The sequence below is a fragment of the Arachis ipaensis genome, chromosome B3 (genome assembly GCF_059453495.1).
Source record: "Arachis ipaensis isolate K30076 ecotype BB chromosome B3, ASM5945349v1, whole genome shotgun sequence".
Classification (NCBI taxonomy): Eukaryota; Viridiplantae; Streptophyta; class Magnoliopsida; order Fabales; family Fabaceae; genus Arachis; species Arachis ipaensis.
Genome location: NC_142438.1, coordinates 127,133,195 through 127,194,918, shown reverse-complemented (window position 1 = coordinate 127,194,918; position 61,724 = coordinate 127,133,195). Strand labels below are relative to the sequence as shown.

At 37.1% G+C, this 61,724-nt stretch overlaps 1 protein-coding gene, 1 long non-coding RNA gene and 2 pseudogenes across 3 annotated transcripts; 2 read left to right on the top strand and 2 right to left on the bottom strand.

The window, feature by feature from the left end:
• The first annotated feature begins 15,355 nt into the window (after positions 1-15,355).
• LOC107630962 (putative mediator of RNA polymerase II transcription subunit 26c) lies at positions 15,356-18,129 on the top strand. 2 transcript variants are annotated; one of them, XM_016334259.3, is made up of 9 exons: positions 15,356-16,210; positions 16,311-16,379; positions 16,445-16,527; positions 16,612-16,688; positions 16,758-16,810; positions 16,888-16,921; positions 17,026-17,156; positions 17,234-17,318; positions 17,400-18,129. In XM_016334259.3, the coding sequence occupies exons 1-9, from the start codon at positions 15,893-15,895 to the stop codon at positions 17,516-17,518; spliced, it is 969 nt and encodes a 322-aa protein (XP_016189745.1). In that variant the 5' UTR covers positions 15,356-15,892; the 3' UTR covers positions 17,519-18,129. The 2 variants fall into 2 exon arrangements, with proteins under 2 accessions (XP_016189745.1, XP_088365595.1); XM_088509469.1 differs by having other exon boundaries at positions 15,684-16,210; positions 16,612-16,676.
• Positions 18,130-31,163: 13,034 nt separating this feature from the next.
• Positions 31,164-31,859, bottom strand: LOC148572397 (2-hydroxyisoflavanone synthase pseudogene; annotated as a pseudogene).
• A 6,184-nt stretch (positions 31,860-38,043) lies between these two features.
• On the bottom strand, positions 38,044-40,422 carry LOC148572396 (uncharacterized). Its single transcript, XR_015907613.1, has 2 exons — positions 40,282-40,422; positions 38,044-38,231 (listed from the first exon to the last, which is right to left on the bottom strand). It is a non-coding gene; the product is annotated as an uncharacterized LOC148572396 (long non-coding RNA).
• Positions 40,423-56,158: 15,736 nt separating this feature from the next.
• Positions 56,159-57,248, top strand: LOC148572395 (protein FAR1-RELATED SEQUENCE 5-like; annotated as a pseudogene).
• Positions 57,249-61,724: the final 4,476 nt, after the last annotated feature.

Sequence of the window (61,724 nt, the reverse complement as noted above, 5' to 3'; positions counted from 1 at the left end):
TATCAAATATGAAATTTTAAACTTAAATAAAATTTTTAAAAATCTAATAATTAAATTTATAAGTCATAATTAAATAAAATTTGATATTGTTGTTTTAGTACCTCTGTAAAAAGTATTATCCAATTTACATGTATATACGTCACAATAGATCAGAACAACACACCACATTTCTGTCATTTTTCTCATTTTATGTCTGTCAGAATTAAATAAAATTTGATATGGTTGGCTTTAGAAAAAGCATTATCCAATCTATATGTATATACGCCTTAATGGATCAGAACAACACAACACATCTCTATCATTCTTCCCATTCTATGTGTTTGAGAATTAAATAAAATTTGATATTGTTGGTTTTAGTGCCTTTGTGAAAAGTATTATAGGCCCCAATAGATCATAATAACACAATACATCTCTAGTTATTCATCCCATTTTATGTGTACTCTCCAACCCAATCTTAGACAATTTTTTTCAATTAAATCAAAAATAACAAAATTATAAAATATGTTTTAAATCACATTTAAAAGAAATAGATTAGTAAGTTTTTTTCAGCAATAAATTAGTAAAGACTATACTATCAAATATAAAATTTTAAACTCAAATAAAATTTTAAAAATCTAATAATTAAACGTATAAGTCAGAATTAAATAAAATTTGATATTATTGACTTTTAGTGTCTTTGTAAAAAACGTTATCCAATATATATATATATATATATATATATATATATATATATATATATATATATATATATATATACGATTGGTAACTGGAGATTATTGGGCTGGACTCGCTGAGTTGGCCCAATTGTCTATGGAAGGAAGCCTTCGAGCGGATTCACGTCTTTAGGGCCTCCGTCCGACTTATGAATACGAGTGAATGGGGGTAGTACCTGCAAAGACACTCCGATGCCTAAGTCAGCAAGGGCGTGAGCAGGTCTAAAGAGTATTGGGACTTAGAGATACCTGAGGAGTATCAGTGTATTTATAGCGGTGAGCCAATAACCACCGTTGAAGTAGTTCCGCCTTTTAAGGTGGATAACCGTCCCTTTATCTTAGGGAAGTTGGGATATGGCTCCTGGAAGTGGGTTGAGAGATCTTAGGGGCAGTTACTCATATGAGTGAGGGTTTATCTGCCAGCTAATCTTCGTCCCCGACTTCTTCAGAGCAAGTCGTAGTGAGGACCGACTTCTTTAGGGGAAGGTCGGTGTGGGGTGAGGCTCAATCCTTTGGACTGAGTCTTTTCGTTTGGACCTGGGCCTTAGTGTTGGGCCAGTGTATGAACAGTGCCCCTACTCGAGTCCAATTTCTTTTAAGGATTGGGGAAGAGTATTTAACTCAGGGTTATAGCCGACTTGTGAGGGAACCGACGTGATTATTCGGAACCGACGTGACTTTTCGTGACTTTTGATTTTCACAGTCGCGTCTAATCAAACATCGCGTCCGTTAGAGGTTCGTGTAGGGATTAATTACCTTGGTAATGGTGCACCCATTAATGACCGCTTTCCGTTTTTACCATTATGCCCCTAACGTGTCTATAAATACTTTCCCTCTCTCTCGTTGTTTCGTTTCTGTGATTTTTCAAATTTTCTTCTCATCTGTTCATGGAGAATTCTTCATTTGAAGGCTTTCATCTTCCTCTACCTTGTTTCCAGACAAAGGTTAGTCTTTTCTCCTCTTCTCTTTTATGAAATGCTTCTGCTTGCATGCTTTTACTTTTTTAGAGAGAGGAGTTGACTCTGTAGGCTTCTGTTTGATTCCATGCCCCCCTAGAGACCCTGTTCTTGATCTTTTTCTTTTTTTCCTTGTAGGTTTCACTAATCCTTTTTTAGGAAAAGAAATGTCTTCCATAGAAACTCTTGTTCAGTGGGTCGATGTCACGGTCTTAGGAGAGGAACCTTTGGTCGATACTGAATTTATCACCAACCTTCGCACTCACCACAGAATCTGTACTTCCGGAAGACCGGGTTTGTTTCGGGAGGGCTTCTGAAGTAACTCCTCATTTCTTTTATATGTATGAGAGTATGATCACCTGCCTGGGCATTTTTCTCCCTTTTTCTGATTTTGAGGTTGCCGTTCTACGCCACTGCCGAGTTGCTCCTACCCAGCTTCACCCCAACTCTTGGGGTTTTCTGAAAATCTACCAGTTTATTAGCCATGCTTTAGACTTTTTGACGTCCCTGAGGATTTTCTTTTTTCTCTTTCACATGACCAAGCCGTTCAATGGGCAAAATAATAAGCAACAATGGGTGTCTTTCCGAGCTATACAAGGTCGGAGAGTCTTCACCCTTTTTGATGAATCCTTCCATGACTTCAAAAATTATTTTTTCAAAGTTCAAGCTGTAGAGGGTCACCACCCCTTCTTCTTAGATGAGAGTTCTTCCCCTCGCTTTCCTCTGTACTGGCTAGAGGCCTCCCCCTGTGAGAAATATGGTTTGGATGATCTGGATGAGGTGGAGGCAGCCATTGTGGGGTTCCTCCGAGAAGTGTGGGGGAGGGCCCCATATCTGGATACCAAAAAATTTCTCTAGGGGTCGTCGACCTTTGTCCAGACACAACTAGGTAGCTTTTATTTATCCACTTTGTTTCCGACTTGTTTTTACCGACTTGTTTTGCTGACTTTTTGGCTACTGATTGTTTTTTACAGAGATGGCGAAGAAGAAATCCAGGAAGTCTTACCAGAGAGTCCAGGAGGTCAAGGCAAGGTCCCGTGCCAGGACTAGTGGTGCCAGGGTAACTAGCTCTCCTCTTCCTCCTCCTCCCCCTTCTTCCCAAAATTTGGGGACTCCTTCTCGACCCATCGTTATTTCCTCCTCGGCTTCTTCTCAGCCGTCCCCTTCCCCCCGATCTTCCCCTGAGCCAGAGAAGAAGAAGCGCAAGACTTTAGAGTCTAGCTCTTCTTTTGAAGGTGAGGCTAAGGTGGATGCACCTCAATTTGTCCAGAAATACATCTATCCCCATACCCGCATAGGTATGGATGATGTTTCTATTCGGAACCACCTCACTATTCTGGCTCAGGAGAGTATCAGGGCGGCGGGGGTATGCACAAAGTTCCTTGATATGTTTGAGAAGACTCCTCTTAGCTCTCTGGGTTCAACCTCGAGGGTTGAAGAGTTGGAGGGGAGGCTTCTCATGTATCAGGAGCGGGAGAAGGAGCTGAGGGGGGAGGTTGCCAAGTTGAGGGAGGAAAGGGATGGCCTTCGGGAGAAGGAGAGTAAGCTACAAGCCCAGTGCAACATGGAGGATGGCTTGAGGTTGAAGGCACAGGAGAGCTATTCGAGCTTATTCGAGGACCTTGTGGAGGTGAGGAAGGACTTGTTGAATGCTCGGAAGGCTTATGACGAGTTGGAGGACTCCATTGCTGACGGGGCTGAGGAAGCATGGAGGATTTTTAAGGAGCAGGTCGGAGTTCTTGCTCCCGACCTGGATCTATCTCCTTTGGATCCTGACAAGGTTGTTATTGATGGGGCTATAGTCTCTCCTCCTTCTCCCAAGTATGTCACCGATTCGGATTTAAAGACTCGGGGACAGAGGATAATAGAGTCCCCTCCTCGTTCCAAGGATGCTTCGAGTTCCTTGAAGGCTCACAGAACCTCCTCTCCGTCTCCTATAGATACTTCTCTCCCTAGACCTGATGTCGCTCCGACTACTCTTCCTGACTCTGGTGGTGATCCGACTACTCCCTTCGGTACTGGTAGTGATACTCTTTAAAAAATTTGTTGGCTATATGGGGGCCCGGCCTGTGGGTCCCCCTTTTTTAAATTCTTTTTTATGTTGTGGTGGTAACTCGTTGACATTTTCCCTAGCCTCTTAAGGCCGTAAACAAAATATTGTAGAAATATCCTTTTTGGATAAGGGTTTAGGTTGACAAAAAATACCCCTTTTTTGGATAAGGGTTTAAGTTACCTTTCTTTGTCTTTTTGCATGCTTTTCTGGTTTTAGGTTTTTTTTTTTTTGAAAAACCCTTTTGATCCTTATTTTAAAAACCCTTTTTCTTGGCTTTACTGTTCTTTCTTTTAAGTTTCTTTTTCCTTCAAGAACTTAGGACAGTCTTTGGCTTTGGCGCTTTTGATAGGTTTTTCGATCTCTTTTTTATATTCCTTATACTCAATTTTTTATTTTATTGAGTTCTTATGACTTAGGTTATTTTTGCGATGCGTTTTCTTTGCTTCTCGGTTTTCATTTTGACTTATGAGTCGGAATGTTTCCGAGTTTCGCACGATCAACTTTTAAAACCTCTTTACACCAACTTGTACCTCGTCGTTTTATCCTGACGACCATCTAGGTCGGTCATGGGATTTTCACGTTTTGTCGAGCTTAAGTCGGCGCGTTTCGTAGAAAGAAAAACAAACGAGAAGGAATTTATAAGAGATATTGTAAAAGATCTTTATTTATTTGGGAAGGTACTTTCGCTGCTACTAAGGGTTTTTGATAATCCATTCTCCCTTAGTCTCTACTGTGATGCCTCGTTAAAAACCATTCTTCAGAAAAAACCCTTTGATTTTTGGGAAAAAATCGTGAAGTTGGGAAAAGAGTACATCAGGGAGTAGAGTTCGCATTTAACTATAGTACCTTTTCATGTTACAAGCATGCCACAACCTAGGTAACTCGGCTCCGCTCAGGTCGGTCACTTTGTAGTAGCCATTTCCTAAGATTTCACTAATCTTGTATGGTCCCTTCCAATTGGCAGCAAGCTTTCCTTCCCCAGACTTGTTGACTCCAATGTCGTTTCTGATTAAGACCAAGTCGTCTGGGGCGAAACTCCTTCGAATGACTTTTCTGTTATATCTCGTAGTCATCCTTTGTTTCAACGTTGCTTTTCTTATCTGGGCTTGCTCTCGGATTTCGGGGAGCAATTCAAGCTCCTCTTTGTGCCCCTGTACATTTCCGACCTCATTATGGAGGATCACCCTTGGGCTTTGTTCGCTGATTTCTACTGGTATCATGGCTTCTATGCCATAGACAAGTCGGAAGGGTGTTTCTCCTGTGGCGGATTGTGGCGTCGTCTGGTAGGCCCATAGCACTTGCGGGAGCTCATCAGCCCAAGCTCCTTTTGCATCTTGTAGTCTTTTCTTTAGTCCCGCCAGTATGATTTTGTTAGCTGCCTCCGCTTGTCCATTTGCTTGTGGATGTTCCACCGAGGTGAACTGGTGTTTTATTTTCATACTGGCTACTAGGCTTCTGAAGGTAGAGTCGGTGAACTGGGTTCCATTATCTGTGGTAATGGAATGAGGTATCCCATACCTTGTGATGATATTTTTGTAGAGGAACCTCCGACTTCTCTGGGCAGTGATAGTGGCCAATGGTTCTGCTTCTATCCACTTTGTGAAGTAGTCTATTCCCACAATTAAGTATTTGACTTGTCTTGGGGCTTGGGGAAAAGGTCCTAATAGATCCATCCCCCATTTTGCAAAGGGCCATGGAGAAGTTATACTGATTAGCTCCTCGAGAGGAGCCACGTGGAAATTTGCGTGCATCTGGCATGGTTGGCACTTTTTCACAAATTCTATGGCATCCTCCTGCAAAGTCGGCCAATAGAACCCAGCTCGGATTACTTTCCTTGCTAGCGACCTGGCTCCAAGGTGGTTTCCGCAGATCCCATTATGAACCTCTTCTAGTACTTCAGTTGTCCTTGAGGTCGGTATGCACTTTAGCAATGGTGTTAATATTCCTCTTTTATAGAGGGTATTTTTCACCAAAGTGTAGTATTGTGCTTCCCTCCGGATTTTCTTGGCTTCTTTTTCCTCTTTGGGGAGGATGTCGAATTTTAGGTATTCGACCAAGGGGTTCATCCACCCGAGGTTTAACCCGGTCACTTCAAGGACTTCCTACTTGTCCTCTGTTTTCATCACAGAGGGTTCTTGGAGAGTTTTCTGGATCAAGCTTCTATTATTCCCCCCTGGTTTGGTACTGGCTAACTTGGAGAGGGCATCTGCTCTGCTATTCAGGTCCCGAGTTATGTGTCTGATCTCGGTTTCTGCAAAGCGCCCGAGGTGCTCCAGAGTTTTTTCCAAGTATCTTTTCATATTCGGGTCTTTAGCCTGATACTCTCCATTTATTTGGGAGGTCACTACTTGGAAATCGCTAAATATCAGCACCTGGAATGCACCGACGTCTTCTGCTAGCTTTAATCCTGCAATCAGGGCTTCATATTCTGCCTGATTGTTGGAAGCTGGAAATTCAAATTTGAGGAAAACTTCTATCTGTGTTCCCCCTCCATTGGCTAGTATTATGCCTGCACCGCTTCCTGTTTTGTTTGAGGATCCATCTACGTATAGTTCCCATGTAGTTGGCTTTTCCTCTTGATCTCCTGCATATTCCGCTATAAAGTCGGTGAGGCATTGGGCTTTTACCGCTGTCCGAGTTTCGTACTTTAAGTCGAACTCGGAGAGCTCTATCGCCCACTGAACCATTCTCCCTGCAACATCTGTCTTTTGGAAGATTTGCTTCATGGGTTGGTTCGTTCAAACTCTTATTGTGTGGGCTTGGAAGTAGGGCCATAACCTCCGCGAGACTATTACTAAGGAGTACGCAAACTTCTCTAGTTTGCGGTACCTTAGTTCGGGACCCTATAGAACTTTGCTGGTGAAGTATACTGGATGCTGTCCAACCTCATCCTCTCGTATTAGGGCCGATGCGATAGCTTTGTCCGCTACAGACAAATATAGGACAAGCTCTTGCCCCACTAGAGGTCGGGTAAGGATTGGAGGTTGGCTCAAGAACTTTTTGAACTCTTGGAATGCTTCCTCGCATTCTGGAGTCCACTCGAACTGGCATCATTTTCTCAGCAGAGAGAACAGTGGAAGGGACCTTAATGCTGATCCTGCCAAGAACCTGGAAAGGGCTGCAAGTCGGCCATTTAATTGTTGGACTTCTCTCAAGCAAGTCGGGCTTTTCATTTCTAGGATAGCTTTGCACTTGTCAGGATTTGCCTCGATCCCTCTTTGAGTTAGCATAAATCCTAGGAATTTTCTGGCCTCCACCGCGAAGGTACATTTTGCGGGATTTAGTCTCATCCCATGCGCCCTTATGGTGTTGAAAACTTGCGTGAGGTCCCTAAAAAGGTCGGCCTCTTCCCAGGTTTTTACCAGCATGTCATCTACGTAGACCTCGATTAAGTGCCCGAGGTGGGGAGTGAACACCTTGTTCATCAGCCTTTGGTACGTGGTCCCTGCGTTTTTTAATCCAAAAGGTATGACCACGTAGCAATAATTTGCTCTAGGTGTGATGAACGATGTCTTTTCCTGGTCTGGCTTGTACATCAGGATCTGGTTATATCCCGAGTAGGCATCCATAAACGACAAGTATTGATACCCTGAGCTGGAGTCCACTAGAGTATCAATGCTTGGGAGCGGATATGGGTCCTTGGGACATGCCTTATTCAGGTCGGTGTAGTCGACGCACATCCTCCACTTGCCGTTTTGTTTCTTGACTAGCACTACATTTGCTAGCCATGTTGGATACTTAACTTCTCTGATGAAGCCGGCCTCTAGGAGTGCTTGTACCTGCTCTTCCACCGCTTGAGCTCGTTCCGGGCCGAGCTTACGCCTTTGCTGCTGTACAGGTCGAGACCCTGGGTGGACAGAGAGCCTGTGGGACATGAGCTCGGGGTCTATCCCTGGCATGTCAGAAGCTTTCCAGGCGAAGAGGTCGGAATTTTCTTTTAGGAGCTTTGTCAACTTTTGTTTTAAGCTTTCTTCCAGGTTGGCTCCTATGTTAGTATTTTTTCCTTCCTCTTCACCGACCTGTATTTCTTCAGTTTTTCCTCCTGGTTGTGGGCGCAGCTCTTCTTTGGTTCTTGTGCCACCGAGCTCTATGGTGTGGACTTCTTGGCCTTTTCCTCTCAGGTTCAGACTTTCATTGTAGCATTTTCTTGCCAGCTTCTGATCTCCTCGCACCGTTGCTATCCCCGCAAATGTCGGGAATTTCATGCAAAGGTGAGGGGTAGACACCACCGCTCCGAGTCGATTTAGGGTAGCTCTGCCAATCAAGGCATTATATGCTGACCCCACGTCGAGGACTATGAAGTCTATGCTCAGAGTTTTGGACTTTTTCCCCTTTCCGAAGGTCGTGTGGAGGGGTAAAAATCCCAGTGATTTTATTGGCGTGTCGCCTAATCCATATAAGGTGTCGGGGTAGACTCTTAACTCCTTTTCATCCAGCCCTAACTTGTCAAACGCGGGCTTGAAAAGGATATCTGCCGAACTCCCTTGGTCTACTAGAGTTCTGTGGAGGTGGGCATTAGCTAGGATCATGGTTATCACCACTGGATCATCATGTCCAGGGATTATTCCTTGCCCGTCCTCCATTGTGAATGAGATTGTGGGGAGGTCGGGTGCTTCACTCCCGACCTGGTAAACTCACTTGAGGTGTCTCTTGCGAGAGGACTTGGTGAGTCCTCCACCCGCGAATCCTCCCGAGATCATATGTATATGCCTCTCGGGAGTTTGTGGTGGTGGGTCTCTCCTGTCCCCGTCCTCTCGCTTTCTCTTCCCGTGATTGTCCGACCTTTCCATGAGATATCTATCAAGCCGACCCTCTCTGGCCAGCTTTTCTATCACATTTTTAAGGTCGTAGCAATCATTTATTGAATGACCATAGATCTTATGGTACTCACAGTAATCGCTGCGACTTCCTCCCTTTTTATTTTTAATGGGCCTGGGAGGTGGCAGCCTTTCAGTGTTGCAGATCTCTCTGTATACATCCACCATGGAAATCTTTCAAGGAGTATAAGAGTGATATTTCCTTGGCCTGTCGAGGCCGAGTTCTTCTTTTTTCTTGGGCTCTCTTTCCTTCTCTTTTGCAGAGTGGGAATGCCCAGGTCGCCAACTCGGCTCTCGTAGTCTGGCATTTTCCTCCATGTTGATGTACTTTTCTGCTCTTTCCTGTACATCGCTCAGGGAGGTGGGGTGCCTTTTTGATATGGACTGTGAAAAGGGACCTTCTCTAAGTCCATTCACTAACCCCATGATGACAGCTTCCGTGGGCAGGTCTTGAATCTCTAAACACGCTTTATTGAACCTTTCCATATAGTCCCGCAAAGGTTCTCCGACCTCCTGCTTTATTCCCAGGAGTCTCGGCGCATGTTTTACTTTATCCTTTTGGATGGAGAACCTCATCAAGAATTTTCTCGAGAGGTCCTCAAAGCTGGTGACTGATCTCGGTGGGAGGCTGTCGAACCACTTCATCGCCGCTTTTGACAAGGTAGTCGAAAAGGCTTTGCAGCGAGTTGCATCAGAAGCATCAGCTAGATACATCCGACTTTTAAAATTGCTTAAGTGATGCTTCGGATCTGTGGTTCCGTCATAGAGGTTCATATCAGGGCTTTTGAAGTTTCTTGAAACTTTTGCCCTCATGATGTCCTCACTAAACGGATCTTCTCCTCCCAGGGGCGACTCTTCTCGGTCGCCACGGGAGTTCCGACTTTTCAGAGAAGATTCTAGTCTTAAGAGTTTTTTCTCTAACTCTTTTCGTCGCTCTATCTCTTCCCTGAGATTTTGCTCCGCCTCTCGTTATCGTTCTAACTCCTGTCTCAACTGTTCCAAACGACCTTGGTGGCCATGGACCAACCCCATTAGCTCGGTTGCGTGGGGTGGCCCTTCCTTTCCTGACTCTCGTCCATCCGAGGAGTTTACCTTTGGATTTTTAAACCCAGAGGTGCCTTCTCGATGTTGATCGCTGGCCTCCTGGTGAGGAGTTGGATTCGCGTCGTTGTTTCCGGTGTCCAGGTTTTCCTGCTCGGAATCAGACGCCGTATGACCATCTTCCGGTGATTTGTCCGCCATTACTGGTTGATCTCTCGGTTCCCCGGCAATGGCGCCAATGTTACGATGGGTAACCGGAGATTATTGGGTTGGACTCGCTGGGTTGGCCCAATCGTCTATGGAAGGAAGCCTTCGAGCGGATTCGCGTCTTTAGAGCCTCCGTCCGACTTGTGAATACGAGTGAATGGGGGTGGTACCTGCAAAGACACTCCGATGCCTAAGTCAGCAAGGGCGTGAGCAGGTCTAAAGAGTATTAGGACTTAGAGATACCTGAGGAGTGTCAGTGTATTTATAGCGGTGAGCCAATAACCACCGTTGAAGTAGTTCCGCCTTTTAAGGTGGATAACCATCCATTTATCTTAGGGAAGTTGGGATATGGCTCCTGGAAGTGGGTTGAGAGATCTTAGGGGCAGTTACTCATGTGAATGAGGGTTTATCTGCCAGCTAATCTTCGTCCCCGACTTCTTCAGAGCAAGTCGTAGTGAGGACCGACTTCTTTAGGGGAAGGTCGGTGTGGGGTGAGGCTCAATCCTTTGGACTGGGTCTTTTCGTTTGGACCTGGGCCTTAGTGTTGGGGCAGGGTATGAACAATATATATATATGTCACAATGGATCAGAACAACACAACACATCTTGGTCATTCTTCTCATTTTATGTCGGTCAGAATTAAATAAAATTTGATATGATTGGCTTTAATACTTTTATAAAAAGCATTATCCAATCTGTGTGTATATACGCCCTAATGGATCAGAACAACACAACACATCTCTAGTTATTCTTCCTATTCTATGTGAACTCTCCAGTTACATCCCAGAGAATTTTTTAATTAAATCAAAGATAACAAAATTATAAAATATGTTTTATATCCTATTTAAAAGAAACAAATTAGTAAATTTTTTTCATCAGCAATAAATTAATAAAGACTATGCTATCAAATATGAAGATTTACACTCAAATACAATTTTGAAAAATTTAATAATTAAATTTATAAGTCAGAATTAAATAAAATTTGATATTGTTGGCTTTAGCGTCCTTATAAAAAGTATTATCCAATTTGCATGTATATACGTCACAATGAATCAGAACAACACAACACATTTCTCGTTGTTTGTTCTTTCCTTTTTATGTGTACTCTCCAATTGCATCCCAGACAATTTTTTTTAATTAAATCAAAGATAACAAAATTATAAAAATATGTTTTAAATTATATTTAAAAAAATAGATTAGTAATTTTTTTTTATCAGCAATAACAATAGATTAATAAAGACTATACTATCAAATATGAAATTTTAGATTAAAATAAAATTTTTAAAAATGAAATAATTAAACGTATAAGTGAGAATTAAATAAAATTTGATATTGTTGGTTTTAGTGCTTGTGTGAAAAGTATTATCTAATTTGCATGTATATATGCCACAATGAATCAGAACAACACAACACATTTTGGTGTTCTTCTCATTTCATGTGTGCCAAAATTAAATAAAATTTGATATTTTTGACTTTAGTACCTTTGTGAAAAATATTATCCAATAAAATTTGATATTTTTGACTTTAGTACCTTTGTGGAAAACATTATCCAATCTATATATATATATATATATATATATATACACGTCACAATGAATTAAAATAACACAACACATTTCTCGTTATTATTCTTTCCATTCTATGTGTACTCTTCCGTCAAATCCTAGACAATTTTTTTTAATTAAATCAAAGATAACAAATTATAAAATATGTTTTAAATCATATTTAAAAGAACCAGATTAGTAAATAATTTTTTATCAACAATAGAATAGTAAAGACTATACTTAAATTTTAGACTTAAATAAAATTTTTAAAAATCTAATAATTAAATTTATAAGTCATAATTAAATGAAATTTGATATTGTTGTTTTAGTGCCTTTGTAAAAAATATTATCCAATATACGTTTATATACGCCACAATGGATTAGAACAACACAACACATTTCTGTTATTCTTCCCATTCTATGTGTGTGAAAATTAAATAAAATTTGATATTGTTAGCTTTAGTACATTTGTGAAAAGCATTATCCAATTTGTATGTATATACGTCTCAATAGATCAGAACAACACATGTTATTCTTCCCATTTATGTCCAGCCCAATCTTAGACAAATTTTTTTAATTAAGTCAAAGATAACAAAATTATAAAATATGTTTTAAATCATATTTAAAAGAAATAGATTAGTAAGTTTTTTTTATCAGCAATAGATTAGTAAGACTATACTATCAAATATGAAATTTTAGACTCAAATAAAATTTTAAAAATTTAATAATTAAATGTATGAGTGAGAATTAAATAAAATTTGATATTGTTGACTTTTAGTACTTTTGTGAAAAAACATTATCCAATCTATATATATACGTCACAATGGATCAGAACAACATAACACATCTCTGTTATTTTTTCCATTCTATACGTGTCAGAATTAAATAAAATTTGATATGGTTGGCTTTAGTGCCTTTGTAAAAGACATTATCCAATCTGCATATATATACGTCCTAATAGATTAGAACAACACGACATTTCTTGTTATTCTTCCTATTCTATATGAACTCTCCAGCTACGAGTCCTAGAGAATTTTTTTTAATTAAATCAAAGATAACCAAATTATAAAATATGTTTTATATCATATTTAAAAGAAACAAATTAGTAAATTTTTTTCATCATCAATAGATTAATAAAGATTATGTTATCAAATAGGAAGATTTACGATCAAATAAAATTTTTAAAAATCTAATAATTAAATTTATAAGTCAAAATTAAATAAAATTTGATATTGTTGACTTTAGTGTCCTTATGAAAAGTATTATTTAATGTGCATGTATATAAGCTACAATGAATCAGAACAACATAACACATCCCTTGTTATTCTTTTCCTTTTATGTATACTCTCCAGTCACATCCCAGACAATTTTTTTTAATTAAATCAAAGATAACAAAATTATAAAATATATTTTAAATCATATTTAAAAAAATAGATTAGTAATTTTTTTTATCAGTAATAAATTAGTAAAGACCATACTATCAAATATAAAATTTTAGACTCAAATAAAATTTTTAAAAATCTAATAATTAAATTTATAAGTGTTTGTTTAGGCACAATTAAATCGATAAATTTTTTTTTTAATAATAATTTGTTTTTTATTTTTTAATGTGTTTGACAAATTTCTAATAATAAAAAAAAATATTAAAAAAATAAAAAATATCTTTTTTGAGAAGCTACAATTTATATATTTTAATTTTTTTCGTTAAAAAAAATATTTTTTACATAAAAAATAAATAAAAAAATATTTTTATCTTATTTTATTCAAATATATAATAAATAAATAAAAATATTTTTTTATATGAGATATTTCAATATAAAATTATTTTTAATTTTATAATTTTTTTTTTGGTGCTCTCATCGCTTGTGAGATAGTTCACTGGCTTAAGCTACGAAAGAAGCAAGCGGCAATTGTTAAATTGGACTTCCAGAAAGTCTATGACAGAGTGAGATGGAGCTTTATGGATATAGTGCTACAGAAGATGGGTTTTGGTAGTAGATGGAGGACCTGGGTGAAGGAGTGTGTGACTACAGTATCTATGTCAGTACTGATCAATGGGTCACCAACCAAGCCGTTTAAGATGGAGAGGGGTCTCAGACAAGGAGATCCCCTCTCTCCCTTCCTGTTTGTTCTTGTTGTTGATGTTCTGCACAGGATGGTGGGGAAGGCGGTTAGAAATAGCAGAATATCTCTACTGCTGGTAGGAAGGGATAATGTAGAATTGTCGCATCTCCAATTTGCAGACGACACCATTTTATTTTGTCCCCAGAAAACAGAAACGCTAGTGAATTACAAGAGGCTCCTGCGTTGTTTTGAGTTAATGTCTGGCCTGAGTATCAACTTTGAAAAATCGAGCCTAATTTCAGTAAACTGTGAGAAGGAATGGGTGACGAATATGTGTGGCCTGTTGGGTTTTGCTGAAGCAGCATTACCTGTCAGGTACTTAGGGATTCCTCTTGGTGCCAATCCTAGATTGGTGAAGACTTGGAAACCAATCATTGACAAGGTTGAAGACAAGCTGAGTTTATGGAAAGTCAGGTCTCTCAACAAAGCGGGTAAGCTGGTCCTTATAAAATCTGTTCTCAATAGCTTGCCGGTTTACTACTTAAACTTGTATAAGATGCCAAAGGGGGTTGCAGAAAGGATTATTGGGCTTCAAAGAAGGTTCTTGTGGAGTAAAGAAGATGGGAATAATGGGATACCAATGGTGAAATGGGAGGTAGTTCAGGCTTCGAAAAAGTTAGGAGGTTTGGGGGTGGGGGATGCTCTAATTAGGAATGCGGCGCTACTGTTCAAATGGTGGTGGCGTTTTTCAAAGGAGGACTGCCCGCTTTGGAAGAAGATTGTTTGCTCTTGTAATCAGTTGGACCCAACTGTAATGTTATCAAACCAACCTGTGCGATCAAGAGGGGGGCCGTGGAAAGATATTTGTCACCTTAATATTAAGGAGCAACATGCAAGAGATATGATGATCAGAGGTCTGTCAATGGAGGTGGAAAATGGCAGAAACATTCGTTTTTGGGAGGATGTGTGGTTACAAGGTGGCTCCTTGAAAGATTGTTTTCCAAGACTCTTCTCGGTTTCAAATCAACAAGGATCCGTAATAGGGGACTGTGGGTTTTGTGATGAGTTAGAGTGGATATGGGACTTCCAATGGAGGAGGGAACTCTTCCAATGGGAGCTAGAGTTGCTAAATCAATTACATGTCAGGTTGAGGGACGTGAGGTTATCACTTGATAGAGAGGATTCAGTGACTTGGAAATTTGATAAAAATAGAGTATTTTCTACTAATTCTTTTGTGCAGGTGCTACATAATGAGATGCTCCCAACAGACATCACAAGTTACAACTTCACAAGCTCCATATGGCGAGGCTTGGTTCCACCAAGAGTTGAACTCTTTGCTTGGTTTGTGCTAGTAGGAAGGGTTAATACGAAGGAAAGGCTGAGTAGACTTGGTATTATTAATCTTCATGACAACATTTGTGTTTTGTGTAAAAAGAACATAGAATTTGTTCATCATTTATTTTTTGCATGTGAGTTCACGTGGCAGGTGTGGTGTGCATGGCTGACTTTTTCTGATAGAGCTTGGACCATCCCAGGAACCACTAAAGAGTTCTATGAGAGTTGGATTGAAGTAACAGGTGGGAAGTCTGAGCAAAGAAAATGGCTGATAGGATTCTATGCGGTTATTTAGAACATTTGGTTGGAGCGGAATAGCAGAGTCTTCCAGCAGATAGAGACAAGTGTTGAAGGAGTTAAGATCATGTCTTTCTTGAGCTACAAGGATTGGTGTGGAGTCGATCCGATTGGTTGTTGATGGCAATGTCGGAGATGACAACGGATACTAGCTTTCCAGTTATATTTGTGTTTACTTTGGTTATCCTTTTTCCTTTGCTCCACTTTACTGTGTTGAGCCTCTTTTGTTCAAAAAAAAAAATTTTTTTTTTAAAAAGATATTATTTAAAATATTTTTTTTTTTCAAAAATAGTGTCCAAACATAACAACAAGCCCTAAGTCAGAATTAAGCCGCATTTAGCTAGATAAGGTTATAATGAAAAGTAAACAAAAATAGCAGATGCTCTCCAATTCATTCTGTTGTGTTTTTGGTGGTTCATCTCCTTTTGCCCATACCTTCTTTCAAATACAGATAAAAGAAAATATATTTAAAAAAAAAAAGATATTTGAGATTAAAAAATATATAATAGTGATTAAGATTTAGATTACATTAATTGTTACTTTATTGGAGAAAACAAAAGAATAGAAAGGCAGTTCCCCACACCAACAAATAACAAATCCTGATGCCATTGGTCAACATATTATAAAAACACGCATGAGTATCAATCAATCAATATGAATTTCAATTTAAACCAAGAAAAGAAATAATAAGAAAAAGAAATTAGAGTTTGCTTTTGGTAGAAAGAATATAGAGTATATTCTTGTTATCTTGTATTAATGTTTTTGTTCCGAATATCTCCACAAAACTTGAATTATTAGATTAGATTGTTGTTTCCGTGTGGGATCCCAATCCCTCCATCGATTTGGTTGGTGCCACGCTTCCGATATGGATTTGGATGATTTCCGATCCATACTGGACACCGCCCGCGTCGACGTTTGGGCTTTCTTTGACGCTGCAATCGACGTCGCTTCCGCCGATAACGCCGATGAATTGAAGCGCCGCCGGGACGGAATCGTCGAGCGCCTTTACGCCGCTACTGCCACGCCTCCCCGGTGTCTGAATTGCGAAGCAAATGCCGTCGAAGCACACAATCAGCAAAACAAATCGTCAGAGGACGAGGATATGGATCCTTTTGGAGGCTTATTCGATGACGAGCAGAAGAAGATTCTAGAAATTAAGCACCAACTTGAAGATCCTCACCAGGTCTCCCTCTTTTTTTTCCTCTTTTAATTTCAGCTAATTAATTGGTTCTTAGAATTAAGGAATGTGTTTTGTGTTGGTTGAATTTGATGTTGTTTGATAGTCGGAAGATTCGTTGGCGGAGTTGCTACAGAATCTGGCGGACATGGATATTACATTCCAGGCTTTAGAGGTAAGCTCGTGTTGTTTGTTAAATTGTCGTTTGAGTTTGTTAATTAATTGGATTCATGCATGCAGGAAACTGACATTGGGAGGAACGTGAATCGGTTAAGGAAGCATTCCTCCAGTGAAGTTCGCAGATTGGTGAAGCTTCTTGTCAGGTTTTGTTTTTTAAGTGCATATGCTGAAGAATGAAGGTTGATTCATGTAACAGATGAGTTGAGTGTTTTGTTTGCTTTGGATAGGAAGTGGAAGGAAATTGTAGATGAATGGGTGAAGCTGAAGGCACCTGGAGAACCTGCTACTGCTAGTACTGTCATTGGTAATCTCTCTCTTCTGTGTCAAAATTGCAGTGAATAGTGAGATTCATGTCATCTTGTTGGCATGGCAGGTGATGATGAAGATTCGCCTCAGCAGAGGAATCAACGAAATGGGCATCATCAGGTTCAGTTCAAGAACTATGCATGATGATTCATATGCTTTGCTGCTTTATTGATTATAATGTTCCATTCCTTTGGCAGATTCCTGGTTTTGCATGCTCGCCAAATTCAGAGAGTGAGTATAGTATCCGATTCAAAGTGTGATTTGGAATGTTTGGTATAATGTTTAATACATGTTCTGTTCCCTTCACTGCTCTCTTCACTGCTCTGCTCATACAGATGGCAATTTTGAGTCTTCCGAAACAGAACCAAAACCAAAACCAATTCCTCGCAAAGAAGCTCTGCCAAAACCAGCTCAAAAATCACCATCACCGTTACCATCGGTTCCCACTCCTCCTCCTCCTCAAAACGTACGGATATGATTTATAAGCTTAAGTTTACTTGCTTAACAAGTTAAAAAACCGACCCATTGTTGGATTATTTTCAGAGACAAAAAGAGAGCAATTTTGACGCGGAGAGACTTGCTTCAGCAAGAAAACGACTTCAAGAGAACTACAAAGAGGCTGCAAATGGTGACTTGATTACTTGCTGTTTTATTTGTTACATTACATAGATAGATTCATGTGATACTGAGTGGTAATGTTGTGTTGTAGCGAAAAAGCAAAGAACGATACAGGTGATGGACCTGCATGAGTTGCCAAAACCAAAAGCCAAGAATGTTTTCTTTGGAAAGAACAAAGGCGGCATGGGTTCTCAGGGAAGGAAATGGTGACGCTCAAATAGGGTGATGCCGGATATTGATTCATATTCCAAACTGCCGCTTCACCACCCTTTACCTTTTTCCTCTCCCATCATAAAAACACTTATGCCTTCTTTAATTTACCTTTATCAATAGTAACAAGGGGAACAAATTTCTCCGTTATAGGACTACGGTTTCTATGGAATGCGATTTAGGCTGTTTGCTGCTTGACTCGTGATAATTTCAGGGTCAGATTTATAAATATGGTATTCGCAGCCGACAAAATGGTTTTTCAAGTTTGGGTAAAAATATTGAAAACCCTTTTGTTTTCCGGCATTAATCACGATTCAAGGGCTAAATTATATAGCTGCAAACATTGACTTTATGTAGTGTGCAAAAATTTTTTTTTAAAAGATTTTATTGGTTTGGATTTGGGATGGTGAAGGGAGTGGTAGAATAACGGCCGTTTGGTTAATGTTTATATTCATCATAGACATAGACATAGTGGTATATATTCTTTGTTTGTTAAGAGTTAAGACACAAATTTCCGAAGGATATAGTAGCACACAAATTCATACAAAATATATGTATTTAGTGTTCTCTTAAAATGTTGAGACATAAAGACATATTCAATTAGATACAAATTTTTTACACTTTTATCTTTTATTAATCTTTAAAATATCAATTTTTTTTTTTTTAATTCTAACTCTTTTGTTTGTTGACCAATCTTCTTTCCTTCCTCCTCCGCTTTTCTTCTATCACTACCCTCTCCTTCCATCACTACTCCCTCTGCCACCACCATCGCCTTCGTGCCCTCTTCTCTGTGTCTAGATCCGTCGGATCTTTTCCTCTTTTTTCTAGATTTGCTGTTTTCTTCTCTTCCTCCTCTACGTTTGCCTTTCTCTCTTTCTCTTTGTGTAAAGGTACTAGGCTTAGAGGGAAGAAGATGAACGAGGAAAGAAAGGGAGAGCAGAGAGAAAACAAAGATGTTGTGTATACTTAAATGGAATGAATGAATCATTACAATGAATGAATATATGCAATATGTAACTGCAACAATAGTTGGACTCCCTACCAGGTGGTACACCAAGAACCACACACCTACTAACTAACTAGTGCACCATCACAGTAATACACTTATCACGCCTAATACACTACCACAACTAATACATACACTATCATGATCTCTACCTTCACAAATTCTTAGGTGCTTCAGACTTTGTATAAGGCAAATTGTAACTCTTGTCATCGTCCCTGCTTGACACTCTCTTTGTTAAAGTCTCTGCTATGCTGTCCTTTGACATCCTCATCTGATCTCTGTCCTTTAAGCCCGGTATAATATCGGAGATCAGCAACCATTAACTTATCTCTAAAGTGTAGAAAGGCAGTACTAGGCAGAGCCTTAGTGAAAATGTCCGCAACTTGAACCGTTCCGGGGACATGGCTCACACCAATGAGTCGTTTCGTCACAAAGTCATGCAGAATACGTTTCACAAGTCTCCAGTGTTCATCAAGTGGATGTTGCACAAATTGTGAGACTTTACTCACACAATAAGCCAACTCAGGCCTGGTCACAGTAAGGTATTGCAAACTACCCACAACCGATAGAGCTTCGGGTTATTGAAGGCAGATCCCCCAAAGGCAGAGAACTTAACCGATGACGATAGGGGAGTGACGCACGGCTTGCAGTCTTGCATCTCAGCCTTCTTTAACAAGTCATTAACATATCTCTCTTGAGACAAGAGAAGACCACCACTGTCTGTCCTGGTCACTTGAATAACAAGAAAGTAGTTTAGGCTACCCATGTCTTTTAATGCAAACCTAGTGTTGAGTTGTTGAATGACATCATCAATGACCTTATTCGAGTTACCTGTGACGATTATGTCATCGACATACACAAGAACCACAGTGGCTGATACATGTTTGAACCGGGTGAAGACAGACACATCAGACTTAGTGGTAAGGAAGCCAAGATGTTGGAGCGCTGTAGACAGCTTGTAGTACCAAGCTCGTGGTGCTTGTTTGAGGCCATAGAGGGCCTTAGTAAGCTTGCATACTAAACTGCCATCGCCAATCTCATAACCCCGAGGCTGCTTCATGTACACATCCTCAGCCAACTCACCATGAAGGAAGGCATTGTTAACATCAAGCTGTTTGATGGTCCATGACTTTGACAACGCAAGAGTGAGTACAATCCTAATTGAAGTAGGCTTTACGACAGGGCTGTAGGTCTTAGTAAAATCAAACCCTGGTCGCTGAGAAAAGCCCTGAGCTACTAACCGCGCCTTATACTTTTGGAGGGTGCCATCAGACTTGTATTTAACTCAGAAAATCCACTTCCTACCAACAGCCTCTCGACCTTGAGGCAGAGGAACCAATTTCCAAGTCTGATTCCGCATAAGAGCATGGTATTTTGCATCCATAGCCAATTTTCAATATGGATTTTGTAGTGCATCTCTGACTGATCTCGGCTCAATCGCTGCCAAAAAAGCTCGGGGTCATAAAATGCCAGCTTTGCTTCGGGTAACCATCGGATGGGTGTTTAGAGTAGGTGGTTGAGTAGGGGGCAAATCAGGTAAAACAATTTCTAAATCAGAGATTGGAATAGGAATAGGTGTGTTGGAGGGTGCAGAAGGAGAAAAAGAGGTTGTGGGTTGTGAGGAAGATGGCTGCTGCTGTGAGAAAGAAAGAGAAGGAGGGAGGGACAAGGAAGGAATAGAAGAGAGAACCTGGGAGTGCAACGGTTGAGGCAAAGGTGAGGAAGCTGGCTGTGAAGACAACACAATGGTGGGGAGAGGAGATCTTTGGAGAGTAGGGATAGCTGGAACACTGGCTGGAAGTGTTGGTGACAGAGCAGATGGCCGCCAAGGGAGGCAGCGAAGTTGTTATCTTTAAACGGAAACTGGTGCTCATTAAACACAACATTGTGGGAGATTATCTGCTTTCCTTGCTCGGTAAGGCACTTATAACCTTTATGAGAGCCGCTGTACCCCAAAAACACACAAGGGAAAGATCGGAACTCCAGCTTATGCTTGTTGTAGGGCCGCAAGTGTGGGAAGCATAAGCAGCCAAAAGCCCGAAGACTGGAGTAATCAGCCTTTTTGCCAAACAATTTCTCATACGGTGACTGATTAGCAAGCACAGGCGTGGGTAACAAGTTGATCAGATGCACTGCAGTGCTGAAAGCTTCCCCCAATACTTGATTGGCATACCAGCTCCTGCTAACATGGTCATCCCCTTTTCAACAACATGCCGATGCTTCTGCTCAGCAGCACTATTTTGCTGGTGTTCATGAGGACATGAAAAGTGATAAAGAATTTCCTGCATCTGTAAATCTTTGGACAAGCTCACATATTCAGCAGCATTATCAGATTGCACCATTTTTATTTTAACATTTAATTGCATCTCAATCATTTGTTGAAAGCATTTAAAGACTGATTTGAGTTGGGAGCGTGATCTAATGAAGTAAATCCAGGTAAACTTGCTAAAAGCATCAATGAAATTTATGAAGTAAAAATTGCCATAGGAATCAACTATTGGGGCACGTCCCCATATGTCTGTGTAAACTAAAGCTAGGGGTGTAGTGTAAACTGTATTTGAGACTGAAAAAGGTAATTGGTGAGACTTTCTTATACAGCAGGCTGGACAAACGGATTTATTGGGGTCAACTACAATATCACAAGATTTTAGAATACTAGATACTACATTATAAGAAGGATGACCTAGCCTATTATGCCACAAAAGAAAACTATCAGCAGCAGACATAGAGGAGACGTAGGCAACTGCATTATTTGAGGGCTTGAAATTAACAAATTTGTACATTTCCTGCTCAACTTCTCCATTGATCACAACTTCTTTAGTGTCCTGATTTTTCACAAAGCAACAATCAGAATGAAACTCAAAAAATATTTTATTATCACAGCAGAATTTGTAGACACTAAGCAAATTTTTTGTTATGTCAGGGACATGAAGCAATTTTTGAAGCAAGAACTCTGTGGTGCTCAAATCAGTTTTAAAATAAGACTTCCCAACAAGATTGATATGCAAACCTGAACCATCTCCCACAATGACTTGGTCAGTTCCTGTATAAGGCTCCTTTTCCATTAGATTTTACCGATCAGCTGTCATGTGATGTGTTGCACCTGAGTCAGGGTACCAAGTCTGATCTTGAACCGTTGCTGGAGTAGCCAGAACATGACGTAGATGAGCTTGCGAGCCTTGTACACCCTGTGAGTTGGAATAGTCATGTTGAGAAGGGGAGCCCGAGCTGTCTCCTCTATCATACTTGTACCAGCATGTCTTGGCAGTATGCCCAACTTTGTCACAAACTTGACAAATTGATCTTTCATTGTGAGATTGCCTCATACCATTGTTGCTTAATGGTCTTGAACCAGATGCACCATTATACCCTTGCTGTCTCTCATTGTGCACAAACCTTGAATTATTGTTGGATCCAAAACCATCACTATATCCCAGTCTTGCACTATCAAAATTGTTATCACCAAATCTGCTGTAACCATTTCTATTATTAAACCTGTTGTCACTATAGGAATTGTTTCCTGCTCTTCCTGACCGGCTGCCACTACGAAAACCGACTCTGTTGCCTCCTCTAAAACCACCTCTCATATTGTAACTTTGCGAATACTGAGCCATATTTTCTTGAACGAACGATTCTGGTTTTCAAAATCTGTCTAGCATGCTTTCATGAGCAAACAAAAGTGCTTCTAATTCACCTACTAAGATACTAACAGGTCGTGCAACCACTGAGGTAAATACTGGTGCATATTCTTCAGTTAAACCATTTAAAATTGCATTCACATGATCACTTTCACGCATCGGTTCTCTGACCGAAGCCAACGCATCAGTTGTTCCTTTCAACACTAACAGATAGTCATTTACAGAGGCTCCAATTCGAACAATACTTAATTTGTGCTTTAACTGCATAGTTTTTGCCCTAATTTGAGAGGAGAAATGATCATCTAATCTTTTCCATACCTCGAATGCATAAACGCAGCCTACCATCCGAGTTGTGAAAGGCTTTGTCATTGAGGCAAGTAACCAAGACTTGAGGAGTGCATCTTGTCGCTTCCAAATCGCAAAATCGGGATTCAGTTTTTCTGTGGTTGTGAATCGTACTTTGAGTCAACCACGACCACCTCTCTCCCACTTTTTCTATTCGCCCACCGTTGCTTCGGTCGCACTCTCTCTTGCGCTCTTCACCGCGATGACTTACTCTTATATGTGTTTGATCCATTTTCTCGGATTAGGAGTCTGAGTTAGATTCTGAATTTGATGGATTTGTTCATGAAGAATTCGTTTCTCTTTGTTTTTCTGTTTTAATTGTTTTAAATAATTGTTGAATTGATGATTATATATAATAGAGTTTTTGTTACCGTTAGTGGTTGGATTTGTTATTGAAATTATTGGAATTTTCTATTATTTGAATTATTTATTTTTGGTTATAAATGATAATAGAGGAGAAAAATAAGTGGTGATAAATGAATGGTGATGGTGAAAATAAATGATAAAAGTATTATAAATTGAAAAAGTCTCAAGACCAGCATTTTTATTAAAATCTAACTAACATTTAACTATAAAAAAAGATGGTATAATTTTATACCATTAAATATAATTTTATATTATTAAAAATATTAATAATAACTAATTGATAATTACAAATCATAAAATATATTAACTTCTTAGCACTACTATTATAAATTTTTCAATATTTTATATATTTGTTCTACTAAACATAAAATATATACTTATATTTTGTATTTATGTCTTTTTATTTATGCTTATTATTTAAAGTTTTTAGTATACATTAACCAAACAAAACCTAACTGATAAGAGATAAGTTGTTTGAGAGGTTTGCTAATGTTGCAATGTGTCAGGTATGCAGAGAACAAAGTCAAGAATCGACCAATTTTGTAGTGCATGACCGCATATAATGTAAGTATGTAAGTAACTACGTAAGTGCGGGAGGGAGTGTGGCTGCTGTCGGCCTGCCGCCCAAGAGCAAATACATAGGAAGTGGTGAGTGCGAGTGAAATAAGATCCTGAATCAAAATATATATCATTCTGGCCCGGATTTTCAATTAATAAAATAATTTTGACCATTCATAAATAAATAATCTTATCCCAATAAAGCTGGCTTTTCTGATCTCATTTACGCATGACAATAAGATGGAATGAATATCTAAGTATTTATATCCATTACCTATTTTAATATCTATAGGTATTTTAATTTTTGTCCCATACCTAAAAATTTGCAACTATGTACCTGTTTTGTATTTGTCCCGTCTCAAAATTTGATTGTTTTATTTATAGTGTCTTTTTTTTTTTTTAAATCTACAACATGAAAATAAACCAATTAAACTGAACTAATCAATAAAAACTAAACTAATCAATAAAATTTTAAATATAATGAAACACAAAGACAATCTTAAATTATTTAGAATAACACATACGATATAGTCTTATAATATATCAAAATAGTCTTAAACTAAAGAAAATTTTAAATTATCACATCACACATAATAAATTCATAAAGACACAAATTTTTTATGAATACAATAGCACATAAATGCATATAAAAAATATGTATTTAGTATTCTCTCACAATATTGAGACATAAAGACATATTCAATTAGATATAATTTTTTTACACTTTTATTTTTTATTAATTTTTAAAATATTGTTATAAAATAAGGATTAGAATTTGAGAGAAGTGAAAAAAAAAAGAATAGGGAAAATAATAAATGACTTTATTAATGATTGTGATATTCAAAGAATAAAGAGCTATTTATAGTTAAAGCCCAATTCCTAGCTGACTCAACTAGGCTACATTTATAACCAACTCTATCTATTTGAATTTTAAAATATGATTACAATTTAGGATATTCATAATAAATATATTTATAACACTCTCTTTGGAAGTCCCTAGTAGTAGTAGATTAACGTCTCATTAAAACCTTACAAAAAAAACCCTAAAAAAATTTTAGTGAAGAAAAAAGAGTATACTGTCTTGTAATACGTTAGGTAGCTGCCTCGTTAAAAATCTTATCAGGTAAAACCTAAAGTGAGATAAAAATCATGATTAAGAAAAAGAGTATAGTCTGTATTACTCCCCCTAATAATTACATCACTTGATATCTCTTAGTTGGCATAATCTTGTATACTAGCTTCTCAAATGTTAAAGTAAGTAGTGCTTTAATGAATAAATTTGTTAAATTATTATCGAAATGACTTTGTTGAACATTTATATCACCATTTTATTAAAGATCATGAGAGTAGAAGAATTTTAATAAAATATGCTTTGTTTTATCTCCTTTGATATATCCCTCTTTTAGTTGATGTATGCAAGCAGAGTTATCGTCGTATATGACTGATGGTATTTTTGTCATGAGTAAACCACACATCTTAAACATGTTGGATGATTGACCTAAGCCAAATATATTCTTGAGTTGTTTCATGAATTGCCAATATTTCTACATGATTTGAGAAGGCTGCAGCTATGGTTTGTTTTGTTGAACGCCAAGATATAGCTGCTCCTCCACTTGTGAATAGATAACTTATTTGTGACCTGCTTTTATGCATATTAGAAAGAAAACCGACATTTGCATATCTAACTAATTGAAATGTTGATTTATTAAAGTAAAACAAGCCTTTATCAATAGGTCCTTGAATATATCCTAATATATATTTGACACTATTCTAATACCTTCTAGTTGAATAGGAGCTAAATCTTGATAACAAATTTACTGAAAATACTATATCTGGTATCATATTCTTAGCGAGATGCATTAGTGCACCAATAGCATTAAGATAAGGTACTTTAGGACCAAGGAGCTTCTCATTATTTTCACAAGGTCGAAATGGATCTTTATCCACATCTAGTGATCTCACCATCATTGGAGTACTCAATGGATTTGTTTTGTCTATGTAAAATTTTTTCAAAAGTTCCTCCATATAACTTAACTGATAGATGAATATACCATCCTTCAAATGTTTAATTTATAAATCAGGACAAAATTTTGTCTTGTCAAGATTTTAATTTCAAATTCTCTTTTTAAATAATCCATAATTTTTAAAATCTCTTCGAGTGATCTAATGATGTTTAAATCATCAACATATACTTTAATAATAAAAAATTTAGATTCAAACTTTTGTATGAACACACATAGACATACACAGTCATTTTTATATTCATCTTTCAATAAATATTCACTGAGATGTTTATATCACATGAACCTAAATTATTTTAATCCATACAAGAATTTTTAAAATCTTACTAAATAAATCTCCAGAAAATTATTATATGCTTCAAACATTTTAAATTCCTCAGAGATTGTATATAGATTTTTTTATTAATTGAATCGTATAAATAAGTTGTAACAAATCTATTAGATACATGTCAAATTTTTCATGCACAGCCAGACTAATAAGATATCTTAATGTAATTGAATTCATTATAGAAAAATATGTTTTCATATAGTTAATAATATGTTTTTGTGAGAATTCTTGTAATACTAGTCATACTTTATATTTTTCTATTTTATTTTTCTCATTTCGTTTGTGTACAAAAATTCACTTGTCCCCACTGATTCTGTACCTTTAAGTGTTTTGACTATAGGATAAAAATTTTACATTTTCTAAAAAAAGTTAATTTAACTTGAATTGCGTCTTTTTATTTTGGCAAATCATCTCTCTATCTACATTCTTTGACATATTTTAGTTCATAATCCTAATCTTGCTTTACTAGTTTAATAGCAATATTATAAACAAAAATGGTGTCAACAACAGGATACTTTCAATCTCATATTTTTCCAGTAGTGACATAACTTATTGAGATCTCTTCATTTTCAGGTACCTAAACCTCTTTCGAGATTTGACCAATATTTATATCTTCGAATCTCCTTTGAATATTTGCCTCCATATTTTGACCATCATGATTAATTATCTCTCTTTTTTTGAGGATGTTTATCATTGGAATAGTTTGGCTTTCTGCTTTAGACGTAGATTACTTTCATTTGCACTAACAATTTGTCTTTCTAAGATACTGATTTTTATTGTTCATTTGCAGCTTGAATATGAGATTTTATAATATTTTTCATATGAATTAATTTTTGTACTTCTAATTCACATTGTCTAGTGTGATGATCTAAATGTGATAACGACAATATATTCTAAGTAGTTTCTTTTTTCAACTATTTATTTTCTCCTCCTAATTTTAAAAAAATTATTTCATCGAAGTGACAATTAAAAAATCTTGCCTTAAATAAATTATCCATTGTTGGGTCAATATATTTTATAATTGATGAAAAATCATAATCAACATATATCTTCAATCTTCTTTGGAATTCTATTTTTGTACGTTGTAATGAAGCAATTGGGACATATATCACATATATAAATGTACAAGATGTCTCTGGTACGGTTGAGAGATGGATCGAGAACTTGCGGGTTGAGACAGATGCCGGATCACTTGACTGGAGCAATGGGGGGAGGTACCTGCAAAGACACTCCGACGCTCAAGTCAGAATGGATCTGAGAGGTATAAGGTGTGAGGAATGAATGAATACCTGGAGGGACTTGGGTCCTCTATTTATAGGTGATGGTGAATATCTTATCTTATCTTATTTGGCTAAGATAAGGGAGACGTTTGAATTATCTTATCTTATCTTACTTGATTAAGATAAGGGAGACGTTTGAATTCGAAAGTTGGTTAGGAGCTCTAGTGGGCCGGTTCCGGGCCTTCTGGAAGGGAGAAGCAGGTCGGACCGGGTAACCGGGTTCAGGGACCGTTCCGGGTATAAGATCTGTGGGCCGGATCCGTAACAGTTGCCCCCGGAGCGGGAGAGTGAGGGTGCTCAGTCTCATCGCTGGAGGAACCTTTTTCTTGCCGTTGTGGTTTGGCAAGGAGATCGTTGTTTGGTTTTTCCGGTCGAGGTCAACGATTTGGGGAGTTCATGGCCGTTTCATGGTCAGGCGAGGAGCGCGTTGTTTAGGCGTTTCATCACATACCGGGTTTGATGACCATAACAGTTGCCCCCGGAGCATGAGAGTATGCTTTCTTGGTCTCAATTCTAAGTTGTTGGAGAGTCCGATCCTCTGTAGTTCGGGAGACTGTGAGGGGCCTGAAAAAGGCGTGACGTCATCCTGCACTAATTGGTAGGATGTTGGTCAGTCTGGCTTTCTGCGAGTTGGAAGACCATCCTCATGCTTTTTTGTGTGGCCTTTTTTTTTTGGGCCGGTATTGTGAACTTATTTTAGACATCTTAGTGGGCTGATTTCAAGACTTTGTTTATTTAGCTTATTTGGATTTCCGTTTTGTTAGCTTTGCGGGTGATCGATTCATGGGTCACTATTTTTGTTATTTAGATATCCGTTTTGTTATTTGGATATCCGTTATGTTGGCCTCAGGGTGATCGATCCCCGGGCTGCCATTTTTTATTTGGATACCCGTTTTGTTATTTGGATATCCGTTTTGTTGGCCTAGGGGTGATCGATCCCTAGGTAGCCGTTTACTTATTTGGATATCCGTTCTGTTATTTGGATATCCGTTCTGTTGGCCTCGGGGTGATCAATTCCCGAGTAGCCATTTACTTAATTGGATATTCGTTCTGTTATTTGGATATCCGTTCTGTTGGCCTCGGGGGTGATCGTTCCCCGGGCCGCCATTTTTTGTTATTTGGATATCCGTTCTGTTGGCCTCGGGGTGATCGATTCCCGAGTCGCCATTTTTTGTTATTTGGATATCCATTTTGTTGGCCTAGGGGTGATCGCTTCCCAAGTAGCCATTTATTTATTTGGATATCCGTTCTGTTGACCTCGGGAGATCGATTTTCGAGTAGCCGTTTACTTAATTGGATATTCGTTCTGTTATTTGGATATCAGTTCTGTTGGCCTCGGAGTGATCGATCCCTGGGTGTAGCCGCGTTTAGTTTGTGTCATCGGACGGGGCAATGTTTTTGAAATAATGAATTTCATTTGTGGTTTGTGCCTCGTTAAAACCTCTCGATGTGGGTAGGAAAGAGTGCCCAGTAAGAAAATATACGATTGAATAACTTAAGCAATAAATGAAAGTGAAGAAGGCAAAATATAAAAGGTAAAGAGATAGTCTTAAACGACCTCGATCTTGTTGCTTTGGAAGGATGTTTCTACATATAGTAGCGTCGTAAGTTGGTGGAATTTCAAGATATTGGGAGCTTGGTCCCATCTAGTCTTTCGAGCCTGTAGGCTCCTTTTTCGATTACCGTATTGATTTGGTAGGGATCCTCCTAGTTGGGCGTGAGATTCCATTTTCCGGGAGTGGGTAGACTGATGTTGTTATGTCGTAAGACGAGGTCTCCTGGTCCGAAGTCTCGTCGTACCGTGCTGCCATTGTACTTTAGGCTTATTCTCTATTTTAGGGCTAGCTCCCATAGGTGTGCTATACTCGTAACCTTGTATGCAAGGCCCTACTTTGCTTTTTTGTCGTTTCCTCCCATGGTTCTGCGTGGACTTTGGTGTGCATCAAGGTCGGAAAGGAAGATGCCTACCGCGTCTCGTGATCTCTTGCGTAGGGCTAGGCTGGTGTTGTCGTATTTTACCGCGGTTTCCCGGTCTCCGTGGATGGTTCCGATGGAGCCATCTTCTGCCGTGAACTTCATTAGAAGGTATTTGGTAAAGATGACGGCGGAGAGGTGATTGATTGTTTTTCTTCTGAGGATGACGTTATAAGCGGTGGAGTTCTTGAGGACCACAAACTCGGACAGGATTGTCTTCCTCTGGCTTCCCGTCTCTATGGTAAGGGGAAGAATGATGGAACCGTCTGGCTTGAGGAAGTTGTCTCCGAGTCCGATTACTCCGTTGCGGTGTGTCTGGAGGTTGTCGTTGTGGAGTCCGAGCTTGTCGAAAGCTCCTCTGAAGATGATGTTGGAATCTGCTCCCGTGTCCACTAGTATTCTTCTTACTAGCTCGGTTCCAATCTTTGCCGAGATGACGAAGGGGGCGTCTTCTGCCGAGGTGCCATGCTGGCAATCCTCGGGGGAGATGTTATCGCTCTATTGGTGGTGGCAGTTGGGGTTTGGTCTCTAACTGCCAGGATCTTGAGATCCTTCTTCAGTGCTGATTTTGATTTTCCTGGGGTGTCTTTCCCTGTGATGACGTTCACGATAATGGTCAAATTTGTTTCAGGGCTTTCCCTAGAGGCTTGTCTCTGTGTCCTCGGGTTACGTCCTTTTTTTCTGGTGATCTGTCTTTTTCCGCGCGTCTTGGTTCCCTGATGATTTTGACAAACTCGGGGAGTTTGCCGTCTCGTATGGCTTGCTCGAGGGTGTCTTTTAGGTCGAAACAATCTTGTGTCTTGTGTCCGCATCATCGGTGGTAGTCGCAGTAGAGGGTCTTGTTGCCGCCCGTTCTTTCCTTGAGTTGTCGGGCCCTTGGGAGAATACCTCGATCGGCTATTTGGTGGTATATCTCGATAATCGGGGCCGTCAGAGGTGTGTAGTTAGAGAATTTTTCGATTCTGGGGTGTTGGTTTACGTTTGCTGGTTTGGGATGTTCTTTATGGTTTTCTCTTGGTGGGGGGTTATGTCGAGGTGCCATGCTGCCGTGTCGTGTGCTGCCTTGCTGCCGGCTACGACTTGGCTTACTTCCTCATCGTTCATGTACTCCTTTGCGACGCTCTGGATCTCGTGCATGGTCCACACCAGTCTGGTAGTGAGGTGTTTCCGAAAGTCTTCATTCAGGAGCCCATTAGTTAGGCAAAGGCTTGCGACTAAGTCCGTGAGTCCATCGACCGTTAAACATTCATTGTTGAAGCGATCGAGGTATTTTCTCGTGAACTCATCTTGTCTCTGGGTGACTCCCAATAAGCTGATGGGATGTTTAGTTTTGGTGATTCTGGTGGTGAATTGGGCCATGAACTTCCGTGAGATATCGTGGAAGCCAGTTATGGATCCGTTGGGGAGGGCGTTGAACCATTTAATCGCTAGCCCGGCTAGGGTTACCGGGAAGGCCCTACCTCGGACCGCGTCAGCAGCCCCTTCCAGGTTCATCTTGGCCTTGAAGGCCGTTAGGTGCTCCTGGGGGTCCTTGGTTCCGTCGTACTTCATATCCGTAGGTTTGTCGAAGCCTTTAGGGAGTTTTTCTTTCAGGATTCTTTCAGTGAAGGGAGTGGCTCCCATTATCACGTGGTCACTTCTTGTGCGTTTAGCCTCTCGATGTCGTCGGTCGTCATCCGTGTCATGTTGATGAGCCGGGTTGCGTGAGACGCTGCGATCATACCTTTTTCCGTGTCGTCGTTTAGGCATCCTGTCGTGTCCGTGGTCACGGGAGATGCTACGATTGTATATCTTGGCATGTCGCCGTTCTGGCGATCCGCCGTGCCTGGTTTCATGGCGAGATCTTGATCTGGAGGTTGCGTGACTTCTGTTTTCGGCATTGTGCTTTTCTCTGGGTGTAACTCGGCCTTTGAGGTCTTGCACCCTGAGGCACCGCTCTTGGATTATCTAGACCGCCGTCTCTCCTAGGCCGTCGGGTGGCCGGACTTCAGTGGGAGGACGGTTGTCCTCTATTGGTTGTTGCTGGATTGGGGTTGGTTGGCGATGTGCCGCGCTTATTATCCTCCCGTGGGTGGGAGGAGTGTTATCTTGGAGTTCGAGAGTTGGGGTATTGGGTGGAGGATTGCTCCTCAAGGTTCTCCGTCATGCCGCCACGATTTGGCTGTCTCCCGTAGCTGTGCAAGAACCTTGAGAACTTTCTTGATCTCTTTGCTCCTGAGAGGTCTGAGCTTGGCCACGGTGGTAGCATTTAAGGAGGTCATTCATGATGAGCTTCCGTATGAATTTTCAGTAAGGTCCGAAAGGGGATCATGGCGACAGAGTTGTCATAGGTGAGGCGGCGGATGGTGGAGGTTTGGAACCTGGTGTTGAAGGAGGTGACCTCGTGGGTTTGGAGGAAGAGCTTGAAGAGTTCAAAAGAAGAAGTAACCACGGTGGGCATGGAGCCAAAATAGAGGGAGAAGATGGGGCCATGGCGCTTGGAGAGACGGATGAGGGAGTGGTGAATGAGAGGGTCCAAGAGGTGGAGGTGTCCCACTAAAGGGAGGCGAGACTTTGGGCTCGGAGGATTTGGAATTTCACCGTTGGAGTAGGGCGAGGGTGCATAAAGAGTTATCACTAAGAAGGTGATTGCAAGTCGAAGAATCATTGTTCTTTTGGGATTTCGCCATTGGAGTAGGGCGAAGGTGTGTTATCACTGCCAAGGTGATGCAAGTTAAGGAAACATTATTCCTTTGGGATTTCGCCGTTGGAGTTGGACGAAGGTGTGTTATCACTGCAAAGATGATGCAAGTTAAGGAAACATTATTCCTTTGGGATTTCGCCATTGGAGTAGGGCGAAGGTGTGTTGTCACTGCAAAGGTGATGCAAGTTAAGGAAACATTATTTCTTTTTGCTCTCAGTTACACGCAAGAAATCTGAGTTTGATGATTGCTCTTCTAGGTTATCCGCCATGCTGCCACAACATTGCAAAGTCCCCGCAGACGGCGCCAATGTACAAGATGTCTCTGGTACGGGTTGAGATATGGATCGAGAACTTGCGGGTTGAGGCAGATTCCAGATCACTTGACTGGAGCAATGGGGGGAGATACCTGCAAAGACACTCCGACGCTCAAGTCAGAATGGATCTGAGAGGTATAAGGTGTGAGGAATGAATGAATACCTAGAGGGACTTGGGTCCTCTATTTATAGGTGATGGTGAATATCTTATCTTATCTTATTTAGCTAAGATAAGGGAGACGTTTGAATTATCTTATCTTATCTTACTTGATTAAGATAAGGGAGACGTTTGAATTCGAAAGTTGGTTAGGAGCTCTAGTGGGCCGGTTCTGGGCCTTCTGAAAGGGCGAAGCGGGTCGGACCGGGTAACCGGGTTCAGGGACCGTTCCGGGTATAGGATCCGTGGGCCGAATCCGTAACAATAAATATTCTAAGATGAAAAATGTTTGGCTTCTGACCACAAATCAGTTGTAATAGGGAGAATTTAAGATAACTTATTGATCTGATGCATATAAGTGTTGCAGCATGCAAAATAGCATGCCTCTACTCAAACATGCAGTTTAGTTCTCATAAGTAATGGTATCGCTATTAGCTAGAGACATTTAATCAATAATTTTGCTAGACCATTCTGAGTATGTACATGAGCAACAAATTCTTCTATTGTAATTTCAGTTGACACACAATAATTATTAAATGCTTAGGATCTAAATTTACCGGTATTATCAAAACGTATTGTCTTTATAACATAATTTGAAGAATTAATTTTTAATTTAATTATTTGAGGTAGCAATCTTGTAAACGCCATTTGCGAATTGATAGTAAACAAACATAAGACCATCGTGAAGATGCATAAATTAAAATCATAAAATATTTAAATAGTCCACGTAGTAGGTGAATGAGCCTACATATATCCTCCTAAATAAATTTCAGAAAAGATGATAATTCAATCTCAATTTTTTCTTGTAATGGCATTGTAATTAATTTTCTATGAGAATACACTACAAGAAAAAATAGTATTTATAACAAAAAATTTATTACAAAAAATCTAAATTTTAAAATAAAAAGAATTCGTAAAAAAAAAAGACTATTGGAGTATGTCTCGTTACAAAAAGTTTTTGTAACAAAATGAAACTATTACCATACAAAGTAATATTTTGTAACAAATTTTTTTAATACAAGAACTAAAATTTGTTACGAAAGTGATAACAAATTTTATCCTATGAGATATTTTTTGTAACAATATAATTTTTTCTATCACAAAATTTTGTTATAAAATATAACTCGATTTTGTAATATTTTTTATTCCTTTAGTTACAAAAGCATAATATTTATTTTGTAACAATTTTTTTAATACAAATTACACATATAATTTGTCAGATTGTATTTTTTAAATTAATTGATATATCACAATAAGAAATTACAGGAATAGTAACCGATTTAGCAACTGATTTTTTTTAAATCGGTCGCTAAACCCTTATTTCATTTGCAAGAGGAAAAAAAAACCCTAAGTACCTTCAGAATCCAAAGACAAAAATATGTAACAAAAATAAGGACTCATAATATCACTGACTCTACAAATACTATAACAAAAACAAAATTTCTGTATTCCACTTTTTATTTTAACTCTTAGAGTTCAATTGGCGGCAAAAATTCACTTAAATCCAATTTAACTGAAAAAGTTCATAAACACCAAATAAAAAACGAAATCAATAAAAAGTATATTCAGGAGCAAAATCCTACAATAAAACGGATAAATAAAATTTTATAAAAATATGTCAAGAAAAAAGCAAACATAGTTTAATAATAAAATTACTAAACAACTGATAATTATGCTTGCTGTTTTAGTATCAATACCAAACAATTGTTATAGCATATTTTTATTTAACAAAAAGTATATTATTTATGCAATGCCGGCATGTTTATAAATTTTAGTATCAATACCAATTTTCTGAAGAAAATTGGTAAAGTATATATTATTCTTTTTAAGATAATATAAATAATTTAAATAAATTATTAAAAGTATATGTTCATTGCTTAGAATGTAAATAAAATTGTAATACTAGTTTTACGAGTGATATATGTTTACTTGAAAGAACTTAAAGAAATAATACTTTTAATATATTCTCTTTTTTAAATTATTTGTCATTCATTTCGAAAAATTATTATGTACATAATTCTTATTTATTTTGAAAAATAATATTAATATTAAATAAAATATCATATATAAAAAGATAAATAAATAAATAAATAAACTAAATAACAAAAAATAGTGTAACAAATAAGAGAAAAAATAAAAAGAGAAGAGAAGCAACAAAATAACAAACTAAAAGAGGAAAAAATTGAAAAATTGTCGAAGGAAAAAATGACGTACATATATGTTATTGAGAAAATTTAGGTGGTCAGTACTTTTATTAAAATTTGGCCAGCACTTAACCAACAAAAGTAAAGTGAGTAATATAATTTCATATTTTTAAATAAAATCTCACACTATTAAAATCACTAATAATAACTAATTAATGGTTATAAATCACAAAATTTATTGGCTCCCTAACATTTTTCTACGTTATTTGCTCCATCAAATAAACTAACTGAATGCGAAGTTATATTTATTTATTACGCACATTATTGATGGCAAAGTTATATTTATTTATCGAACCAAATTCAATGTTATTATCTATTAGAGTTGTTAGCAAAATAACTTAGTAATCATTACTAAATAGCAAATGAACAAGAGAGATTAACGCATACAAGAAATATGCAAAAAAAAAAAAACAAAAAATGTAATGGAATTGATCACATAATTAATCATGCATAAAATAAATATGCAATCATACAAGAAATAAAAAGAAAGGCATATAGGGAATAAAATAGATACATGAACATGCATATAGAACAAAAATTTCTATTCTTCCTCTTACAAGCGACCTCAAGCATAATCACACCAAAGACAATCACATTCAATTCATAGCAAAAAATCATAACATAACCAAAACCTCATAAACAAAAAATCACAAGCAACCGAGAAAATAATGAATTCAGAAATAAGAATAAACAAAAATAAGAATAAAACTAGAATAAACTCTAAATCTAATAAACATAAAACAAAATCAAAATAAACCAAAAACAAAGGCATAAAATATAATTATAAACAAAAAACTCTCAAATAAATGTTATTACCTGAGACTTCTCCATTTAGATCTTAAAAAGAGGAGGAGATACTACGAGACTGGCTAGGGGAGGCGCCACGAGACCAACGAGGATGAGACGAGCAGGATTACAGGACGAACCGTTAGGAGGAGGCAAGAGAATGCGACAAACTAGCAAGAAGGAAGCAAGAGACATGGAAAACTAGCGAAAAGGGTATGACTGGACGGACATGGTGACATCTTTGGCCGCCTGCTGCTGTTCGGCGAAGGAGATGGACTGGAGAGATAGAAGGCTAAGACTTTGAGCGTGAAGTGAACTGAGTGAGAAGCAGACCGAGGTCTCAGAGTGTGAGACGTGAGATTTGAGAAGTGAGGGAGTAGCGCGAGTGAAGAATGATTGAGTGAATTAGAGAGTGCAGGGTTAGTTAGTGTAAGGGTATTTTAGAAATTTTGGTCTTTTAGTAACATTTTTGGTTCGTTTTAATTTGGTTCAGGTTTTTCATGTCAGAATTGAAAACTAAACCGAACGGAATAAAAAATTTTAGAAAGCATTTTTTTGTTTTTTTGTTTTCAGTTTATTCGGTTATCATTTTTTTTGTTTGATTAATCGGTTTTATTCAAATTGGATCGATTTTGAACACTTTACCAGAGATACTAAAAAAATTGATGCAATGCTAAGAGAATAAAATAGTATATGTGTAGTGTAAAAATAAACAAGAGAAAATAAATATTAAGTGAGTGGAAAGTGGAGAATTACTTAGATTGGTAAGATTCGTGCTGATAAGGTGTTATAAAAATAAGGATTAGGATTTGAAAAAAGAGAAAAGAGAAAAGAAAATTTGGAGAATAATAGATGACTTTATTAATGATTGTAGTATCTAAAGAACATTAAAAGTAGGCTATTTATAGCCAAGGACCCAACTCGTACTTGACTCAGTTAGATTACATTTATAACTGATTCTATTTATTTAAATTTCAAAATATGGTTACAATTTAGGATTTTCATAACAAATATATTTATAATAAATATCATTTTTTTTCTTAATTATAACTCTTATTTTTCTCCTTTCTCCTTCATCCTTTTTCATTTTGTTGACCATCATATTTCCTTCCTTCTCCACCTTCCCTCCACCACTACCCTCTCCCTTCATTACTGCTCCCTCTACCACCACTATCACTATCATGCCCTCCTTTCAATGTCCAGATTCTTTGTGTCTCCTCTTTCTGCAGTTTAGATCCGTCGCATTTTTCTCTTCCTCCTCCACATTCGCTGCCTCTCTCTCTTCCTCTTTGCGATCCACCGCCACGTCTCTCCCTCTTTTTCTTCGAGTCCGCCGCTGCCACCTCTCTCACACTCTTTTTTAGTATTTTATGTATTTATTCTACAAAACATAAAATATATATTTCAATTCTATTAGGTAACCAACTAGGGTACCAGCCAACTTGAATAACTTTTTAAAATTATTAAAAAAAATTTAAATTTTAAAAATAGGATTTTAAACTTGTCAATGTGAAGCCCCATCTCATCCTCTTTCATCGCGTCACTAGTACCTCGTCTTCAATCGTTTGTTGCGCTACCGCTATACCCTTTGCCACAACTCCTCTGTGCGCCATGTGGGGCCGACCTGCATCAATCACAAGTTTAAAAAAAAGAAACATCCAAAGTTTAACAAAAGAAACATCCCAACTTAAGAGTAGAAACATTTCAAACTTTACAAAAGAAACATCCCAAGTGTAACAAAAAACATCCCAAGTTAAACAGAAAAAAACATCCCATAGTTAGTTTAATAAAATAAAACATTCCAAGTTTTACAAAAAAAATATCCCAAGAGTAACAAAAAAAATTCCAAATTTAATAAAAGAAACATCCTAAGTTAAATGGAAAGAAGCTTTCTCACGTTCGTCGAAGATCCGATGGGGTTTCACGAGACCTTGCATTCATAGCCACACGTCGCAGCAAAGAGAAATAGAAGTGGGAAAAATTACGACGCCGTCTAGGGCGCTCGACGGCAATCGGCGGCAAACTCTGATAGATGGGACTTGCGACAATCAAAGCACGACATTGACGGTCCGATCTCACCACAAAATACGTTGCGTGGAGATCGGTGATCGCAGCGAAGAGGTTTTGATGCAAAGAGGACTGGCAACACGACGCGATCAGTTATGGTGGATGAGATGATGACGCACGACAGTTGCTGGAGCTTCAGGAAACAACGACGCAAGGAGATGGCGTTTACATTGCTGAAGCAGCTATGCAAGGATAGTACATGGAGGGTGTTTCGCATTGGACTTATATGGCGTGTTTTCAATATCGTAATTCTATTTTTTCAAAATCCTAATTTTTGCAAAGTTGTTCAGGTTGGCTTACAGTGAAGTTAGTTCCCTATATTTTTTTTTTGTATATCTATATTTTGTATCTATGTATTTTTTTTTTTTATATCTCAGTATCTAAGTTTATAGTATACATCAACCAAATAGAACCTAACAAATCAGAGATAAGTTGTTCGAGAGGTTTTCTAACGTTGCAAGGTGTCAGATGTGCAGAGAACAAAGTCAAGAGTTGACCAATTTTGTAGCACATGACCACATGTAATGTAAGTTATGTAACTACGTATGTGTGAGAGGGAGTTTGGTTGCTTCCACCCAAGAGCAAATACGTAGAAAGAAATGTACGTAGGAAGAAATAGTGAAGATGTAACACCTTGACTTCTAGCACGTCATGATCGTACTAAGAATAAGGTGTTACGACTCTATTTTTCTTTTATTAGCTATTTAATATTGAGCCTCTACACGTTAATTGGTCGATAGATTTTAAGAAAAACGAAATTCCTTTTAGTTTGGTATATACTTCAACTCGACTATGTCAGATAAACATATACTCATAATTAATATCAATACATAATAATTATTCATACAAGACTTAAATACAAACCTACCCTCTGGAAAAAAAAAAATACAACACTTTACAACATCAAAGACGAGGAGAAATAAACCCAAAAGCAACTAGCAGAACAAGCCTTCTGTTCCTTTTCATTAGCCATCCTGTCTGTACCTCTGAAAATGTTTTTTAAAAACTTTAGGGTGAGAACAAAGCTACACGTTCTCAGTAGGGAATGTGAACGCCGCAATAAACAGAGTAAATACAAATAGCTAGTTCATATCACAAAAACAATTTCACTTAAAACAATTTTAAATTCCTTTCTTTAAATCACGTTACTTAAACAAAATCTCAAAATCTCAGTCACATTAACAATTCCTTATCCATAAACAACATTCCTAAATACATTATTAAAACCACAACACAAGTAAAATATCCATAAAGCACACAAGCACATAACCAAAACAACAGCACAATCACAAATAAATAAAGTAAAGCAAACACAATAAAATGTAAATGCGCAAACAAGATGATGCATGTCTGTTCCTAGTGCAGGCCATGAGCTCATGCGTCAGTTGTCTACCCGCAACCCGACATTATTCGGAGTGAACCCCGAATATGGTTCCTTTACTGTGTCAGTTAGACACCTTGGCATCACGGTTACCCGTGTCAATTAGGCCTCATCATAATAACATTTTAATGTGTATCACAGTAAGAAACAGTGCTATCAGTTAGGCGAACATTCCCGCATTAGCAATCTCAGGCTATCAATTAGGCGGGCAATTTCGCATTAGCAGTTTGTCACAAGGCCCGTTTAACATACAATTCTCATTCATTTATTTCATTCATGACTTTTCATTTTCTTTCATTTCATTATACCTCCACATCACCAATTACATACTCATACCTCCGTATCACCATATTATTAAACGTACCTCCGCATCACCGCTTAACTATACATACCTCCGCATCACCAATTAACTTTAAACCCTTCCTAGTTGTTATAGTACTACTGGTTTAAAAGCGAAACTTGGTGTTGAGGTAATTTGGTCACAATTAAAACTTGTACCATCTCTCTTAAAATTCTGTTATTGTTTTCTAAGAAAATGCAGAAAAACAGCAGGAAGTAGTAGGTTTGTTAAATTCCTTAAAAATCCAATTTTCACCCATTGCCTTTGAAAATTCACGACCTCAAACAAGACTCTTTTAGCTTTTCATTGAATCAAATTCCAGATTAACACCATGTCATATGAAAAAGTTATGAAGTGAGAAACACAGCCATGCCTTTTAGAATTCGGTTTCCAAAATCCAGTGAGCTACCCATACTCTTTTCAACATATCTACTTGGTTAAATAGGGTATTGACATGAAATTTAAAATGAAGATTGTGGACACAGGAAGCTTGAAAATGCCGTTGGTTTCAGCTCAAATACTTACCAGAATTGAAAGTTAAGTGAGTTGGAAGTTGGTGCTTCTGCAGTAAAGAAACAGAATTTTCTGCAGAAACCATCAATCTTCAAAAATTCATTTCTCCCAAACCACTCATCAATAAATTCTGAATTTTTTATGAGATGCTCAAAACACATTTAAAGTTTCATGGAAAAATAGTTTCATTCAAAATTATGACCTGGACTGCTCCCAGAAATTGATTCTTTCTACTGTCATGTATGCAGAAATTCTGCCTTAAGCATTTTCAACAACCTTACTTATCAAAAACCACATTTGAACTTATACCCCTTCCAAAATCGCATGTTTAACCTCTTTTCAGTTATTCGAAATTGTATTCATTGCCAACACAGCCCAAGAACCCAGAATCAACAATTTACATGATTTCAAGTACTTAAACATCATCAAACCTTTACTTTTCTACACTATGCCAAGCATAACTTTCCATATACACTCATCATCGTTCAAACACATGATAACTCATCAATTCACACCAGCAAGCTCAGCAACAAAAGTAGCACCATTTATCCTATCACTTACAACATTCAGTACGCAAAATCATCATAAATAGATACTAGCAGCAAGTATAACTTCAAAATACACACCATCATCATTAATAATTACTACATTAAATCATCAAATCAATCACCAACTACAGTTATAATTCAACTCAATTCCGTCAATTATTCACACAAAGCAACCATAAACCATTTGCTGTTACTCATTTAATTTTAGTGGCATTCATAAGTTAAAACCTTTACTTTTAAAACAAATCCCCTACCTCGACGTCGCAATAGCAGGATTTGATGCAGGAATCCCCTTTATCCCCAATTCGTGGCAGCAGCAGCGATTCTAGTAATATTCTCGCAGCAGAAACATTCAATAGCTCTAAACAAGGGCGGAAACGCCTAACAATGACAATAATGACTCTGAAAAACTAAATGAATCAGAAACAATTGCGGAGCAATGTGATACAAAGCAGAAACAGAGCAATTTCTTCATAACCTACCAAAACGGAAGGTAATAGAAACAACGTCTCCAATTTGGTCAAAGCTTGGTGGCTGGCTGGCGATGGAGGAACGCCTCCTTCCTCCTCTGGTTCGTGATTCCAGTGACGATGAGCGACTTGGGCAGAATCAGAATCGGCAACGTCATCTCCTCCTCTCACATGCAACGGTGACGGTAGGGGTTCCGGTGGCTAGGGCTCCGATCGGACGCAGCGGCGGTGGCTGAACAGAACGGACGCGGTCTGGGTGGCGATGGCGCGGCGCAGGATGCGACGGAGCTGGCAGCGGCCGAGCGCGACGGCTCCTCTCCTTCCTCGCGTCGTCCCTGGCTCGCAGCACTTTCTCCTCTGGCTTCGATGACGGCGACGACGCACAGTGGCGGCGCGTCTCCCTCTCCTTCCTCCGTGTGCGACAGCGACGCCGTCCTCTCTCCCTTGCATTCTCTTCTCCTCTCTTGATTCTCCCTTCTCCCTTTTTCTTATTTATGAGTGTGCATCAGTTTTTGTATGGGGTGTGTGTGTTTATGATAAGTGAGTGACGGAGGGGGTAGCGTGGCTCACTATGGAAGAAGACAGGTGTGGGGGTGTGTGATTTTGAAATTAGGGTTTGTAGGTTCTAATCTGGAGATTTAAGGTTGTGTATGAAATTGGGAATTTTAGATAGTTTAAAAATTTTAATAAAATTAAAGTAATAGAGTGATTAAAAATTAATTTTAATCTAATACTAATATTTATAAAAAAATATTATTTAATTATTAATTAATAAATTTATTTTTAAATAAATATTTTAACTTAATAATTAGAGATAATTAAGTTAATGTCTTTTAAAATTATACAATAAAATTAAAATTTTAATTATTCAACTTAAAGCATATGAAATCATCTTTAGTTTTTGATTATTAAAGCTTTTAAAATTAATAATAAAAAAATACCTAAGTAATGTAAAAAAATTTTGACAGTATATTTTTGAATAAATAAAATAAATTATTAAATAATAATATTTAGTTTCTGAAAATTCAAAATTCTACAGAACGAGTGAAATAAAATACCGAGCCAAAATATATATCATTTTGGCCCAAATTTTTAATTAATAAAATAATCTTGACCATTAATTAATAAATAAATAATCTGATTCTAATAAAGTTGGTTTTTTTAATCTCATCATTTATGAATAACAATGGGATGGAGCATATATTTAAGTATTTATATCCATTCTGAACACTTACCTATTATTCCATTATCTATTTCAATATCTACGAGTATTATAATTTTTATCTCATATCTAAATTTGTAGATATGTACCTATTTCGTATTCGCCCCATCTCAAAATTTCATTATCTATTTCAATATCTACGAGTATTATAATTTTTATCCCATATCTAAATTTGTAGATATGTACCTGTTTCGTATTCGCCCCATCTCAAAACCTAATTGTTTTATAGTTTTTTTCTTAAAATAAATTTATAATATGAAAATAAATAAATTAAATTGAATTAATAAATAAAATTTTAAATATGATTAAATATTTTAGAAATATAATTAAACACAAAGACAATCTTAATTTGTTTAGGATAACACATAGGATATTGTTGAGTTTGAATAACTAAAATACAAAGATGAAGACTAAATATTATTGGGTTAAAAGTCAAGTATATGTGTGATTTGTTTTGTTTAATGTGCAGAAAATAAATTGAATTGAGATAGGCGGAAGAAGTAATGATACAATCCCAATAACATCCGGCCCCACACACACAATCATGGCCCAAAAGTCATTTGTTACATCACAAAAATTTCTCATTAGAAACAAAAAAACAAGCCTATAGCCAAAAGAAGGAAATCAAGTCTGGACCAAGATTAAACCTAAGTCCAACCGGTGGTCCATATCCAAATCCAAATCCAATCTTCCTACTTAGTTTCTAACTAAGTGATTCAGTTTTTATTTCATTTGAACTAAACTTAATATCACCGAAATCAAATTCTCTCTTCTCTTTTCTTCTAACCCCATGTGATTTCTCATAAGAAAAGAAAGAAAAAGGAAAAGCTCTGTGCTAGGACAAAATCAAGAAAACAAAAGTGAATTTCTAATTTCAAACAAGAAGAGAAGGTCAAAGAAGCTATAGCAAAAAGACAAAATCAAATCAAAAGGGCAAATCACAAAAAATATTTTTACATTTGAGCTTCATAAAGGAATGTTGAAGAAATCATCTATGTTACAAGTACCGATATGGAAAAATAAAAAATGTAAGATAACGGTGCTCTACTGTGAATCAACGCTCAGAAAAATTATTTGGAGCCAAAGTTCAATTGCACGTCTCAGATTCAAGAGGCAAGATGAAAAATGTTGAAAGAGAAGATTGAAGGTATGGTTGCATGTTTGATTCGGTCACTGCTTCTACCCTCTCTCTTCTCTATCACACCACTGCTACTATTGATTTTGGGAGAAGAAGTCAAATAAGGTGTCGAAGTAAGTTTCAAGCCCTGTAAGCTTCACTCATCTATTAAAGGGGTGAACAGCCAATGATTGAAGTAAGGAGTGAGAGCACGACGTTTGGGTTCTCATAGCTCACTGAGCTGTTTATTCTTCTCCTTTATGGTTTTCATTGAGTATCTCATTTTCTCCAGTTTAGTCTTTCTGTGTTTCAATGGTAAAAGGCAAAATGGTGAGGTTCGTAAGTAAAAGCTATTGAGTGAAAAAAAGCAGAGAGTTAGACTTGGAGAAAAAGCCTAGGTTTATTTCAAAAATTCTTTATTTTTAAGTATTTCTGTTTTGTTGTCATGATCCTGAGGTGATTTTCTTGCAAGTTAGGCTAGCACTTTGCTGTTAAAAAGTTAGGGTGAGTTCTTAGTCAAGTCTAGTTTGAGTTAGAAACTGGATTTGTCCCAGATAGAATTGGTTAGAATCCTAGGGAGAATTAGTGAATGTAATTCTGTTGAAAGATAGTGAAATTTCGTCACTGCTGTGATGGAGACTGGATGTAGACTACATTGCACTAAGTAGCTAAACCAGGATACATCTGTGTGTCATTTTTCTTTCTCTTCTCTATTTCTGGTTCTAAATTATAGGAGACAAAACAAAAGTATCTCCTGATTCTATTATTCAGCAACACTTCACTATAACACATCTTACACGTAACTCTGTTTTGACTCTTATTGCATCAAGAGACAAAATCAAAGTTTCTCCTGTTTTCTACTCAAAATATCTCAGCAGAACTCAAAGTTTGAAAGCAAAATTAAAAGGAGACCAAGATTCAACCCTCCTTCTGTTAACAATTAATAACTATCAGATATGAATAGTCTCACAATATATCAAAATAGCCTTAAAACATCAAAATAGTCTTAAACTAAAAAAATAATAAATTATCACATCACACATAATCATTCATTTGTTCCATTAATCTTTATCAAATATTCATTTTTAAACATCTACTTAGCTTTCGCTTTATTTTTATTTTTTAATATATATAAAATAAAATAAATTATATATAAATATATATACATAATATTATTATTATTATTATTATTATTATTATTATTATTATTATTATTAGTGACTTAGAGAAAGATGGTAATCAGTGACTTAGAGAAGGATGGTCGAATCTTGGCCTCTTTTAATTTGCTTTCAAAAATTGAATTCTATTGAGTTATCTTGAGTAGAAGAATGGAAATACTTTGTTTTCGTCTTTGGACGAGTTAAGAACCAAAACAGAAACACAAGCACTGTATGATGCAGAGAAGTGTAAAAAGATAGAATAAACAGAAGATGATTTAGTTTTGTCTTCTATTATGTAAAAATTAGAAACAGAAAAGAGGAGAGAATGACATACAGATATATCCTGGTTTCAGCTATTCAGTGCAATGTAGTTTGCATCCAGTCTCCATCACAACAATGATGGAATTTCACTATCTTTCAACAAATTACAGTTACCAATTCTCTCTAAAATCTATCCAATTCTATCTGGGACAAGTCCAGTTTCTAACCCAAATGGAACTTGACTAAAACTCACCCTAGCTTTCAACAGCAAAGTGCTAACCCAACTTGCAAGGGAATTGATGCGTGAGCATCTTTCCTATCTTTTTCTAGTAAATTTGTATTTAATTTGTTGAGTTTAATCAAGAATTAATTATCTTTTAGCCACTATGGATGTTATTTTGAGTCGTGTGCAATTCTGTTTATTTTAGGTAGCATTTGGCTGGATTTGATGAAGTCTCCGCAAAAAAAGAGAAGAAGGCAAATGATGCTGTCAACCATGACCTCTCTGCACTCAAACCTTAATAACTCGAGCTACAGAGGTCCAATGGATGTGATTTCAGTGGCGTTGGAAAGCTAACTTTCAGAGCTTTCCAAAGATGTATAATAGTCCACACTTCTTTCCCACCAATTCGGCCAAGGCTGCGCCTAACTTGAAATTTCTCAAGTTAGGCGCAAGACAACAACAACAACACGCAACCATAGGCGTGACTCCTCAAGTAAGGCACACGAATTCTCCAAGTAAGGCGCAGAATCATTCAAGTGAACTCAAAACCATGCAGCCAAGCTCAAATAAGGCGCAAGGTATCCTCGAGTTAGGTGCAACACATGAGTTTGGATAGCCATTCTTCACTGCACCCTTCAAGTAAGGCGCAATGTCAAGCCAAGTTAGGCGTCCCTTCCTACGTAGCAAGTGGTCTCCATTCATCAATTGAAGACACGCGGATTGTTTAATTAATTCTGATTTAAACTTTATTTTTATTTTAAAATAGGAAAAGATATTATTTTAGTTTTAGAAAGTAGATTTTAAATTAATTAGGATTAGATATAAAAGAAAAAAAAAAGAAACTTCTCTTTGGGGGATAATTCCACCTCATCACAAATTTACAGTTTAAGAGAGAATCCTAGTTTCCACTCTGAACCATGAGAAACTAAACCTCCACTGTTAAGGTTAGGAGCTCTGTCTATTGTATGGATTGATTCTATTGTTTTTCTATTTTAATTCATGTATTGATTCATATAATTCAAGAATTATTTTCGTTCCTTATTTTATGAAATTGGGTGGAACGGAAGTATGATCCTCTTTCTAATTGAGTTTTTGTATAACTTAGAAAAACTATTTACTTGAACAACATCTTGAAAACATATTCTCCTAAATTTCTAATTATCTGCATTTAACGGGATACGTGACATATAATCCTCTTATATTTGGGTAATTAGGATTTCTGTGGCGTATAACTAGAATTAAACTTCACCCTCTAATTGGAATTAATTAACCAAGGAATTGGCAGTTGATGAAAGTTAGAGGAGACTAAAAAGGTCTAAGGAATTAGAGTTTAGTCACATATGGTTTGCCATGAATTAAATCTTACATGATTAAAATAGTTAGTAAGAAAAGTCAATCAGGAAAATAGATAACTCTGAATCCTTAACGGTTTCTCCATATATTATTCTCAACTTATTTACTGCATGCCTTCTGATATTCTGAATCTACTGTTTAATGCTTTTGAACTCTCAAATACAATTTTTTGTTTGTCTGACTAAGCCAATCACTCAATCATTATTGCTTGATCCATCAATCCCCGTGGGATCGACCCTCACTCACCTGAGGTATTACTTGGTACGATCCGGTGCACTTGCCGATTAGTTTGTGGTTATAAATTTCACACCAAATTTTTGGCACCGTTGCCGGAGATTGATTGTAATTGACAACTACTCGTTGTTTGATTTCTTAGATTAGATAATTTTTCTTTTAATTAGTTCTATTTTAGTATTATTAATTTTTTTTTCTTTATTTGTTTATTTTTATTCCCGTAATTTTTTTCTTTTCTTCTTTCTTTCTTTCTTTCATTCGTACCCCTCCCCTGCAGTTTCGTTTTATTTCTCTTTTCTTTTATTATTTGGTTTTCGTAAACAAAATAATAATAATAATAATAATAATAATAATAATAATAATAATAATAATAATAAATTAATACTAATATTTTTCTTAATTTATGAAATTAAGTTTGGTGTTCCCTAGTTAGTCTTATTTTAATTTTTCTTATTTAATTCACCTAATAATTTCGAACTTGTTGGTCTTAATTTTAATAGTAATTTTCGAATTTTAGTGTTTATTTTATTCAGTAATTTTTTTATCTCTTTACTCAGGTTACCTCACTTGGAATTCTCCGCACTCTGACGTAGCGAGTTCCATCTTTTCTTATCTTCTGTCTGTTTATGCGCAGGAACAGAGACAAGGAACCTCTCTTAGACTTTGATCTTGAACCTGAAAGAACTTTTAGGCGGCGTTTGCAACAAGCAAGACTTTACAAGGCTGCAGAATCCACTATGGATCATAATAATGCTGCTAATGCCAATATGGCAAATCCGAATGGGAATGAGCAACCGAGGAGAGTGCTTGGCTCTTACTCTACTCCTACTGCAGATCTTTGTAGAAAAAGTATTGTGGTGCCTCCTATAGCTGCGAACAACTTTGAGTTGAAGCCACAATTGGTCACCCTAGTGCAACAAAATTGCCAGTATCATGGTCTTTCCCAAGAAGACCCAAATCAATTTATTTCTAATTTTCTGCAGATTTGTGATACTATGAAGACAAATTGAGTGAACCCTGAGGTGTACAAACTCATACTCTTCCCGTTTGCTCTGAGGGATAGAGCAAAACTATGGCTAGATTCACAACCCAAGGAGAGTTTGGATATTTGGGACAAGGTTGTTACTGAGTTTTTTACTAAATTTTTCCCACCAAAGAAGCTGACTAAGCTTAGGGTGGAGGTTCAGACCTTCAGGCAGAAGGATGGTGAAACTCTTTATGAAACTTGGGAGAGATACAAGCTACTGACTAGGCAATGGCCTCTGGACATATTCTCCAAATGGACCCAACTAGATATCTTTTATGAAAGCTTGGGTGAAATGTCTAAGATGTGTTTAGATAATTCTGCAGGTGGTTCATTGCACAAGAAGAAGACACTGGAGGAGACTATTGAGCTTATTGAATTGGTTGCTAGCGACCAATATTTATATTCATCTAAAAGAAATCCTGTGAATTCTGAGACCCCTCAAAAGAAAGGCGTTATGGAAGTAGAAGCTCTTGATGCTATCCTTGCTCAGAATAAAATTTTGAGTCAGCAGATGAGTTTAATTTCTCAACAATTGAGTAGGATGCATGTTTCAGCTTTCAACACTCAGAATGCACCTCAAGTCCTCAAGAGATCCCTTATGACATGACAGGTAATTTTGTGCAAAATGAGAATTATGATTATACTCAATTTTCTTCTGAACAGGTCAATTACATGGGAAATGCTCCTAGAAACCCCAATAATGACCCATACTCTAAATGACCCATACTCTAAGACCTATAATAAGGGGTGGAGAAACCACCCAAATTTTAGGTGGAGAGAGCAACCTCAGGGATCACAAAATTTTAACAATAATTCTCAGGGCGGTTTTCAGCAGAATAATCATAATAACCGCCAGTTTCAGTCTCATCATCAACCACCACCTCAGCAGGAAAATTCTCAGTCCCAGGAGAACACTGATATGGAAGCAGTAATGAATCATTTTATGCAGGAAACAAGAGCTTTCCTCAGAAACTTGGAGGTACAGGTAGGCCAGTTGAGCAAGCAAATACCTGAGAGGCCTCCAAGTACGTTCCCTAGTGATACAGGGCTGAATCCAAGAGAGGAATGCAAGGCTATCACCTTGATAAGTGGACAAGTGGCAAGTACGGAAGCACAAGTTAATGAGGAGCCAGTTGAAAAAGAAACTCCAAAGGAGAAGAAGGAAGAAGTAGAGCACACCCCTCCAAAGCGTGCGGACAACCCATTCTCAGACTCTCTTGACACTTATCCTACATTGCCAAAGGCTCCTGAATACAAGCCTAAAATGCCATATCCTCAGAGACTTCAAAAGGAGACCAAGGACAAGCAGTTTTCAAAGTTCTTGGAAGTCTTCAGAAAGTTGCAAATCAATATTCCTTTTGCTAAGGTTTTGGAGCAAATGCCTCTCTATGTCAAATTCATGATGGAGTTGTTGTCAAAGAAGAAGCCTTTAAAGGGAGATGAGACAGTGGTCCTGACTAAGGAATGCAGTGACATAATTCAAAATAACTTGCCAAGGAAGATGCCAGATCCAGGGAGCTTTCAAATTCCATGCACCATTGGGAACACAACCTTTGAGAAAGCGTTATGTGATCTGGGAGCAAGTATCAATTTAATGCCCTTGTCTGTGATGAAGAAGCTGCAAATCCAAGAGGCACAACCCATAAGGATAGCATTACAGATGGCAGACAAATCTATAAAGCCTGCATATGAATTAGTAGATAATATCTTGGTCAAAGTGGGTAAGTTCTTCCTCCCAGCAGATTTTGTTATTCTTGACACAGGGGAGGATGAGAATGCCTCTATAATTCTAAGAAGACCATTCCTAGCCACTGGAAAAGCTCTGATTGATGTGGAAGAAGGTAAATTAGTGCTTAGAGTGCATAATGAGAAACTAGTCTTTCATGTCTTCAAGGATATACATTCAACAGGTGAAGAAGAGAGGTGCATGCAGACTGAGCTTATTGATCCAAACCTTCAAGAATCCCCTGATGATGCACAGCAGAATCTACAGCTCAAACCTCCTTTGGTGACAATCAATAAAATTTCTCCTGACATCAAACCTAAGTTTGGTGTCGAGAATGCATCATCCACCAAGGAAGATGTTCCCAAAAAGAAGAAAGTACCCAGGGAATGGAGAAACAAAAAGATTCCCACTGAAAACTTCTCCCCAAGAATGAAGGTGGTGTTGACTAGCAATCCAGTGTTCACTTATACAGTAAACAGAATCCTCTCTCTGGAGCATATTGAGCTACTTTATGGGGACACAAGGAGAAGATTTACAGTGAGGGGGTGAAGAGCTGAGCCCCTATGATCCTCCTCCTTAGAGGAGCTGACCGTCAAGCTAGTGACGATAAAGAAGCGCTTGTCGGCAGGCAACGCCATAATTTCGTATCCTTAGTTATTTTTCCGTTGTGTTGATTATATTATTTGTTCAATTTTTATTGAGTTTTTACTGTTTTTCCTTTGTTCAATAGACAGAGCTCCTAACCTTAACAGTGGATGTTTAGCTGCTCATGGTTCAGAGAGAAAACTAGGATTCAGAAAAACTGTAAAGTACAGAATGAGGTAGGAGAGAAGAGATAAACCCGAAGGGCTGATTCTTTTCCCTTTTATATCTAATCCTAATTAATGTAAAATATATTTTCTAAAACTGAATAATATCTTTTCCTATTAAAAAATAAAATAAGTTTAAATCAAAATTAACTAAATCCTTCGTGCAGCTTGAATTCAACGAATAGGGACCACAATGTTTAAAGGGTTGGCGCCTCAAGTTTGGCTTCAACCCAACCGAAAGCAATCCTTTAGGTTCCCTTTGGCTAGCGCCAAACTTGAGTATCCTCAAGTTTGGCTTCAAGTCATACGTGAAGCATTCTTCAAGTTCCTTTGGTTGGCGCCAAACTTGAGGTTTCTCAAGTTTGGCTTCAGCCAAGCAATCTTCCAAGTCCTCTTAGCTGGTGCCAAACTTGAGATTTCTCAAGTTTGGCTTCAGCAAGCCAGCATGTATTCTTCTTGAAAACTTGAGTGTGGCGCCAAACTTGAGTAACCTCAAGTTTGGCGCCGTGAAGGCCGAGTGTGCTGGAGAAGAAGTGTGTACTATTATACATCATTGGAAAACTCTAGAAGTTAGCTTTCCAATTCCACTAAAATCACTTCAATTGGACCTCTGTAGCTCAAGTTATTTCTGTTTGAGTGCAAGGAGGTCGCGGTTGACAGCATCATTCGCTTTCTTCCTTTTCTGCTACAAAACTCCGTCAAATCCATCGAATGCTACCTGAAATAAACAGAAATTATACACAACTAAAAGTAGCATTCATGGTGGCTAAAAGTAATTAAATCTTGATTAAACTTAGTAACTCAAATGCAAATTCACTAGGAAAAGATAGAAAAGATGCTCATGCATCACAACACCAAACTTGAATTGTTACTTGTCCTCAAGTAACCAAACTAATATAGGCTCAGGATGTGAATTTGCATGAGAAGCGAGTATTCAATTAGGCTCATGTCTCTTCTTGAAGTGGGGTTTCTCTATTGTAATAATAAATAGTTTTGGCATCTCACTCTCCTTTGAATCAGAAGAATGTCATTGTCATTCGGAGTTAGAATCTGGATAATATTATGAATTCTCTAATTTTATACTTTAGTTTAATCCTTGAACACAGCAGATATCCTTTAATTCTCTTTTCTTTGGTGCTTTGCACCTTGAGCCTAACCGTGACTTTAAATGTTTTGTCTCAAGCCTTACTTGACATAAAAATACCACAAGCACTTAACTGGCGAACTTTCTTGAGTTCTGATTTTTCTTTCAGTTACTCCTAGACAGTGGTGCTCAAAACCTTTGACATGCTCTATTAACTGTATTTGATCTCGACTCTTAGTGTTCTGTCTCAAGGGTTACTTGACAAATTTACACCACAAACATATGACTAGGGAAACAACTCTTTGAGCTTTTAGTCATATCTGACCTCCTTAGTCATTGATGCTCAGAGCCTTGGACCTTGCTTTTATATTTTTTTCTTTTCTTTTACTGTTTCTTTTACTTCAAGGATTAAGCTTTCACTAACTTCAGAGAATTCATAATATTTCTCTAAATTCATGTTCCTTATATATCAACATCCCTTGACTCAAACTCAAATATGCACGGTTCATGTCTTGCATTTAGAATCACAAAAAATACCACCACATTTAAGTAATTTATAACCCACAAACTAACTAGCAAGTGCACCGGTTCATACCAAGTAATACCTCAGGTGAGTGAGGTTCGATCCCACGAGGATTGATGGACTAAGCAACAATGGTTAAGTGATTTACTTAGTTAGACAAACAGAAAAGAGTGTTTTGAGAGTTCAAAAGCATTAACAGTAAATTCAGAAAATCAGAAAGCAAACAGTAAATTGATGTGAATAATATATGGAGAAATACTTAAGGTTTCAGAGATATCAATCTTCCGAATTGACTTTTCTTACTAACTATTTTAATCATGCAAGATTCAATTCATGGCAAACTATATGTGACTAAACCCTAATTCCTTAGACCTTTTTAGTCTCCTCTAACCTTCATCAACCGTCGATTCCTTGGTCACTTAATTCCAATTAGAGAGTGAAGTTCAATTCTAGTTTATATACCACAGAAATCCTAATTATCCAAATATAAGAGGATTATATGTCACGTATCCCCTTAAGTCCAGATAATTAGAAGTTTAGGAGAAATTGTTTTCAAGTTGTTGTTCAAGTAAAGAGCTTTTCCAAGTTATACAAGAACTTAATTAGAACAAGGGTCATACTTCCGTTCCACCCAAATTCATAAGATAAAGAACGAAAACAATTCTTGAAATAGAAATCAGTACATGAATTAAAATAGAAAAATAATAGTATCAATCCATACAATAGATAGAGCTCCTAACCTTAACAGTGGAGGTTTAGCTGCTCATGGTTCAGAGAGAAAACTATGATTCAGAAAAACTGTAAAGTGCGGAATGAGGTAGGAGAGAAGAGATAAACCCGAAGGGCTCTTTTATATCTAATCCTAATTAATGTAAAATATATTTTCTAAAACTAAATAATATCTTTTCCTATTAAAAAATAAAATAAGTTTAAATCAAAATTAACTAAATCCTTCGTGCAGCTTGAATTCGATGAATGGGGACCATAATGTTTAAAAGGGTTGGCGCCAAACTTGAGTATCTTCAAGTTTGGCTTCAAGTCGTACATGAAGCATTCTTCAAGTTCCTTTGGTTGGCGCCAAACTTGAGGTTTCTCAAGTTTGGCTTCAGCCAACCTGTGTGCAATCTTCCAAGTCCTCTTAGCTGGCGCCAAACTTGAGATTTCTCAAGTTTTGCTTCAGCAAGCCAGCATGTATTCTTCTTAAAAACTTGAGTGTGGCACCAAACTTGAGTAACCTCAAGTTTGGCGCCGTGAAGGCCGAGTGTGCTGGAAAAGAAATGTGCACTATTATACATTGTTGGAAAGCTCTGGAAGTTACTTTCCAATGCCACTGAAATCAGTTCAATTGAACTTCTGTAGCTCAAGTTATTTCTGTTTGAGTGCAAGGAGGTCGAGGTTGACAGCATCATTCGCTTTCTTCCTTTTCTGCTACAAAACTCCGTTAAATCCATCCGAATGCTACCTGGAATAAACAGAAATTATACACAACTCAAAGTAGCATTCATGGTGGCTAAAAGTAATTAAATCTTGATTAAACTTAGTAATTCAAAATGTAAATTTATTAAGAAAAGATAGAAAAGATGTTCACGCATCAGTAAGTGGTAACTAAGAGCTTTGTTACACTCTTCTGCTTCTGTAAGGAAAATTAAGGGAAAAAAATTGAGAAGGGTCTATGCCAAATATTGGCTTGGGAAAAAAATTGTTTATTTATTTATATACTCATTATTATTTGCAAGTTTTATAAGATGAATTGAATTGCTCAGAATGTAATATTAGGCTAGGATTTGGTGAGATTGAACGGATAAGGAAATAAATGAAATGATTGAACTTGAGTGAAATGGTGTTGTTTAAATTCAAACAATGAAATGGGGAAAATAATTTCAAATTCCTAGCTCCTATGGAATTTGATACACACAGCCTTGATTCGCTGCTTTTTTGTTTCTGTGATTCTTTTATTTGTCTTTATGCTTTTTTTTTGTATGTTCTCACTATTTTCCTTATCTGTCCAATTGTCTGAATTTGATAAACCCCAATTAAATTTTGCTAAGAATATTTTAAACTTAAGTTCAATTTCTAAGTACTTTCGTTGAGATGAATACTACTTCTCATACTTGAATTTCATACATTTTGTATTACTTTATGATACAATCAATTATCATAAATTCACAATCACGAGTATAAATTCACTTTCATTGTTGAGGGGACTTTTTTGTTACGAATATTTCAGTTTATTTTATGAAATGGGAGAATAGGAATTGAGGGATGACAAGGAAAATTGCGAGTAAGTTAATGATGAAAGGGGGAAGAAGAAAGGGATTGTGCTTTCTGTTATAAGTGAAAATTCCTTCAGGCGTATATATTTTATTTGCATAAAGAGAATTGGTTAAATACCCTTCTGAAAAACTTTGTTCTAACTTAATTTTGTATTTTTTGTTTGCCAAAGTTTTGAAAATAATACTTTCAAGGATGTTTCAGGTTCATAATGATGATGAGGTAAGGGAATTGTTCATGCTGCTCTCCAACTCAAACAATTGTTACACTTATATTTTATCAATACCCATCTTTCATTGCTCTCTAATTTTTATAAATTCATTTTCAATTCTTCTTTTTATGATGTTGGATACCCTTAAAGTTGGCAGCTTTTTCCTTTTTGCATTTTGCTCACCAACTGTTTGTAATTTTGTTTCTTTGTTAGCATGCTCAGATAGTGAAGGAGACATGAGCGGTCAAGTGGGAGAAATGCAATGCACTATACCCATTACACTTGGGCTCTGGGGATAAAGTGTTGAGGCAACCCATTTGGTTCATAAGAAGTCTTCATGGCACAAACTTGTTGCTTCCATTGGTCCCCATGAAAATTTTTTCAATTAAAGTAATCTCATACAGAAGTTATAAAAACTCTCAACTATACAAGTTTAAGTTCAAAATCGATCAAATTTATGATTCTACAAATAAGAGTTATGATGGATTATGATGAGAAATGAAATATAAGTTTCACTTTCTTAAATTCTCTTTCAAATGCTTGGAATTTGCATTGGCTTTTTGTTTACCCTATTTTAGGTAAAACTTGTGAGTATGCTGTTGGCATTCAACAAAATCATGAGTTTCTAAAGGTGCATAATTTATGAATGCAGACTACACATATTCTATGCCTTGAATTTCTTCATTTTTTTTCTTTTTCATATTTCCTTTTGAAATCAATTAAGATAATTATGACTGCCCTTGCATATGTCATTTTATTAAAAGATTTGCCTTTACAGGTTGTAATTTTTTAAGGAAGTATGTGAACTCTCCAATAACAAGAAATACATATATGTCTTTAAAGTAATTACTCCCTTCATATATTAGGCTTATATGTGTAATCTGCATTGATTTGCTTTTATTTCTTTCGTGTTGCTTATGTTAAGGTTCTCAGTTACTTATTTGATTAGAATACATAGTTTCTTAAGTTTTATTGAACATAAAAATGGTTCATAAAGAACATATATTTTTAGTTATGCAGTCATTATGGATGTTAACATTGCTTTTTATTGGCATTACCGTATTTATTGACTTAGGCCTGATTGAGGTACAGTTGGACAGCAAAGAAGCTGTTTGAGCTGCACTAAGTGAATTTGGTAAAGTAAATAGAAGGACACATTTAAGCTTTCTTGTATCCACATTGAATTAGGACACATGGCCTCATTGTGACATCACTTACATGAGTTACTACAACAGGATTATATGTTTGTCAACACTGGGTTGACATTGATTTGAAGACCTAACAGATTTCACACTGTTTTTTACTTCAGTATTTCAGCATACCCATCCTCAGTAATGTCGTTTGGATAAAAATATTGTTTCATTTTGGCTTCCTCTGATTGTTTATTTTGGATAAAAATATTTTTAGTTTGTATATGTGAATTGTTTTTCTTTTTGTTGTGTTTGTGTGTAAAGAGGGGATGGTTCTTTCAATTCCCCATTAGCAACAAGATATGAACCATGCAGGAAAAAAAAGAGAATAAAGAAAAGGAAAACAAAATTGTAGCTGTTATATTGTTTTGCCTATGTCACTCTTATAAAAAAAAAGGCAAGCAAAGAAAATCCCCTTATGTTCCTTTTATTTCTAATTTTGAATTTGTATCAAAATAAAACTTTTTACCTATTTTATTCTTAGTTGATAAGTGATATTTGTTTTGTAGATAGTGTTAAGTAACATAACCACTTGTGATTTGTGATGATGGCTCCAACGTCTTCCCCATTTCTTCTATAAAAAAAAAAAATAGAATTGATAAGGCATAAGATTGTTTAGATCAATTTATGATGTATTGACCTTGTTTTCTTATCCTTGGATTTTTTTCATTTCCGATTTAATAATATCAAACAACCAAGAAGATAGTTGTTAGCGGTTTGGGGTTTGGCGAGTAACAATGGAGGGGACCGAGGAGGTTTCATCTAATTTTCAGGAGAATATCACTCCAGGGTTAAGCATATCATCGTAATCTTGATGGAAATTAAAGTAAGGGTATTTTATAGGACAACCTCGTGGCATCAACTATGTATTGCTATGGTAATGGATTGTTTCAGGTGGAAGAGGACCCGATAAGAAATGAGACGTTGTAGAAACGGAATCCGTTCCAATTGGTGCTAGTCAGGCAGACGATCAAAGAGATGTCATCATTCTCGATGGAATAGGTTTGTTTGGTGCAATTGATTTTGATGCGTTGCGAGCTGAGGAGATTATGATGATAGAGTTTGTACATTTGAAAACTACTTATGACTTCTATAACGAGTTCGGTCGAATTAAGGGGTTTTCCATAAGGCGGTCGAAGGTAGGGCGCTGCAAGAAGGCAGGATCTGAAGGAGACATTATATGGCAAATTTTTGTGTGCTCGCGACAAGGTGAACGAGATGCAAAGCATGTTCATAGAAATGGTAGGAAGATGGATCCTAGACCAGTAACGCGATGCGGGTGTAATGCGCGGATAAAAGTTTATGTTGACTCGAGGAACGGACGATGGTACGTTGAGTTCTTCTCCGATGAACATAACCAAGACATGTTGGAGGCAAGGTTTAGGGGAATGATGCGGTCTCACCGGGCAATAAAAATGGGGGATTTACACCAGATTAATACGATGAGAAGCTCTGGCCTTCAAGTTCCGACAATATTTTGAGCTTTTGCAAACCAAAGTGGTGGATTCGAGATGGTTGGGTTGGAGGTGAAAGACATCTATAATGCAATTGAGAAGCAAAGAAGAGCTGGAGCCAGCGACACGGATAATGCACTAAAGTATTTACAAATGTTAAAGAGTCGTGACCCCTGTATGTTTTGGTAGTATTTGTTGGATGAACAGCGGAGGCTCCACAATATATTTTGGTGTGATGGCACAAGTCAGTATGATTTCAGTACAAATTTCCCCTTGTGATATTCTCTGACGTGGATCACCACATGCGCACTGTTGTGTTTGGATGCGCGGTTCTCTCGAAGGAAGGGGAGGAAAGCTATGTGTGGTTGCTTCGGGCATTTCTGGAGGCCATGAAAGAAAAGACTCCTAAGCCTGTTATTATCGACGGTGATCAAGCCATGAAGAGTGCAATCAAAGCTGTATTTCTAGAAGCACATCATAGGTTGTACAGCTGGCACTTGCTACGCAATGCGACCGCTCGAGTAGGTATTCCACGATTTATGACCAAGTTTCGTCTTTGTTTAATGGGGGATTTGGAGGTCAATGACTTTGAAGATATATGGAATGATGCAGTTGAAGAATTTGGGTTGCAACAAAATTCATGGGTCAAGGATATGTACGAGAAGAAACATATGTGGAAGAATGCCCACATTAGGGGTAAGTTCTTTGCGGGCTCAAGACAACATCAAGGTGTAAGGCACTGAATATGCAGATAGGGAAGTTTATACACAACGGCTACAACTTGAGGGAATTTATTGAGCATTTCCAACAATATTTAGAGTTCATGCGTAGGAGAGTAGTGGTTGCTGATTACAAATCTGCTTATTTCGAGAGGTGTTATTACTAGCTAGCAATGTCAGAGTAGTTTCTTCGAAGAAGACAAGCATGTTTACATTGTTTGAGGTGGCCATGTATTGCCAAGGTAGATCATGGAACGTTTCTTAGGGCGAGATGGATGATGAATTCAGATGCTCTTGCCTGCGCTTGGAATCCTTTGGAATCCCCTGTGTGCACATAGTTGGTGTGCTTATTAGACTTAACATGGTTGTTATTCCAGATAGTCTTATACTGGGTCGTTGGACAAAGAAGGCAAAATAAACCACCGATAAATAACCATGTTTTTAGTGGAGAGATTCCTGATGCAGCCTATATGAGTATGCATGTGGCAATGCTCAATGACTATAGTGAACTAGTGAAGCTTTCTTGTAGTTACTTTGAGGATTACTTCAAGGTGAAAACCAAAATAGCTAATGAACAAGACGCGTTAAGAGAAAAGATCCGGAAAAGGTTGGCCACCACTGCTGAGGGCGGGGGCGATGATGTGTCCATACACGATATGACAACTCGAGGGAGGTACCGGCGTGTCCAATACTGCAGAAAGTGTGGAAAGGCTGGCCATAACGCTCGTAGATGCATCGACGGGAATGGTGACGATACCACACATGAATTAGATGCTTTGGGATCATCGCACAACATGGACGAATCACAAGAAGCTGAGGCTTCGCAACCAATGGAATACGATAGTCTGAGATTCTAAATGAGTTTGAAGAGGTATTAACTTATGTTACATTATTGTTTCATTGTTGATTGAATTTCATTCCGTGCTTTGAGTTTGCTCATTCCACAATTATACACACCAAAGCCTAATGAGACAAGTTATACAAGTTCTACAGCTTTATATTTTTATTGAAAAAATTAGATGAAGGAATTGTTTCGTTACTATCGTCATTGAAATTGAAAATTCACTAATATATCAATTCAAAGCCTGATATCTTTGAAAAGTTTGGATAATAAAAGGTTCTTTTTTACCATTTTTTTATTGACTTTTGTTTAAATAATAATATTTACTTGGATACTCAATAGTAGGCAACAATTTTGTATCTGTTCCTGCTCAAGCATAATGTTCTAAGTGAGAATTAGTTCTTGACAGTTGCATGTTATGACTCTTTTATACTATGATACAAAGTTATATGTTGCATGAGATGTATTTTGAATATACTAAAGACCTTAGGTTTTACAGCAATTGTATTCACAATCTGTCATTATCTTTTGAACTCTTCTTTCCCTGACTTAGCATATGTCTCATTTGGTTATCCTCAGGCTTTGGTCACATATGTATGTGCTAAAACTCTTTACTATATATGTATAACTGCTAAAGTAATTGAGTTCTACCAATTCTTAGACAAACTTACGTAGAAAGAGATAGAATTGTTACTAATCCTCTGTGCAAGCCCTTTAGTATTTGCAGATTTATTTTATAATTTTGTTTGTAGTTATATGTGTAGGAGTATAGATAGGGTTGGGGCGTTTACGGATATCTAGTTAGAGTAGATAGTTCAAAAGAAGTTTGACTTCCATGTGACTTTCTTACTTGTGTGAGTTCTCTTCAGCTTATTCGTTGAATTGCTTAGAAAGTCTTTCCCTAACCTTGGTATGATGTCTTGAATTGAGGAAAAGATCATATTGTTGGATCGAAGTTGATTTTCTTGTTTCTCCAATTTTGCTGTGCATTTGCAGAATTGCTACCAGAGGACTATAGCAACCAAGTAGCCCCTTATCAAACAGTTGTCCATGGTACCTACATCACTACAAGAGAATTTTGAAACTAGCTTTAGAGTAGTGTAATTTTCCGTATTTGATGTACCCACTATGAAGAACGAACTGTACAACTTCACTTTGTTAATGTTGATGGTAATTTGTGTGCATCATTTTAACAGGATCAAAACTTGGCTCTGATAACAGAGAAGGCTTCCAATGTGTTTTTAGACATTTAAATGATATACGTTGGCCTTTTTTTGTTAATGAGCTTGGGTCAAACGAAGCTTTTTTTTTTAGTTTAACTATCAAGAGTCAAGTGGGCCTATTTGTTAAAATATTTCATTATAAGGAATGCCCAACAATTAAGTAGAATTTTCTTTTGTTAGGCCTAGGAACTTGCACAATTTCTACTGTCCAAAAAAGAAAAATAACAAACAATTTTTTGGAGAAGATAACAAGGAAAAAATCCTTTTAAGATTGTTCCTTTTTTTTTCTTAGGTGCAAGAAAAAAAAGATTATTCTTTTTTCTGATGAGGAAAATTAATCAAATTATTAAGATGTCCAAAGCATAATAAACCACAATTCTAGCAGGACCCCACACATAATTGAAGGATGTCCAAAGCATTCATTAGTTTCTATGAAGTGGTCATGCCCCACACACCCTACATAGAGAGAAGACAACATAATAAACAACTATTCTAGCATTCTTGTGTGCATAATTTGAACCAGTTGTGTTAATTGAAAAATTAGATAAGCCAAAAGACTAGATCCATTATATCATGCATGTCTCATAATGTTCTCACAAACTAGCATAACATATGCACTTGCATGCTAATGATCCCTTGACATAGTAGCGGTTGATAATAGTCCTCACAACAGTAGTGACATGCATACCTAACAAGGAAGACATTCCAAAATCTACATGTGCACTTGCAAGCTAATGGTCCCTTGACATAGTTAACCCAATTTAGATGACCATCATGGATGTTGAAACTATATTGGGGTAACAAAAAATGGACATCCAAGTTGGTGTTAATATTGGTCACGGACCATGCTAGCATAGAGGGCACTAATAACATTAAATCTTCTACTAATACGTTACAGTAACCAGAATATTAAACATTCATAATACTAAGACATAAGTAGGTTCCTAAGGCATGCATACAACAACCACAGGTCCTCATGGCAAGATTTCTCTTGCAGTCCTTCGAGAATTCCAGTCAACCAGGGATTGCTCAAAAAATTCAGCTCGTATTTCATTGAAGTGCTCCGTAGCCAACGCAAGCGCAGTGTCCATCCTTATTTTGTCAGCTATAGAGTCAATGTTGTTCTGAAAAAAGTGAGTGACAAATAAAAGATAATGTAACAGTTATATATGCCATCTCTAGTAGGATTAGATAATGTGGAGACAAAAGAAAATTAAGGGAAGAAAACCTTTTGCTGCCAACAGGGTTTAGAGTAAACAACTGCTCCATTTGGAGCCAGAGAAGCATCCACAATTTGTCATAGTAGCTACATGGATAATCATATTATAGGGCCCATCATGATTCAATGAAGATAATATTAACAAAAAGCTAGCAACTATCAGAATACCCTACCAATTGTTCATATTTGGAACCCCAAAAACAAAATTTGGGTGCCATTCAGCTAGAGGTGGTCTGCTACCTAAAACATTCAGGTCAGGGTACAAGACTTTCATGACCTTATCTAGTGCCTTTGCCTATAGATAAACCATAGAAGAGGAACTCACAAGATATTAGAAGACAAATTAAGGATCAATTTATTTGATGTGTGAAGAATGATTATTCATAGAAAGATAACAACACTACTAAGTAGACAAAGGTGCATGTTAATGTTGAACTATACTTTTTGGTACGATAAGAAAATATTGACATAATTTCATTAGCATATGCTTGTGTTTGGCAAACATTCAATGCACTACTGCACTATAAATCAGGTTGAGCAAAACCCACCGCATTCCAAGTTCACACCATTTTTTATTCTAATGAAATAAACTTAATTTTCTTATTTATCCTTTTTTTTATCTTGTACAGAATGAAAAGCCCAACTTTCCAATGGGAGAAAACAACAGTGTGTGAAAAATCACTCCAAAATAATGGAAATGGAGCATAATAGGAGTGATTTATTGGTACAGTGTTTATTTATGTGGTTAATAATTTGAAAATCAATATTGTTCACTTATGTATAATAAAAGGAAATAAAAATTTTTAATTTAACAACAAAATGTAACATAATTAATAATAATATATTTGAGGTATTTTTTGTATAGTGAATGCATTATAGTCTAATAAGCTTGAAATTATATTATCATTTTCTATTAAAAAAAAAAGAAAAACAGGGTAGTTAGTATTACAACAAATTTACATTCATGCAAGAATATAAATCAACATATCAACCATGCAACCGAGTAGCTCATATGGGGTCATACTTACCACATTCGAAGCCGCATAAACCCTCCCTATATGGGTTTTAAGTGTTGGAAAACTATCAAATAGAAATATCTTTTCGTTTGGGATGTCCACTGTCATAAGATAGTAGTGCCTTTACTTTGAGGCTTTCAGCACGTCTTTCATTTGAACATAAATCTGAAAAATATACATGATAATCATGTGAGAACGTATCAACATGGTTCAAACATAAAAATCAATGAAAGGGGCATGCAGTAAACTTACATATTTCAGTGCAGTTGGTTTGGGGAAGTAATCATCGGCATAATATGTGATAACATGCTCATTGTCGATCTCCGGGTCTAGTATGAAGTCCT

Excerpts from the sequence above, each read along its gene's own strand:
- LOC107630962 (XM_016334259.3), top strand. The coding sequence starts at position 15,893 with ATGGATTTGGATGATTTCCGATCCATACTGGACACCGCCCGCGTCGAC. Across the intron at positions 16,211-16,310 it reads AACTTGAAGATCCTCACCAG|TCGGAAGATTCGTTGGCGGA; the intron begins GTCTCCCTCTTT and ends GTTGTTTGATAG. Across the intron at positions 16,922-17,025 it reads ATGCTCGCCAAATTCAGAGA|ATGGCAATTTTGAGTCTTCC; the intron begins GTGAGTATAGTA and ends CTGCTCATACAG.